Below are 72,089 nucleotides of genomic sequence, written 5' to 3'. Positions count from 1 at the left end.
TTCAAATTCTCTAAAGTATTTTTCAAAGAGCAGCTGCTTTAAATTTTGATAACAAAATTTTATCAATTTTTTTTTTTTATAGTTTATGCTTTTTGTGGTCTGGTTAAAAATGTTTTCCTAAACTAATATCTCAAAGATTTTCTCCTGGAAATGTAGTTTTGGCCTTTGTATTTAGGTCTATGGTCTATTTTCAAGTTAATTTTGGTATATGGTGTGAAGTATTGTTCAACGTTTATTTTGTTTTTATGAGTGTTCAATTGTCCCAGTTCAGTTTGTTGGAGTGTTTTTCCTGACTGAATTACTTCTACACATGTGTTTAAAATCAACTGACTGTGTAAGCTGTGGCTCTGCTTCTGGACTCTCTATTCTGTTCCACTGATCCACATACTTATACCAATACCACTGGTCCTGAACCTCAGTTTTACAGTATTCCAGTGAAATAGGTAGTGTTAGTTATCTAAATCTGTTATTTTCAAAATTGTTTTGATTATACCATATCCCTAAAATATCCATATGTATTTTGGAATAACCTTGTCAATTTCTACCGAAGTTTGCTAGGATTTTGATTGTCATTGCAAAGAATACACAGACTGATGTGAGGATAAATTCTATCTTAACCACACTGAGCCTTCCAATCCAATAACAAGGTATAGTTCTTGGTTTATTTTGGTATTTGTTACTTTCTTTCAACAGTACTTTGGAGTTTTTAGTTTGCAAATTTTGCATATATATATGTTTATTCCTAAAATATTTCATGTCACTAAAATCTACTTAAGTGATATTTTTAAATTCAATTTTCAATTGTTTATATATAAAAATTGCTTTTTGTATACTGACCTAGCATTTTATGACTTGGTAAACTCGTATTAGAGTTTATTAAATCTAGTAGCAATTTTGTAGGTTCCTTAGAATTTCTTATCTACTTGATCATATCCTCTGTAAATAAATTTACTGCTTTGTTCCAAACTGCATGCTCAGTCTCCCTTTCTCTCTTTTCCCATTCTCTCTCCCTCACCCTCCCATCCTCTCTATGTCCCTGCATCCCTCCACCTTTCCCTCACTCTCTCTCTCTCCCCCTGCAACACCCCTGGGTTATTGTATTATCTATGACCATGGTACACAGACTAGAAATGGTGTGAAGATGTTCATTTTGATTTGTTCCTGATCATCAGGGGAGAGAATTTCATATTTATCATTAAGTATAATGTTAGCTCTATTTTTTTCAAGCTGCACTCTATCAGGTTGAGGGAGTTCCTCTTATCCCAGTTTTCTGAGAATTCTTATGAATGTCTCTCAGTTGTGTCAGATAATTTATCTACATTTAGTGTAATGATGACTTTTTTCTGATTTATCAATATGGTAGACCGCATTGATTGTTTTCAAAGTTAAAAAAGTCTTGAATTCCAGGGATAAATTGTATTTAATCATGATGTAATATCATTTTTATACATTGGCAGATTCTAAATGCTAACATTTTATGAAAATCTTAGAGATACGCTCATATTTTTGTATGAGTGCACACACACACACTCATAGTGGGCTGCAGTTTCCTTGTAATGTCATTGCCTTGTTTTGTTCTATCACTTAATGAAGAATCATTACATATCCAACTGTGATTGTAGATTTTTCTACTTTCTCCTTAGGTGTTGTCAGTTTTTACTTCATTTATTTTTTAAATATTTCTTAAAATACTAACTACTTAAATAAGGCATGTATATGTTTATTATATAACATTATCACACATATTGCCAGCTAGCCTAAACACTTCTTAGAGTTTAATATTTATCATTAGGAGGTTTCCAGTTAAATATTTGTCAATGAGAAACAAGAATAATACTTTCATAATATCTTTCCATCAAACATAAAATGTGTTTATTAAAGTTTTACAGAAATATGAGATAGAGTTCATCACTACAGCTCTTTAGAGTATTGTCTATAATAATAAGTAAGCCATTTGGTAGGCGAAAGTCACAGATACCCTGGTATGGGAATAATGGGAAAACAGCATGGGGTTGAGCTTAGGTGAAATTGAAATTAATTTTCACAGTTTAGTTGCTGGGTGGTCTCAGATGACATGGCTGTTTAATCTTAGCTACTACAGGTGTGAAAGTCATAATATGAAAACTGACACATTCAAATAGAAAAAGAGACAATATTATAATTAGACTTCATACTCACGGTAAGATGTGAAAGAACAAGCTTTTTTACACAGTGTCTCTGCATTGTGAAAAAGCTACATAACTTTTTGTAAAATAAATACGGACATTATATAGCTCCCATTCTCTGTATTATTTGTAACAAAAGGGTTTTTTTGCCTGATGTTTATATTGAAGAATTTTCATTTTACCAGTGCCTGAGATCAATTTTTAGAGCCATTCCAGTGATGGAAATATGCTTAATTGCCTGGTACCAGATCTTTTTATTCCATAGAGATTGTTGTTTTTTAAATCAGAGCACATCCCTGTCCCTTTTCCTATCTAATTAAGACACAAATATGATATGGCCTGCTCACCACAGAATTTGCTGTGGAAATATACCCATTAGTTACTTTTGATAAGTCTTTACAAACAAGATTTTATATATGATATTTATAATTGATAATATATGCTGACATATATATATGACATAGTATATGTGGCTGAGCAGATTACACTGCACTTAATGAACATTCATAGTGTTATGGCCTAAACACGATATACAACTAACTATATTGTTATTTTCTCTATGAACAAAATATTAAGAAACTGAAAATATACTTTATTCCATTGATGACAATGCAGAATTATTGCATCTAAAAATCATATATAGGGGTGCCTGGGTAGTTCAGTCATTTAAATGTCTGACTTTTGATTTCAGTTCAGGTCATAATCTCAGGGTCGTGAAATCAAGCCCCACCTTGGGCTCCGGGCTAAGCCTGGAGACTGCTTAAGATTCTCTGCTGCCCCTCAACCCCCTCCAACCTTGTGTTCTTTCTCTCTCTAAAAAAAATAAATAAATAAATAATAAAATAAAATTCACATTAAAAAATTCTACTGGTAAGAAAATCCCTACTGAAATGGCTAGTGCTTTACTGCCGTTAAAACCATTATTTTTACCTATCTCTAATTTATTTCTACAATATATGGTAAGTTTATTATTTCTCACACCAAAAGCCCATATTATATAATTTCCTAAGTCATACATTAAATAATTTATTCAGTTGAGATCCTATCAATGGTATCTTACATATAAATTACATTTGATTTGCTAGTAAGACTTACCTATGTAAATAAATTTGTAGGCTAAACATTCAAGTATACAAAATAACTTTAATTCTTCATTATTGAGGACATTAAACTTTGAAAATAAAAGTGTTTCCAAGGTTGTATATTAAGATTTAACCCATTTATTAAAATTATAGGAGTAAGACATAGTTTTATATTTACTATTCTATAACCCTTAAAATGACCTCTCCTTTAGTTAAAATATAAGTAGACCAGCAAATTCAATCTGTGTTTATCTTTAAGTTATACATATGGAGAATTATTAATCAGAGTATAGTGTTTGCATCTTAACTATATGACAAATACAGGTAATACTATAATTATAGGATAATATGTATTTTGTGTTATAGTATTAAATAAAATGTATTTACAAAAAATTAGACATTTTTACACTTAACTAAACTTTCCTTACAATGCAGAATATTAAAGTTCACTTTAAATCACATCTCCTAAACACACTGAGTTATATCCTATTACACTGCATCTAAAATCTTATGTAAATTCAAAGCTTATAGGCTTTGGGTACATAATGCAAGCCTTTGTATCAGAAAAAAAACAATTCTCAGTGAATTAACACTGAGACTTGGTTACTCAACTTTCATTATGGCTCAAAATCCAGTATGGTTGCCATTAGGAGACCATACCTTGTCCCTTTATCTTGTGAAACTGACCTCCTTAACATATGCCCACAATGTATTAACTGAGTTGGGGGTGGGCGGAGGAAAATGAAAAGATTTCAATCCAAATCTGGTTGTGGTACACAACCTTTCTTCTCAAATTCTGTTAAGTGAAATTGGTCACATACTGCCACCTAACTCCATGAGAAGAAAGGTAGAATGCTTCTCCGTGCCCAGGAGAAAAACAAAATACGTTTGGAGAAAACATAGTTTTTCTTTTGTCAGGAACACTAAACAAAAGAAGCAGGAAGCTCAAAACCATATGCATAAAGTGTGACTTACATTTTTCTGGGATTTCCAGGGCAGCAGTGCTGTTGCAAATATTGGATATGTTTGGCAAGAACAATAAGAATAATTTAACTGATAAACCACAAGTGCTCTATTAACTTAAACTTTATTTCAGGAAATCAAAATTAGCTTCTGAAAGGGTAGATAGTGAAAGCTTCCTCTTCTACATTGCAAAATGTGTTAAATATTCATTATCACTACAAAGTAATTTTAGTGGAATGTTTCTTTTTCTTCTTTACTAAATTAGTTTGGTGTTTATTCAATGAACAAATTATCTTTTTAAATGAAAAATATAATTTTATTTCACTATGGATAAAAATCTGGGAAAAAAGAACATATTTCAATGAAAAGTTGAAGTGTTCTAATAAAGTATCACTAAACAATTATAGTTACAGAATATGAATATGGACATCACCGTGTTAAGTATTTTCATACATCTTATTTAATTTATAGGAGATATTACTCTAAAATGGATTTTTATTATTAAAGAAATGAAAAGATCATTTTACACTTAATAGAGCCCCACTTCATGAGCTAATATTGAGTCATGGACCACAGGAATAAAACAATAATTATTCTTCATTGTAAAATTATATTCTACAATGTAATTAATTTGCCATAATGTCCGTGGTGACATATTATGTCCTTGGCTCACAGTAGTTGCCTTGTATCATGGTTATTTGTTTAATAATCACCACAGTATTCAAAAGTATGACAATATTTTTTGCCATTATTTTATTTACTGTTTTATAAAATCTTGAAATCAAAAGGCATGCTAAAACTTTCTAGGTGCACTCTTATACTATATAAATAGCTACCATTAGGATTACTTATACAAAATTATTTATAAGATATTTACCTGAATAATAAATATTTATACAGTAACCTAGCACTAAAGTGGAAGTACCATCTCTATAAATCAAATGAGAGCTAGAACTTAAAACTGGAAGACTTAAAGATTTTGAAGTGGATTTCCCAGCTACTGAAGCAAGGTGAAAATTAAAAATAAACACTTGGTTGTTACAGTTTTCTAAGTTCAAGATTTGGTACCAAAAACTTAAACTTTTTGCATATTTAATGGTAGGTTGCACTGCATTTCACTTGAATCAGAATATGAAAAACATATATATTTTTGAAAAATAAAAGCAAAATTTTCTTTGGAAATTGTCTGTATCTGGATTTCTAAGCTTTATATACAAACCAAAGAGGGCTTTCCAAAGACTGGTCAGAAAAACATATCTCCGAAAAAACCTATCAGGTACTAATAAAATACAAATGGATTCTGAAATGATTATTTCATAGAGTAAGGGATTCTCTGAACAGTTCCTAACTTGTGACCATACTCTGGATTTCTTATTCTCAATTATCTTGAGTGATATGTTCATACAGTGATTAAAAAGAAAAGTCACAAAGATGCCTGAAAATCACACCTGACTTTAATTTCAAATGCATTTCAAGCATCTGTTACTGAATTTTAAAATTAATAACTAATTTCAAAATCACCACTCCATTATATAGACTAAAATTGGTACTATTAATACTCTTATCAGAAATATTGTTGCTATTTTATGAAAAGTCATGTTTCATTTTTGAAAAGAAATAAAGTCATAATTTGAGATAACACAAGAAACTCTGTATGCTTTTAATGCTCTTACAGATATACCAAGAGAATGCTTTTATAAAAAATTTAAATCATATTGATACATGGTCCATCAAATACATAGATGATTTTTGATGTTTGATGTTTCTGGATGGAAGGGTGAGAGGACTATGATAATATATAAAAGTGTTTATAAAAGTTTAATTTGTAGTAATAAATTGCTTGCTAGACCAGATGTTAAGCTACTCAATGTCTTTGAGCCTTCAAATGAGCTTCATACACCCAATACTCGTCTCACTTCTTCATAATCATAATTGCTCAAAATAATCATAGCAACGATGTATTAGGCGATTACAGTTTATGGATTAAGTGAAATGAATGACAGCAATTTTAAAGGGACTGGGAAGAGGAACTCAGATAACAGTTATAAAATAATTACACTAGCAGTGAAACAGTATAGTGTTATTCAAAAGTGGAATTATTAGTTATAAATGTGTCTTTCACACACTAGGGCAACCAAAAACATTTCTTTAATATGTATAATTGAAATGCTAAGAAAGAAGGAAAAAAAAGTGGAGTCATATAAAATACTAAATTAAAACCAGAAGGCAGACAAATAGAAAAAAGGAGACAAGGATTAGAATATAGTTTAAAAATAGGTTAGAAACCAATTTTATCAATAATCATTTTAAGTGTCAGTGACATAACTTCACCAATTAAAAGAGATAATCACAGTGGATTAAAAAAAAAGAATAAGAAGAAAAGAAAACAGACCTAACTACACGTTGTTTACAAGAAATCTACCTAACAGACACATGAAAAAATGTTCAACATCACTAGCCATCAGGGAAATACAAATCAAAACCACAATGAGATACCACCTTACACCAGCTAAAATGGCAAAAATTAAGAAGACAGGAAACAACAAGTGTTGGCAAGGATGTGGAGAAAGGGGAACCCTCTTACACTGTTGGTGGGAATGCAAGCTGGTACAGCCACTCTGGAAAACAGTATGGAGCTTCCTCAAGACATTAAAAACAGAGCTACCCTATGACCCAGCAATTGCACTACTAGGTATTTACCCCAAAGATACAGATGTAGTGAAAAGAAGGGGCGCATGCACCCCAATGTTCATAGCAGCAATGTCCACAATAGCCAAACTGTGGAAGGAGCTGAGAAGCCCTTCAACAGATGAATGGATGAAGAAGATGTGGTTCATATATACAATGGAATGTTACTCAGCCATCAGAAAGGATGAATACCCACCATTTGCATTGACATGGATGGAACTGGAGGGAATTATACTAAGTGAAATAAGTCAAGCAGAGAAAGAGAATTATCATATGGTTTCACTCATATGTGGAACATAAGGAATAGTGCAGAGGACCACAGGGGAAGGGAGGGAAAACTGAATGGGAAGAAATTAGAGAGGGAGACAAACCATGAGAGACTCTGGACTCCGGGCACCAAACTAAGGGTTACAGAAGGGAGGGGGTGGGAGGATGGGGTAACCAGGTGATGGGTATTAAGGAGGGCACATGTGGTGATGAGCACTGGGTGTTATACACAACTAATGAATTGTTGAACACTACATCAAAAACTAATGATGTACTATATGCAGGGTAAAAAAAAAGAAAAGGAAACTGAAAAAAAAAAAAAACGAAAAGAGTAAATGTCAAGCTTTGAAGATTAAAATATGCTATATAAGAGTATAAATGTTTAGCTACCAGAATCTGTGTTATCAGTCTCACTGAAAGGCACTGAATATAACTCAAGATAATAGGAGGGAAAAAAAGAAGAGAAATCTACCTTAATAAAAGGACAAAAATAGATAAAAAGTAAAGGAATAGAGAAAAATATACCATGCTAAGACTAATCAAAGGAAATCTGTAGAAAATATATTCATTTCAGACAAATCCAACTTCATGGCAAGGAAAATTATCAGATACAGAAAGGGGTTTACATAATATAAAGGGGTTAAGTATCCAGAAAGACCTAAAGACTAATAATGTATATGAACCTAAAAGCAGAGCATAAAAATATGTGACACCAAGAATGAGTTTGATACTAATCCCTCAGTAATTTCAGGTTCAGCAGGCAGTAAATCAGTAAGGATATAGTTCAAATGGACAGTACCATCATCAGCTTAATCTAATTGAAAACTACCTCTTTCAAAAACAGCATAATACACATTCTTCTCAAGCTCATGTGGACCATTCAACAAGTTAAACCAAATTTGGAGCCACACCTCTTAATAAACTTAAAAGAATAGAAATCATATAGTTTGCTCATAGACCATATTGGATTAAGCTAGAAATCAGTAAGAGAAAAATAACTGGAAAATACTGAAATATTTGTAGATTAAATAATACTTCTCCATAACACTTGGGTTAAAGAAATTTAAAAATAGTTTGAATTGAATGAAAATAAAAATAAATCTTATCAAAATTTGTGGGATGCAAAGAAAACAGTGCTTAGAAGAAAATTTATAACATTCATTGCATATTAACCAACTGAGCCACCCAGGCGCCCCTCATTCATTGCATATTAAAAAAGAAAGATCTAATATCAATAATTTAAGTTTATAACTTAAAATTAAAAAACTAGAAAAAGATGAAACGAAATTCCAAATAAACCAGATATAAAGAAATAATATAGACCAGAAATCTATGAAATTAAAAACAGGTAATCAATAGAAGGAATTTGATAAAACTTAAAGCTGGCTGATTCTTTGATACTGAAATTGATAACTTCTATCCAGACTAACCAAAAAAAGAAAAATGCGAATTATCAGAGACTAAAGAAGGGCTCTCACTACTGAAACCATAGATATTAAAATAATAATAAAGGAATATTATGGACCACTCTATGCCCACAATATTGATAAATTTGATGAAATAAACAATTCCTTGAAAGACACAATCTACAAAAACACACAAGAAGAAACAGATCATCTGAATAGGCCTGAATCTATTAAAGAAATTGATTCAATAATTAATAACCAAAACAGAAAGCACAAGGCTCTAAAGCCTTTACTAGTGAATTCTAATGAAGAAATGATGCCAATTTTCTACAATCACTTTGAGAAAATAGAAGCAGAAGGGATACTTTCTAACTCATAATATGAAACTAGTGTTAATCTAATAGGTATATCAGACAAAGACATTACAAGAAAGGAATATTACAGACCACTATTTTTCATAAACAGATGCAAAAATCCTCAACAAAATATTAGAATAAATCCCAGCGGTGTTTCAAAAGTATTATACACTATAAGCAAATGGAATTTATCTCAGGTATGCAAGTTTGGTTCAATATTTAAAAATTAATTACTGGAATCCATCATATCAATAGGCTGAAGAAGATAAATCTGGACAAACAAAACTTGTTAAATGAACACTTATCTTCCTAGTTACTTTTTCACCATTTAACACTCCTAGCCCAAACTACTTTATCTTGTCAATTTTTCACCAATTTATTGTTCCTTTATTTAAAAGGTATAAAAAATTCCTGCTTTGGTCATTTCTTTACGCCTTCATGATCTTGTGAAGATAATGTGCATGCACAATACAAAAATTTAATAAACTTTGTATACTTTTTTGTTAAAAATTTTTAAAAAGCCTCAAGAAGAAAAATGACATGCTCATACCAATAGATTCAGAAAAAGCATGTGACATAAATCAACACTGATCCAAGATAAAAACTCTCAGCAAACAAGAAATGGAGGAAAACTTTCTCAACTTAATAAAGAATATCTCCAAAAACCTTACAGCCAGCATCATATTTAATGGTGAGAAACTGAATGCTTTCACACTGAGATTGGGAGAAGGTATGGATGTACCCTCTCAACACTTCTATCAACATTGAACTGGAAGTCCTAGGTCATGCAACAAAGTTAAAAAAAAAAAAAAAAGGAAATACAGGCTTACAGATTGCAAAAGAAGAGGTAAAACTATCTTTGTTCACAGATGATATGACTGTTTATAAAGGAAATCCCAAAGTCCCAAAGAACTGGGACTAATAAGCAATGATAGCAATTTTTCAGGATACAAGGTTAATTGCCTTTCCATATACCAGCTTGAAACTAAAAACATAATGCTATTTATATTCACATCAAAAAATTCAAATGCTTAGGCATCCATCTCACAAAATATGTACCAGAACAATATGAAGAAAATTACCATTTATAGTATATTCAGGTTGCTATAACAAAATATATCACAGACTGGGTAGCTTATGAACAGCAGAAATTTATTACAGTTTTAGAAGCTGGAAATCTGAGATTAAGTTACTAGCAAGGTCAGGTGAGGGTTCTCTTCCTGATGACAGACTTCTTACTATGTCCTCACAGGGTAAAAGGAGCAGCAAGGGAGCTCTTCGGAATTTCTTATTATTTATTTATTTATTTAATTAATTATTTATCTATTCATTTTTCCATTTTTTAATTTAAATTCAATTAATTAACATGTAGTGTATTATTGGTTTCAGAGGTAGAGGTCAGTGATTCATCAGTTGCATATAATACCCAGTGCTCATTACATCATATGTCCTAATGTCTATTACCCAGTTACCCCATCCCCCTACCTCCCTCCCCTCCAGCAACCCTCAGTTTGTTTTCTATGTTTAAGAGTCTCTTATGGTTTGTTTTCCTCTCTGGTTTCATCTTGTTTTATTTTTTCTTCTTTTCCCCTATGATCCTCTGTTTTGTTTCTTAAATTCTACATATCAGTGAAATCATATGATAATTTTCTTTCTCTGAATGACTTATTTCACTTAGCATAATACCCTCTAGTTCCATCCACGTCGTGCAAATGGCAAGATTTCATTTTTTTTTTTGATGGCTGAGTAGTATTCTATTGTGTGTATATATATATATATATATATACACAGACACAGACACACATACCACATCTTCTTTATACATTCATCTGTCGATGGACATCTGTGCTCATTCCGTAGGTTGGCTATTGTGGATATTGCTGTTATAAACATTGGGGTGCAGGTGCCCCTTCGGATTACTACATTTGTATCCTTGGGGCAAATACCCAGTAGTGCAATTGCTGGGTCATAGGGTAGCTCTATTTTCAACTTTTTGAGGAAGTACCATACTGTTTTCCAGAGTGGTTGCACCAGCTTACATTTCCACCAACAGTGTAAGAGGGTTCCCCTTTCTCTGGATCCTTGCCAATATTTGCTGTTTCCTGACTTGTTAATTTTAGCCATTCTGACTTGTGTAAGGTGGTATCTCATTGAGGTTTTGATTTGTATTTCCCTGATGCCACATGATGTTGAGCATTTTTTCATGTGTCTGTTGGCCATTTGTATGTCTTCTTTGGAGAAATGTCTGTTCACGTCTTCTGCCCATTTCTTGATTGGATTATTTGTTCTTTGGGTGTTGAGTTTGATAAGTTCTTTACAGAATCTGGATACTAGCCCTCTATCTGATAGGACATTTGCAAATATCTTTTCCCATTCTGTCGGTTTTCTGTTTTCATTTGGTTTTGTCCACTGTTTCCTGTGGTGCAAAAGCTTAGAATTTCTTTTGTAAAAGCCCTAATCTCATTTATAAGAGCTCCACACTGATGGCTTGACAACCTTCCAAAGACCCAACCTACTAATACCATCACCTTTGGCAGTTAGAATCTCAACATTTGAATTGTGGGATCACCCAAACATTCAGAACACAGCAAATACAAAATTCTGATGAAAGAAATCAAAGTCTAAATGAATAGAGATATTTGATGTTCATGGATAGAAAGACTCAATATTGTTAAGACATCAGTTCTTCCCAACATGGTCTACAGATTAAGTGCAATTCCAGTTAAGATCCCAACAAACTGATATTCTGTGGCTATCAACAAACCGATTATAAAGTTATAGAGGAAGGCCAAAACTCCAGAGTAGCAAACACAGTATTAAAGAAGAACCAAATCAGAGGACTGACAGTACCCAACTTTGAGACTTTCTATAAGGCTATAATAATGAAGATACTGTGGTATTGGTGAAGGAACAGACAAATAGATCAGTGGAACATAATAGAGAGCCCAGGAATAGATCTAACAAATACAGTCAAATTATTTTTGATGAAAGAGGAAAAACAATCCAATGGAAAAAGGAGTCTAAAAAGAAAAATGATAATAGAACAACTGGACATACACATAAAGAAAAAAGATATAGACACAGACCTTATGCATTTTACAAAAGTTAACTCAAAATGGATCATAGACTTAAATTTGAAAGGTAAAACTCCAAGATTCCAAGAACACAGAAAATCTAGGTGATCTTGAGTTTGGAGATAATTTTTTATGTACAACATCAGAAGCACCATAGATGGAAGAAATAACTAACAAATGGGTCTTTATTAAAAGTAAAAACTTGTTCCTGCAGATACACTGTGAAGAAAATTCATAGAAAAGCCACAGACTGGGAGAAAATACTTGCAAAACATACCTGATAAAGGACTTGCAACCAAATACACAAAGAACTTTTAAAGCCCAACAAAAAGAAAGTGAATAATAATGGGCAAAAGATAAGAATACACACCTCACCAAAGAAAATATATAGAGGTCAAATAAGCATATTAAAAGAAGTTTAACATCATATGCCATTAGGGACTTGCAAATTAAAACAGTAATGATACCAATGCACACTTGTTAGGATGGCAAAAATCCAGAACATTAACATTATCAAGTACTGCCAGTATGTGAAGCAGCAGGAAATTTCATGCATTGCTGGTGGGAACGCAAAAATGTACAGACACTTTAGAAGATAGTCCGACAGTTTCTTACAAAGCTCAACAGTCTTGTATCATCCAACAATCACACTCTGTATTTACCCAAATGACTTAAAAACTTGTGTCCACACAAAAGCCTGCACTGAATTGTTTAAAGCATCTTTATTCATAATTGCCAAAACTTGGGAGCAACCAAGATATCCTTCAAAAGGTGAATGGTCAAATTATGGTACATCAATACGATGGGATATTATTCAATGATTAAAATGAAATAAAATATCAAGCCATAAAAAGACACTAGAGAAACTTTAAATGCATATTGCTACATGAAAGAAGACAATTTGAAAAGGCTGTCTTCTGTATGATTCCAATTATGTGACCTTCTGGAAAAGGCAAAACTATAGAGACAGTAAAAAGATCAGTAGTTGCCAGGAACTTTAACGGAGGGCAGGAACATGAATAGGTGGAACGCAAAGGGTTTTTAGGGCAGTGAAACTATTCTGTATGATACTGTAATGGCAGATATATGACATTACATATTTTTCAAAACCCAGAGAACTATACAAATTAAAATCTGAATCCTAATGTGAACAATAGATTTTAGTTAGGATATCAATATTACTTCATCAATTATAATAAATGTACAACACTAAGGGAAGATGTTAATGATAAGAAAAATCCTGGGTGGAGAATGGGGACATAGGAGAACTTTCTATATATTCTGTTCAAGTTTTCTGTAAATCTAAAACTGCTCTAAAAAGCAAAGTCCATTAATTTAAAAAAATAGAGATTTTTATGGTGTTTTTAAAATAGCATAATTTAACCCATCCTGTCTGAGAGAGAAATTGGTACCTATGAGTGGAGGGCTGCCTCAAAAACTAAAATCTATTATCTGTGGCATTGTTTTAGGGGTCAGGCAGCTGGGGTGAGAAAAAGAAGTTATCAGAGTATGGGACAGTATCCATATTAATAGTTAGTAGAAAAATATTCAGTACAATACACCTGAAATAAGTTGGAAGACGTATAATACAGGTAATTTACCCTAGGGTAGTGGGTGATGAGATGTTAAAAATAGCTCGTTGGTAGCATGTATTTTTTGCTTAGTTGTGTTTGACAAGGCTCTATAAGAAACTCAAACAAAGCATTTGCCTTTTGCAACCAAGAATAAAAAGGAAGAGAGAGAGTCAATAAATTTAGGCATTAAGATGGAAAAGACAATTGATACTCGGTCAAAAATTAAATGATAAAAATGAGAACTTTTTAGTGAAGAAATCCATGAGATAAAAATCCAGCCTTGCCACAGTGATTAAAATAAGCTCATGGCCATCGTATGATCCAATGTTTCAAAGTGAAAATGGATTGACAGTGTCTGACAATTCCTTTCAATTATACTCTTATTTGGCTCTTATCAGCACAATGATCTTATTAAGGAGGCATTGCTCAAAAGTGAATACACATTATAGGAAATGAGCCAAGAACCCAATACAAGCAAGGTCCCCTAGTTTAATGTAGTAAGAACATATTGCTGATGTGAGGGAATATTCTGCACTTCATCTACTATACATATCTACTCAGCTAATAGCATCAATATATTCTGACTTTGAAAAATACAAATCATTTTGCTTTCCAGTTCAATTTCTAATCTAAATTTAAATTTATTAAATACAACTCATGGCTTTATATGGGAATTCTAAGCAAAATGAGAAAGTTAAAAAATATTTTTACCTTTTTTTCTGCTAAACCTTCCTACAGTAGAGAAATGACATGCAAAAAGATTTCATCCTCAATCAAATTTTTAAATAACTTTCTTCAACTGAGAATCTCATGTTGATCTGAATTTCTCTCCATAGTTAATATTTTTGTATGTACAAAGTAACTGTAGTTATAGAATATCATTCAAACCTACACTAGAAATGAATAAGAGATCTATAATAAAAGAAAATGTGCTCTGGGTCCTTTACAAATTACCACTGGTTAGAATAACAAGATCATATTTTCTCTTAGGAATATTACTGTCATGCTGCCTTCTATTGATTAGGTTATTTAATAATATAGTGGAGCAAATACAATAGTATCAGTCTAAAATAACATCATCCAGTAGAGATAAAAACAACAATTTTGAGTTAAGAATTTAATTAAAATTAAAATGACAACACAAAAATCTTCAAAATCATACAAATCATTTTTTAATTTGGAAGAGATTTTTATTTTAAATATTAAAATATTCACTCTATTACTGATAGTCTATTATAGGCAAAACTAAATTTAATAAGGCTTTTTTTTTAACTTAACTTTTTCTTCTCCAGGATCTTTTTTCTTTCTTTCTTTTAATCTGATACCTTTGCTTTACAGTATCATGGGCTCACAAACTTATTCACTTCAGCAGGGAGTATTGCATAAAAGAAATGCTTGAAAGGGTAATGGCATTCACTGCATTATTAATCTATTCTTTCAACTGTTGATTAGCATTGAAATTGATTTTGAAACTTCTTGTGACTAAAATGACATTAATCTAACATTTGCTGTTAGAAACATAACACCTATTTCATGTTAGCAGGTGATGACACATCATTAATTTGATAACTTGATGTTGCAACTCCTTACAAGCCATCAAATATATTAGCTCAAAAGAACTTCATAAGAGAAAGTGACTGTAAATATCAGTTGAATATCTGAGGACGTCACCCTTTTTTTGGAAAGTATTTGTACCAAGCAGTGTCAATGTATGCACCCAAATGTGGATGTCACATTAGTGTCTTCTTCTTTATTATAACTCAGGGCTTTTCAACCCCAGCTGTGCATTAGACTCACCTAAAAAACTTAAAAAATATTGATACCTTGACTGCAATCCGAGGTCTGATTTATTTGGTCAGGTGTGATGCCAAGGCATCAGTATCCTTTAAAGCTCCCCTGGTTTAGACCTAGAAGCCAGTAACGAGAACCAGTTTTAATCCAACATTCAAATACCCACAATGATGTATGCCTATTATCATGGAATCTGTGTGCTCCAAAACCTTCTATAAATAATAGGAAGTGTAAATAGTAAGTATTTTTGCTCTTGGCTCTCATGAAGGAATTGCATGCAAGTGAAAATTACAGTAATCTCTATACTTCCCTTATGATATCTATAACAAATACTGCCTTACTTTAATGGCAAGACTTTCCAACACTCTTCACTACAATGTTTTTATTCATGTTAGAAAAAAATATTGGCATATGTTTAAGTCTCAAAAAACTTTTTTTTTTTTTTGAAAATAGAACTACACTAACAAAACAAAACAGCTTGAGTTTATGATGTTAGAATGAAATATTCATTCCCACTATTTCATCTACTGCTCTTTACAACTAGTCAGGGTTTTTATTTTGTCAAAAATAATAAAATATTCAACAGAGATAAAGAAAAAAAAAACAAGTAGGAATAAAAACTATCTTTCTTAAAGGAATATTGGCCTAGATATCAGAGGCCAGGATTCTAGGCATGACTCTGATGCTTCCTTGCTGTATGATCTCAGTAAACTTTTAACTCTGCCTCTTTCCACTTCTATAAAACATGAGGTTTGAATGAGGTTAATTCTATTATTCCTTTGAGGCATTTATGCCCTCTTCCCCCGAATCTATTCCTAACACATAAAAGAATTAAACTTACTTTAAGGGCGCCTGGGTGGCTCAGTCGTTAAGAGTCTGCCTTCGGCTCAGGTCACGATCCCAGGGTCCTGGGATCGAGCCCCGCATCGGGCTCCCTGCTCGGCAGGAAGCCTGCTTCTCCCTCTCCCACTCCCCCTGCTTGTTTTCCTACTCTCGCTCTCTCTCTCTCTCTGTCAAATAAATAAATAAAATCTTAAAAAAAAAAGAATTAAACTTACTTTAGATCTATAACTGAGCCACATTTAGTGTGATTAGCACTGCAAAAATGCTCAAAAATGTTTGTGAACTGAATGAATGTTTTGCTCACCCTACTACTTCACCTTAAAATCCACATTTTCCAAAAATTAGGGTTTTATCTTTAGCTTATGCTATGTAAAACATTGCTTTTGCAAGCTCCTTATTCAAACCTTATCCCATAGATGTTACTTCAATGCTACCTTTATTAGACATTATTTTTAATTATACTATTACTACGGATAGCAGTAACAGCTTGTTTTTTACATAAGTACTGATGCTTTAACACGCTTTCACATACATACCAGGCTATACTTCTTACATGATGTTGTTTTCAAGGAAAGAAGTATCATGACCACACTTAATAGATGAGAAAACAGCCTTGTTCTTTGAAAGTTGAAAAATGGTTAAACATCTCTCCCTCTCCCTTTCATCACTTGCTCACTCTGATAAAGCAAGCCACCATGTTGTGAGCTACCTTATGAAGAGACCCATTTCACAAAGAATGAAAGGTAATCTCTGGCCAATAGGCAGCAAAGAATTGAGGCCCTTATTGTGATAGCACAAGAGCTGAGTCCTGTCAACAACCAGGCAAGTGAGCTTGGGACTAGATCCTTCCCTAGTCAAGATTCAAGATAACTACAGGCCCAGCTGACACTTCAATTAAAGCCTCGAGAGAGATCCTGAGCCATAGGTCCTAGATAAATCATGCCTAGATTCCTGAAAACAGAAACTGAAATAATACATACTGCTGTTTTATGACACTAAGTTTTGAGGTAATGTGATATGCAGAAATAGATAACTAATACAACTGATCTTCTGTAGCGGTTTAAATTATCTAAATTACACGTAATTTCTATATGCCATTCAGCTGCTCACGATTCTCAACTTTTTTTTTGAAAGCCCACTTTTTATTATATATACATGACACATAATTCTCAAAGTGTAGATGTAATGGACAAAAAATAGCAGTAGCATCCAGAAATTATGCTCTTGGCGCTATAAAGGGAATCATTATTTCACCTAACCTCAAGTCACTTTATCCTTGCAAGGAAGAATTATCAAAAGGATTACTCTGAGTTGCTTTCTCTTTGCAACTTTCTCTTTAACTCTGTATCTTCTCTGAAGTGGAAGAGTGGTTGATTTCATCTGTGAAGGCCTAATATCATTGCATTTCATTACCAATGTTCAGGTTCACTAACTGCTACAGCAACAGGAATCTGTCTGCATTGTGCCACTGAATGGATGGATGGATGATTTAGAAGAGAAGTCTCTTTCTACTCCTTGCTACCAGGTGGTTTGCACTTTCAGGGAAGTCTCAGATCTCAGAACCTTTCTTCTTGGGTATAGATGGGCCATTCTTTCTCACACACTCTTTGGAAGCTAAGGAATTAGCAAAGCAAAACTGAGATGCTACATGAAGATACCTTGTTAAATGAACTCTGAGACTGCATAGAGATGTAAATTCCTCCCCCACCACCTGATGTCTCAATTTGAGGCCCCCAGGAAAACCTCATTTGACACCAGCTTAAATTTGTGTTTTGCCTTACACTATAATACTGAGCTTATCACTATTGTATATTATTTTTGATTTAGTTTTATTGTCATTGTTCTCCCCACCAAGGAGAGCTTAATCTTATGAGGATCATGGCTTTATCATGTTCAATGGGGAATTCTACAAAAAAACAAAAACAAAAACAAAAGCCACCAGAGCCTATAATGTGCACAAAGTTGCTGAATATATATACATATAGTGAACAAATGAACAAACTACATTTATTAGCAGATAAAAGGAACTAAAATGTATCTTATCTCCAACTACCAGGTTACTCTGAATGGTCAAACGAGGAGAGAATTGGTACATCATTTAGTAAGTAAAGATAAAGTTGCTTTGTCTCAACTTGTTGCAATAACTAACATCCCCAAAACTGTATGTCATGAACTTTGCACTGGCACCAAAAAAGTCAAAATAGAGGGTAAGTTAATGTTATCAGGCAACAAATTATCAGAAAGAATATGAAGACATCGCAAATTACCATAAGACAGAGAATTTAAAAAGCATGATACATAATGCATGGCTGAACAAGAGTATAGAAGGCAAGGGGACCACTCAAAAGCCTTCTGAAGAAACAAAAGGAACTCCCTCAAGCAACTGCCAAAGGACAAAGGCAGAGAAAGCAAAAGGGAAGGGCAAAAGACAAGAGAAGGAAAGTCATTGCTGCCAAAGGTAAATAAATTTTTATTTACTACTGAAAAAAGAAGTCCCTATCTCTTAGTAATTCACTACATCTGGTGTATTTTGATACTCTCAACACCAAGTGTATTGCTTTTCATGCTATTTTTTTTCCAACCAAAGTCAAACTGACCAAAGGCACTTTTAACTCTTTCTTATACCCACCTGTTGACATGATGTCTTGCATGTTGCAGATGCTCAAAAAATGTTAACTTAATAGTGGATAAGCCCAACTTCATTTCTGATGCTAAAGAAATTTTACTTTTTTTCCTGAGAAGATATTTACGTACCGTTTCAAAAATAGAATGAAGGAATCAACAGTATGAAAATATATTAAAGATTAAAGATCACTTTTAGAAAAATGAATTAATGACAAATTATTGTTTTTGAATAAACTGTCAGAAAAGTTTAACAGTGTTTAAGTAGCACATTTTATGTTCTTTAATCTCCTTCTATAATCCAGAAATTGCAGATCAATATATGTTCAACTTGAAAATAAAAGACTGAAACCCTACCTTACCATAAAAATGATTATTCTGACAATGTCTTTGTGATATTTGATGTGAAAATAATAGCAAGGGTCTATGGTACTGCCATTTTTAAATAAGTAAACTAGTAAAAAATGAAAGACTCCCACAGAACAACTTGGGGACCATAAACATGGTCTCAGGAAGACAAACACATAAGATATGTTTCACTAAAGTCAAAGAAAAATAGAATTCAAGAAAAATCTCAGAGGTATGGCCATGACCTTTAAAAGTAGCTATAAAAGGAATAAAATAAATAAAAACAAATACATATGCCATCAAGTATTTTAATCCCCTCCAGAGAGAGAGAGGGAAAGAGAATGTATGTGTACAAATTCAAGTATACCAGAAAAAAGCTTCCACTTGTCACTGTGGGCTGTAATACACAGTACACCAGGTCATTGTAGCAGAAGTATGGCATAACATTTACGGTGGACTGTTTCCATTAATCTGTTGATGTGCCAGTCATTCTCCATTATTGTCTTTGTTTGGGGTTTCCTGGATAATCTCACTTATTTGTTCTTCCAAGTGAATTTTCTAACCAATGTGCCCAGCTCAGGGCTGGAAGTAGGGACTTGACCCTATTTTAATTGAAATTTTAAAACATTCATAAACTAATTGGGGAATAACTGAATTTGGGAGTTCTGGTTTTGAGTTTTCCTATCCAAGTAAATTATGTGGGTTTTTTTTCTATCTTTAAGTCTATTTTGTGTCTTTAAAAAGTGTGTTTCAGTTATTTGTATAGGTTCTTTAGTATTACTTAAGTTTATGTTTAAGAATATTTTATTTTTGCTATCAAAATATCTTCTCTTTCAGTATTTCCTCTTTTTCATTTTCTTTGTTTTTTTGCTCATATTAATCAATGAAGATTATTGGTTTTCAGTATGTTGGTTGAAAAACCAGGAATTTATTATTATTATTATTATTATTATTAAGATTTTATTTATTTCTTTGGCAGAGAGAGAGAGCACAAGCAGGAGGAGCGGCAGGAAGAAGGGAGGGAGCCAGAGGGAGAGAGAGAAGCAGGCTCCCTGCTGAGCAGAGAGCCCCATGCAGGGCTCCATCCTAGAACCCTGAGATCATGACTTGAGCTGAAGGTAGACACTTAACCAACTGAGCCACCCAGGTACCCCTAATATATTATTTTTTAATAGAAGTATAATTGATATAACATTAGTTTTAAGTATACAACATAATGAACTGATATATGTATATATTGTAAAATGATCACAATAAGTCTAATATCTGTCACTGTACAGTTATATTTTTTTGTGATGAGAACTTTTAAGATCTACTCTCTTACCAACTTTCAAATATACATTACAGTATTACTTACTGTAGTCATCATGCTGTACATTTCATCCCCATGACTTTTCTATTTTATAAGTGGAAGTTTCTATCTCCTGACCCCCTTCACCCATTTCTCCCACCCTCCACCACCTGCCTCCAGCAACCACCAATCTGTTCTCGATATCCATGATCTTTCTTTGTTTTGTTTAGATTCCATATATAAGTGAGATCATATGGTAATTATCTTTCTCTGACTTATTAGCTTAATATTTGTTTTCATTTTGTAATTGACTTTGTGGGGATTCCAAGATGTGTATTCCAGTTATAAGCAAATAGAAATAATGTTTTTTTTTTCCAATTCTGATCCTGCCCATTGCTTTGTCTCAACTTGTTACAATAACTAACATCTCCAAAACTGTATGTCATGAACTTTGAAGGGTCTGATATGTTACCCTATTTGTAAGCTAACAAACTAGACTGCCACAGTTCCAGGGATGCTGACAGAGACCTGAGACAAAGGATTTTATTACAGCAAAGTTTCAGTTTTATTGGTTCTCCTTGCCCTCCAAGTTCGACACAAGGGTAATATGCAACAGCCTAGGTAGATACTGTTCACACAGTGGATTTGTATCACAACTGATGGACTCCCAACTTAGGATACTCCAAATCATATAAAGAGGAAGTAAGTAAATCTTTTCAACCTTTGTCCCAGAGAAAGACACATATTATCCTTACTACCCTGGTTAGTAGACAAGCCTGTCCTGGCCCTGCAGGGAGCCATTATGACCATACTCTAATAAGACTGTTTACTTGTACAAACACAATTGACACACATTCTAGAACAAAACTTGAGACCTGCAGAAAGACCATGGAGAATTTTCTCCCAACACAATGTTAGTTAAGTAGTAGTGAAGACAAAAAGATATCCTTTATTTAATTTCTAAGTAGAAAACCACTTAGCATTTCTCCATTAAGTGTCTGGCTCCAGTGCTGAGGTATATTAATTCTAACATGTTAAATGCATTGATTCCGAACTACTGATTGTCAGTTTAAAAAGAGAGTAATATTTTGGTAAACAACTATTAAGAATCTACAGAGGTGATATGTTATTTTTCTTTACTTCTATTAAAACATCATAATGGATAAATGAATGGCTCAATAGAGATATTAATGGATTATTTCTATTATATATTGCTATTTTGTTATATATATATATATAGTTATAATATATAACATTATTATATTGTAGAATAATTCTACAAGTATCCATAATGACTCATGCTCTTATTCAATCCCTTCAACTTGAGTGTATACAGGATCTGTAACTTCATTCTAACCAATAGAATATGGCAAAGGTAATGGGATATGAGACTTGTGATTGTATTACATTACATGGACTTTTAATAAAGAGATTTTGCAGATATAATACAAGCCTTTAATTTTATTTAAGTTAATATAAAGGGAGATTATATTAGGTGGGCCTGATCTAATCAGGTTAGCCACTTAAAAGCAGGTCTAGGAGTCAGTAATAGAAGTCAGAAATAGCAGAGATGTCCTCCTGGCCATGAAGAAGCTTGTTGTGAACTGCAAATGGGGGAGAGGTGGCCTCTTGGTATGAAGAACCTCAGTTCTACCAATGTAAGGAAGTGAATAATGCCAAGTGATCTTGAGAGAGAACCCCAGACCTCAGAGGAGACATTTCGATTGCAGACTGGAGAGACCCTGAGCAGATGAACCAGTCAAGCTGTGCTTGAACTTCTGGGCCATGAAAACTGTGAGATAATAAATGTATATTGTTTTAGGATGCTAAGCTTATTGATAATTTGTTGGGCAACAATATAAATTAATATATTATGTAACAGATACATTAGTGGATTTTATATACATTTATAATGGATTTCAGTCAATTCTAAAATAAATCCCATTTTAAAATATTTTTTAAGATGTTGTTTTTAGTTCGATAATGCTTTATTTAAGGTTGCTACATAAATATTCATAAGTGGGTTTGGTCTGTAGTACTTTTTTATGGATATAGCATGCAAGTATTTTAGAGGAATAAAGTTCTTGATAAATTTGGTAAGTCTTATGCTTGTATTGCCTACTGCCATATTTCTATTTCCTTTGCAGCAAAAGAACACAGAATTTGTTATAATTTGCTAATAGTAACAGCTAGCTAATTCTTTTATTCTTAAAAAACATGATGTCAATTTAAGAAGATATTCTAAATGTTAACTTCTTACTCTTTCCCTTTTTTGTGGCTACCTTTTTATTCGTCTGAGCTATATTTTCTGATAATTCTTTCAACTTAGCCTGTGGTTGATATATCTCTGGCATCTCTGAATATTAAAAAGGTATTTCTTTTCCCTTCCACTTGAATATTCATTTGGCCATTCGCACTTAGATTCAAAATCATTGATGACAGAGGGCAGGTGGGAACACTTTTATGTTTTCCTCATGGATATATGTCAAGCAACCGGAACCATGATTAAAAAAAAAAAACAGTAGTTGTTCCATTAAATTTATTGATGAATGAGTGAGTGATTATTTCATCATTGCTTCTATGATTCTTTCTACAAACATTGTGCATGAGTTGGCTATGGATATTTTTATTCTCATACCTTTATAAGTTCCCCATCTATCATGTAAGTATGTATACACAAAAATATGTATGTGTATGCTTGTTTTTAGGGTTTTTTTGGTAGAAATTTTAGCATTGTGTACTTAGGTTTTTATATTCATTCTGTTCAGTACTTGGATGGTAATTTCTTCTAAAACATTTTTCTTCATTTGTGGAAAACTTTTTTTACTCTTTGATAACTTACTATTTTTCTTTTTATTCTCATTGTAGCTTATATTTGCATCATCTATTTTATTTCTCTTTCATCTCTGTCCTAAATTTTACCAAATTTTTATTTAAAAATCCTCAGTTTGGTCTTCAAGCTCATTATTTCCAATGTATTTGTTCTGTTATTAAGCACGTAGTTTTATTACTATGCTTGTTAGGTATATTTCAAGGAATTTCAATGGTCTCATCTTATAGCTGATTTTTTTTTCATTAAAAAACCAGCAGAATTAATGTTTGATGAAAAGTGATGTGTATTTAGAAAGGGAAAAATGGAGTCACATAACTGCAGCTATATTCACCCCAAAATGTGCAACAAGGGTAGAAATACATGTATTCCTTCCTTTACAAGAAAAGAATGGAGAAGAAAAAAAATTAAAGGTACCAGCAAGAAAATACCCTTTCCCATCACTTCAATTTTGTTTAGTGCTTAACCTCTCCTGACTCTTAGGATCCAATTAGGTGAGCATTTAAAGGTATGTCCAGATTATAACATTCTGGCTAGCAAACAAAATTTACCTTTGAATTTCATTTTACAGGTTTTCAGGGTATTCATAAAGACCTTGGGTAATGCTGTTTTATTTGTTAAAATGAATTCCCTGCAAATGGTATTTAAGAATTCTGATAACAGGCAGTGACCTAATTCTGAAGAGCTAGGAAAGAAGTGATGTCCCAAGTGTCAGCTCAAAGGGACAGAAATGTAAGCAGTTTTCCCATTATCATCCACATTTGATGTATACCAGTGACATTCCTTCATTTAAAGGTCTAAGGTGGTAATTAGATGGTGCAGTCTTCGTCTCTCATAGACACTGCAGCCTACAGAGAGGATTGATTCAAGCTTGTTGATTATATTACTTCAAGGTATTAAAGTGGGAAAGCGTTTATTTTCTGAAATCACTTATTACACATTTGTTTTTGGTAGATTAAATTATAAGCTCATTTGAATTTGTATGCATAAATTAGAACTACTGATAGAGGAGACTGTTGTAGCCTTAAAACCATTTTACAGTTAATTTTTCTATGAACGCTTTCTTTAAAAAAAAAATCACATACTGTAGGGGCGCCTGCGTGGCTCAGTCAGTTAAGCGGCTACCTTCAGCTCAGGTCAATCCCAGGGTCCTGGGATCTAGCCCCATGTCAGCTCCTTGCTCAGTGGGGAGCCTGCTTCTCCCTCTCCCCCTGCCTGCCACTCCCTACTTGTGCTCTCTCTCTCTGTCTCTCAAATAAATAAAATCTTAAAAAAAGAAAATATAATTCCTTTCCTTAATTTTTAATACAATATACAGATTATTCTGTAATACTTCACTTGTCTTTTCATCACTTTCTTACTAGAAATCCAGTAAGATTACATTTTAAAAAATATAAAACCTCAGATACCTTTATTTAACTATCATTATATTCAGAGTGACTATACTGAAATGGTGACTATTTTAATGCCAATTTAAGTTGGCTTTCATTTACAGTATGTGATTTTTTTTAAAGATTTTATTTATTTATTTGACAGAGAGAGAGAGCACAAGTAGGCAAAGAGGCAGGCAGAGGGAGAGGGAGAAGCAGGCTCCCCGCTGAACAGGGAGCCTGATATGGGGCTCCATCCCAGGACCCTGAGATCATGACCTGAGCCGAAGGCAGATGCTTAACTGACTGAGCCATATAAGAATTATATTTCTTATATCTCACTTTTACATATAAAGAATATAAAAAATCAAACTTAAAAAAAACATTGAAAAGAGATAAAATTCTCTCTAAATAGGTTAAAATTTTACACTTAAACATCTTAAACAATAAGGATTAGTTTTTTGGGGTGTTTTGGTTGTACTCTATATGTGGGTATTATACTTTAATAGGCAACATATTTGTTAGATGATTAGTAAAGATTATAATTACAAGTGTCTGAATTGAAATAAAACTATAAGATGAAAACATTTTTCTAAAGAATCAATTCCCATGAGAAAAGAAATAACCTCTTAAAATACAAATTTGGCATTTATGTTCCTTAAAATAAGCTGAAGGACATTTATATCAACTGGTGATGCTACTCCTGAAAAGATTTTTCACATGTGTTTTTTAAAAAATCTCCACTTAAAAGATTTTTATTCTCAATAGAATTTAAGTTATGTGTGGTTATGGTAGATATACTGTAACTCAAGCTTTAAAGGGCATTTTTAAGGGAATAGCCTCATCTATCCATAGCTCTGATTTATAGGTAAAAATTCAGGTAAGCTCCCATTTTAATTAATATTCGGGAGCCAAATGTGTAATTAATATTCAAGAGCCAAATGTATTATAAGTCATTTTCAAACCAAGTTATTTAAAGGAAAGAAATAACTTCTTAGGACTGATTATCTTCTGACTGGCTTGCCAGAAAATGTATTTTCTGTCCTTGAAATGTTATGGAAACTGGCTTATACTCACCGTTTAAGAAAATTCAATCTGGTCAGTTCTAAGGCTTAGACACTAAGACTACATTTCCACTTCTGTTGTCAAAGGGAAAGTGATCCTGCCCCAAAGAGGAAGGCTGATAGAGTAAAAATCCACCACTTGAAGGCTCCATCATATAGTTGCACCCGTAAGGATCAGACCCCATCTCCCTAATAATGCCATAGGAAGGGCTGGTTCTTCCATTAAACACCAATGCTGACCTATCAGGATGAAGCTGGTGCTGATATTCAAACAAACCACATTACTGCTGTATCCTTGCCCCTGATCACATGAGAGGAGAAACCGGTGTTTCCTTATAGGCAAGCTCAAAGCTCCTTACTTCACAGGCTGGACTGAACACTCTAAGAATCTTAGGACACAATGATTGGTTATCATTTTTTGGTTATTATTTTTGCTTTTCCAAGGTATATAACTAGCATACCTCGATATCAAAATGTATTAGAAGCTCCTTGTGTAAGTAACTTTGCCAAAATAATATCATAAACTCTGAAACTTGAAGGAAGTCATTCAAGGAAAAATAATGAGACTGTTAATAACATTTCAAATGGTAGACATATTTAAAGCTGTTTCATCAACTTAAATTAATTTTAATAATTAAAACTTCCCTACATATCCTATTACTCTGCCAGTTCATCTTAAAAGAGATGTAATATATGCATACATAATATATGTGTTTATATTTACATATAATATATAGTATTTATTGACTCTTCTTTGTCTTTATAAACAAAGTAGACTCACTTTCTACTGAGCTAGGTCAGGTATTTCCAGAACACCTAGCTAAAAGAAGAAAAATAAAATAGATTTTTCCAGCCAAGGGCTGTTTCATTATTCCAGACAACACTTTGTATTGATCCTCCTCTATTTATTTCTAATTTTGTTGCCACTGATTGAGTTGAGCTCTAAATCTTGTGATGGCTTACACGCTGTTAGGATGCTGCATTGCTACCAGAAGAACAGGGTAGCAATGTTCTCATTTTAAACTCTAATTTAGTCTTATTTGCAGCAAATTAAGGTGCCTGATGTAGCATTTTAGCACTAAAAATGCTTTATTATATGTCTTTCTTTACTCACCCTCACAGAAAACACAGTGTATGCAGTCAATACAAATTTATGCATTAGATATCCACCATAGGAATTGTGAACCAGATAAACACAGAAATTTTTCAACAACCTACCAATATACATGACACATAATGTGTGCCTATATGGTTATATTTCAAGTTGTCTATGTTTAAAACTTGCCAGAAAAGCAAAACGATATGAAAAGGGTTGAAAGACACACCTATGTAAAAGATTTCCTTCTATCTTAGACCCTGAACTCTCACAAGTGGGTAAGGTTTTATTTTGAAGTGCTCTCTCAATGAAAGACTATAAATGGAGTACATTTACTCACGAACACACATTCATAGATATTGATATCTCACATTAACAAGTCTCAGAGTATAAAAATTAAGTAGTGAAATTTATAAAAAATTAATGAAATTATTTTAAATTTTAAATTTAATATAATTAAATATGTATTATGAAAAACTGGTGTTACATTTTGTCTTTTGATATAAAATATAAATGTTGAATTCCATCCCCCCTTTTTTTTCCTTTTTTTTTTTTTAACCTCATTCCTCAGTTTTCCTTTTGGATGGCCATATTTATCTTTTGAATAACCTTTAACAAACTGTGCTTTTATTGAGGCTAGGGGGTCATACTTTAGTGGTTTTGTATCCCCAAAACTAGCAAAATAATCTTTAGACTACATTTACTCCACTTGACAATATTATAAAAAAAAAATTTAGCCTACAGATCATTTCTAAGAAAAAAAAAAACTTAAAATGGGTAAGTTTGTTAAAATTCTTCTAGTTACAATAAACCTCTCAAGCAAACATAATTGTCCCACATTTTTTATGCCAGAATAGTGATGAGCAAATTATTTCTGCCACAAAAGATAATTCATGACACACAATTTTCAGCAACCAGAGCCCTCCTAGCATTCTCATGTAGCCCTCACAATAGCTTTAGTCATCACGTCACCTTTTAGTTTGTGGGAACTCCAGCTCAGAAAGGGCCAAACACAAAAACTAACCTTTCTCTTTCTATCATCTTTATTTTTATCTCCAAATCTCACATCCACTTCTACCACTGTATTATCTACAGTGTCCTATTAGCTCATTCCAGTTGATCAAAATTGACAGTGAATTTGCATATCAATTAGTAACCCCTGCAATGGGAGGTGGGCAAAATATAGAAACTCAGACAGGTTGTATGATTACCTTAAGCCATTTTCTAAACACAATTAGAAACTCAACTGCAGCTTTTGTCAACAAAAGTGGCTGAAAGATAGGTGAAACTTCTAAGTGAAACGAGACATTGTAAATTGAGCCAAAGTTTTCTAATCCATTTCCTGTACAATAAATAAATTTTAAAAAATAACTGGTTTTAAAGTATATGATACAAAGAAGCAGCATTATAAGACCATTGACATTTTGCATGTATCTTATATTTTAAATGAAGAAATACACAGTAGTCTCATTTAACAACAAAATGTGTTCCTGGATGTAACCGTTCAACATTGCTATGTTCTAATCATGTTTTCTGAAAAGTTACTCAAAAGAGAAATGTACTTAGTGTAGGAAATAAATGAATATTCAAACACAGCTTTAAGCCTAATATCTCCTAATGAAATTGATGCATAATGTTATATTCAGACCTGAGAAACATGGCCATCCTTTGTTCAGAGAATTTTTAAAACACATATGCATTTTAAAACAAACAAGTGTTCACATAATTTATTATTTCTACAATATATACACTCAATAACACTAAAAAGTTCAATATTAGTGCATATATACTTCTGCCAGGAAAAGTAGAAAGAAAATCAGAAAACTTTAGTTGTCTTTTGTGACCTTTTTTTTTTTTTTCATTTTAGCTTTTCTCAATCTTCAAAATGTTTCTATTTCACACACATACACACACAAAATGTGATATTTGTTTTGTGTAAATGGATGTAGATTTCAAAATGACCCACATTTTTAAAAATATAATACAGTATGTTTTACAGTATAACAAAGCAGTCTGATTTTCAGGTAAATTAAATTGTTAGGTCTTCAAAAAACCAGAGAAAAAGTAAGTTTATGAAGATCATGTAATTATCCAGCTTTACTTCAACACATGCCAAGGTGATACTCTACAAGGGACATGACAAATTTAACACCACAGTCTTTCCTGAGACATATCCAATAACCAAAAGGACATGCATAATTCCTAAACAGAAATAAATATCATTTTAAAGGCATCTTTTTAGTGAAAAACATTTAGACTTACTTGTATTTACAATTGGATAATTAAATATTAAATGACATGAATAGAATTGCTAAACAAATCCAAATGTTCAAAATAAAGTAAATCGATTTACACTAATCAGACGTACAAAAAATAAAAGACCTACAAGACCTACTTGTGGCAAGAATTTAGAGATCATTGTCAGTAGGAATGTGAATTGATAAAGCTTGTTTGGAAAGCTACCTGTGACCCTCAACCATTCTCCTGGTTATTTCCCATTGAAATAGAAGTAATAAAAATTTCCAGAACTGAAAACTGATTGTAGGGCTAAGATGTGGAAATACAGTTTGTGACCATAAAAAGAGAAAGTGCTCAAAAATGAAGGTACATTTGTACCATATATTCTCATGTAAAATATTAGGAAGATTGAGTTAGAACGGTATCGTTGATTAATTCTACAAGGTCTTACTGAGATAACAAGTCTCAGCATAGGGTATGATCCTATATATGTTTGATTATAATTACATAAACATGGATAAATATACTTAGAACACATTCCAGGAGTGAACAGGAGTGGACAGAGTGGTTAAATATTAGTAAAGAAAAAGCACAGAGGTTAATGCGGAAAGCCAAGGAAAAAAGAAAAATGAACAAAGTACACAGTATATTAAAAAAATCGCATAACCTAGTTACAGTTATGGAATGGCATAACCTAGTCACACTTACAGAATTTCAAACATACATATACAATAGACAGTCAACTTCTAAGTGACCCCCAAGTTTTGAAACATTATGTATAACAATTTATAACACAATATGGAATAAACAAGTCTAAATTTTCAAGTAAACTGCATACATACACATATCTCTTGGTGTGTGTGCAGGGGAGCTTGATAAACATGTATGTATATAGTCAGTAAATATGTAAGAAAATCTACAAATAAAATTTGTAAAAGCAAAAACAGGAAAAGAATTCATTAACTCATATGTTAATTATAAAATGAAGTCTAGCTCATGGACACAATTGGAAACTACAATTATTTGAATGTTAATTATTTTCCAGATATTTTATTCAGTAAATATTCATTGAGCTTCTATGTGCTATGTGGCAAGTTCAGTGTGAGACATGTGGGATATAAGCAGTGAAGTGAATAGGCATGATCCCTGTCCTTAACGCAAATGTAGAAGACAAGAAATAAAGGAAACAAACAGAAGAGACACAAGTATAAAATAAATAAACATGGTTTCTGGGACATATAATAAGTGAACAGGTATACAGGACAGTGAAAAAAAAAAATCTTCCTAGGTCTGTAATCTACAGGAACATGAAGAGCAAGGGAAAGTGTTCATAATGGACTACAGGGCTGTGATGGTGTGTTTTATGTATCAGTTTGATTAGACTATTATTCAATCAAACACCAGTTATTTGATCAATCACTTATCTAGTTCTTGCTGTGAAGTTATAAGGTAGATATGATTAATATCTATAATCAGCTGACTTTACGTAAAGGAGAATATCTTCAATCAATATCTCTGCTTCTTGGATGGAACCTAGCTGATAGAGGAATGCAAAGGCTTTGAAGTCTCTACTCCATAACAGCCTGAGCTTCATCCTCACCAAGAACATTCTATGTGTGAAATATTAAAGTTACCTCCCTCTAAGCACAATCTTTCCAGCTCTTTCACTCTGTGACTCAGCCTATCAGCCTTTTCCTAGTCTTATCTTCCTATATGCAGATGGATCTTCACAAGGCACCTTTTTGTTTTGTTTCTGTTTTGGCATCTATCTCCTGCTCCCCACAGAACAGGGACCAATGTAAATGTATGTACTCTCAGCGGCTGCTCCTCTGCTGCTGAACACTTACTTGCAAACAAATCAGCCAACTTTCTAGTGTAGACTATTCAACAGAATGTTTCTGCATTGATGGAAATCTCCTATATCCATGCTGAGTAGTAAAACTGTGACTAGTGCATCTAAGGAACTGAATTATGATTTTGTTTTAACTTTTAATAAACACATAGCTACCGGTTACTATATTGAACAGCACAGCTCTCGACTGCTGTTATTATACCTTTGTGGTTCGAACCTAAGTGGGTTTTCAACGCACCCAGAAATCTTGGTATTTGCCTTGTTAGATTTTTCTCCCAATCTTCACAAGTCTCGGAGTCGGGCTTCCCCAAGTTCTTTCAACTTAACCTCCAATTTCTTTCTCACATTCAGTAAATGACTTGGACTTTTTAGCACACAAATAACTTCATTAAGCTATTGCCACAAACACCACAAACTTCACAAACACCAATCATTTCTTTTCTATCCTGTGACACTAGAAAAAATATCTCTAATCCTCTCAAAAAATAATTATTCTATACATGGCCTGGGCCCTTTGAAGATTTCTTATCAATTAGCTCCCTTTCCCTTTACATATTTAACCTATTCCTATACTCTGGACTCTTTCCTAATATTTTAATATACTCAATTTTCTTGAAAATGCACTAAACAACTTTTCTTACGCCAACCCACAATCCACTTCAACATTCTTCTTAATTTAAAAATGCACAGCTAAAACTTGCAAAATAAATCATTTGCCAAAAAAATCCACATTTTTCAATCTTTAGCATGAATCCTTAGATTTTTGACAAAGCTCCAAAACTTACCTCAATTTATTTATTTTTTATTTTATTTGAGAGAGTGCATGCAAGAGAGCACAAGCAGGGGGAGGGGCAGAGGGAGAGGGAGAAGCAGGCTCCCCGCTAAGCAGGGAGCCTGATGCAGGGCTTGATCCCAGGACCCTGAGATCATGACCTAAGCTAAAGGCAGACGCTTAACTGACTTAGCCACCCAGGCACCCAACTTACCTCAATTTCTAATCTTCGAACTCTACTTTTCAGACTCTCCTGCCTCTGCTTAAATGGGTTAAATGTTCCTCTGGGCCCCTATATGAGCTCTCTCCTGTTCTCACTCAGCTTTCTCACTGAGCTTCAACTAACAACTCCCAGCTGTGATAGAGAGACGCCCTGCTCAAATCCCTTTTCACAGACTTGAGGCCCAGCTGTGGGGAATGAAGTGGTGAGACACGCTATTGCTCTCAGCACCTCCAGGATCTGCCTAGTTGCAGAGAATCACCTCTCCTGAGGGCATATCCTAAGTGATCCTTGCTACAGAGCTCCCTACCAGGTAGGATGAGGCTTGGCCAGGCCTGCATCACACTGTAGCTTCTTCTGCCCAGTCCTACTTCCTTCATATACACAACTAGTTACAAGATATAATGGAACAGGAACTCCATTTAAAAGAGCAATAAAGGGATGCCTGGGTGGCTCAGTCAGTTAAGCATCTGCCTTCAGGTTAGGTCATGATCCCAGGGTCCTGGGATAGAGTCCCATGGGGCTCCTTGCTCAGTGGGGAACCTGCTTCTCCCTCTGCCTGCCGCTCCCCATGCTTGTGGTCTGTCTCTCTCTCTGATAAATAAATAAAATCTTAAAAAAAAATAGCAATAAAATATATACCTCCAGGGAATTAATATTTTTCAATATTTGTATGAGAATCATACAAATCAACATTTGTATGAGAAAAAATACACTACTGAAAGACTTATGAGTATATTTGAACAAATGGAAAGCCATCCCTTGTTCATAGGTAAGTTTACTCAACATCATAAAGATGTAAAGATATGTCTGGTTAATGTACTTATTTGAATATATATATGCAAAAATCCTGTGCTTCACTGATAATGTATTTTATACATAATGCAACCACAATATAATTGTCAACAAGTTATTCTTTGTATTTTCTGGAACAACAAATAATAATAATAAAGTTCCTATGGAAAAATGAACACACACAAAGAACTTAATAATATAATATAATAATATGTTGCATGGTGAGAATTACTCTTTTTAGCTCTCTATATCTCTGAGCTAAAAACAATCTTTTTAAAAAAGAAATCTGGCCTTTAAATTTATCTTGACAATTTATTTAAGGAAATACATTAAGAACTCATCAAAATCATCAACACAATCTCCATGCAAAAATCTTTTGCTTCTCTGATTAATCCTTTACAAAATCACCAAAATACACTTCCCTCAAACACTGAAGTAGTTTGTTTGATCCATTAAATTTCAAGTTAACTGAAAGAACAAAAGTTTAAGTTGTTTTTAAAAATATTTTTAATTCTATTTAATGCTTGTATTTTAATAATTTGTAAGACACTTCACAGGTACTGCATAGAATACAAATTCAAGGACCCTGGATATTAAAACCTGATTATTATGGATATTAGAAGAGTTTTAGTTCTTTAGAAACAGAAATCTTCCATTAAACTTGTCTCTTCCTTATGCATTCATGTTCTTAAACGTTTTTAAAAGCTCATTATTTATAAAAATTGAGAACAGCCTATTACATGTCTAAAGTACTTTCATTCATATACCTTAGCCTATTACAGACAATATTCTGAGACATTAATCTATTATTTATATCTATATTATTACATAATGGTATATAATATTGGCATTTTTCTTTTCCCTATCTATCTATCCATCCTATCATCTATCAATTGCTGTGAGCAGCCATAGCAAGTGTAGGTTCAACCTTGGGTTAGGAAAAGGTTCCCCTAGTCTGGGTTGGGGAAGGCAAGGAAGCTATGGAGGAAGAAGGGATGTGGGAGCAGAAGGGAAGTGAAAAAGAGTGTGAGAAACTGAGCCATGCTTCCCTGCAGTCACCTGGGTGAGATGGAGTTTCACAATGCCAGGGAGTCAAAGAGTTCAAAGAGAAATGACATGTTATAAAACCAGACAGAACCGCAGATAGTCTTGTGACATTTCCTTTGTGGCCACTTGAAACATAGGCCTCAGACAAGTGATGAATCTGGCATTTATGTTAACAATGATGCTGTTTCAAACAATATTCTTGCATAGATGGGCTTTGCCCATGTTCAGCTCTTTGAAACGTCTCTCTGAACTTTGACACATGCAGTGAAGTAAGTGTTTAAAATGCATATTAATTTCCATTTTATAAAATACAGTTTTTGCGTGGAGAGTCACATGATCCATATGAGGTGGCTTATTCTGGACCACTAAAATCCCAATATTTTGATTGACTGTAGGTTATAAAGAAAGTAGGAGATATTTACAAATGATTGGGTTATGTTGCTCACCCTCCTGGAAAGATGGGAGCTCAAAATTAAAATGAATTTGAGTTTTAGAAAGTTAAGTTACAGTTCCTGCTCTTATGTTTCAAAACTATTGTTCTATTAAAACAAAATAAAACACTATGATTTATTTTGATTTATATCATTCAGTTAACTCATTTTTTTTTAACTCATTCTTTTACTTCTGTTTTTTCCTATAGACTTTCCTTCTTTACTTCAAAATAATACGTTAAGAGATCTGGAAGAGAATGAAAGAAAAATTGAATATTTGTTATCTTCCCAATGGTATTGTCAAGTTTCTCCTTATTCACATTACTGAATAATTTAAACATCTTTCTAAACTATTTGTACTGACAGAAATAGTTTTTTTTTTTTAGGGCTGTCATTGCCTCTCCTAATACAGATTGATAGCAATGTTTTTATTAATTTAATTTTCACATTTTTAAATGAGCATTTTATTTTTATAGTTTGCAATGCATGCACCTTAACTGGCAGTTTGAAAATATTAACTGGTGGCTGATTTGCACTTTCTATGGCCCAATAGAACATCAGAAAAATATAGATTAGAGAATCAAGTGACTTAAGCATATCATTTTTTTTTTAATTCTGGTTTCCAATAAAAGAGGAATATAGATCCAGGCTATTGGTTGAAAAGGCATTTACATTTATGCAATATATTTTATTTCTTTTACATATTAAAAGTCTGGAATCAAATAGGAAAAATTGCTAATAGTTTTTTTTTATTATGGTGATGGGAACATAGGGCTTTTGATATGTTATTCTGTGAAATATGATGTATTTTTTAAGAATTTCTTTAAAATGTAAAGGGCACCATAAACTAATGAGGAGATATACAGAACTTTGGATGCTACATGCCATCTATTTCTCAAAGGATTCCTGATTTTAATTAGTTGTTCTATTGCCTGGTCATGCACCAAACTCTTTTCCTCCAGTTTTCTATATCTGCTTTATTGAGATATAATTCATATATTGTACAATTCATCCTTTTAAAGTGCACAATTTAGTGGTTTTCTAATATGTTCACAGCCATGCACTACCACTTTTATCCAATTTGAGAACTCTGCTGTCACTCTCTTCTTCCAGCAACTACTAATTTACTGTCAGTCTACATACAATGTTTGGCCTTCTGCGACAGGCATCTTTAAATTAGCATAATGTGTTATGGGTTAATTCAGGTTGTAGCAGGCATGAATACTTCACCCCCCAACCCTTGCTGATTTAGGAATCATGACCTTAATATAGACACTCAAAGCAGGACACAGTCATACATGTGAGCAAGTTTATCTTCAGTATCTGAGGCACAGTGCAGCTAAAATTTAGTCACAAGGGTCACTCATTACTTCGGTGTTGGTGGTTGGTGGTAATTCCTCCTACAGACTGATACCCATCATTTGCTTTAGCTTCAGGGTGGGTGGTGGAAGACCATTGTGGTTTCATGTACGTTCATCATTTATATTCTTTCTAATAGTTTCCCATCTCTTCCCTCCCTCCCTTCCCTGAATATCATGAAATATGCACTTAAATGTATGCAGATCCATGCTCTCTCCTCTAACAGTGTTATAATTGTATTTAACACCTTCTCATCTTTACTTTTATACCTCTCTATCTTTAGAATCATCTGTATAATGAATCTACTGGTATCAGAATATGTTCCTATTCTACAATGAAATGAGGTTTTCATTCATTCTCCAAACTTATATTTTATGTCACCTATGTGCTAAGTACTAAGTGAAATTCTGGGGACGTCATGATGAATAAAATATAATATATAGTATTTGACCTCCTTAGAACCAGAGTTTTCCAAAGAAGATATATTTTATTTTATATAAAATATTATATTATACATTATATTATATATTATATATTTTATTATATATATAATTTTAACAGTATGATAATCACCATAATAAACTACTTTCCATAGCATTGATTTATGTCTTGAAGCACACATAGAATTTTGCTAAATAAATGTGTATAATTGGAATAAAGACAATTTAGAGAGAAAGAACAGTGTACCCTGATACAGTGAGATGAGAAAATGGATGTATTCTGAGAATTTGAAGTCTCTATATATGAATTATGCCCCAAGCTCCTAGGAGAGGGACACTATACTCAAGAGAAGAAGAGAAAAAAGATAATCTTATTAAACTTGTGCTAAAACATGCCCAGGGAACATTCATTAAATTGGCCCTTTAACTTTCCAGGCCTGACCAAAATAAAAGGGACTCTCATTCTTGCCTTCTATCACCTATGGCCCCCTAAAATGGCCATTCTGTGAATTTTTTCTTCAGATCTTTCCTTGGTAGTTTTTTAGTCTATTTCCTACAGTATAAACATGCTTGCCTTGTTAAGTTTTGAGTGCTCATATTATGCTAGGCTCCATAATAAATATTTTACAGTTATCATTTCAGTGAGCTGTTAGTCTAATGTTGGACCAGCTGCATCAGACCTCTACGAAGACTTAGAAAAACAGAACTACAAGTACCACCCGGGAATTTCTGATTCAGTAGTCCAAAATTGGTTTTGGAATTTGAGCCAGTATTTCTGACGCATGACCTGGTCACCATGAAAGGTAACCCTGTACAAGGAAGATGTCATTTCCCATATTTTATAAATCTTCAAGTTGAGGATAGTTAAGGTTATAAGTCTTTTCAAAGCCACATAATTATCTAGGTCAGGGGTTCACAAATCCAGCTCCCCACCCATTTTTATTTATTTTGTTTTATTTTATTTTATATTACATTTAGAGAGAGAGACAGAGAAGGGAAGGAGGGGCAGAGGGAGAGAGAGAATCCCAAGCAGGCTTCATACCCAGCATGGAGCCCGAAGCAGAGCTTGATCTCACAACCTTAAGATGATGATCTGAGCCAAAATCCAGAGTGGGACACTTAACCAACTGAGCCACCCAAGCGCCCCCACAACCTGTTTTTATAAAGTGGTTTTGGAAGATACATATCCTCATTTGCCCATGTATTGCCTATTGCTGCTTTTATACTACAGTGGCAGAGCTAAGTAGTTGCAACAGAGATCATATTAACCACAAAACCTAGAATACTTACTATCTGACCTTTATGTGTCTTTATATTGGTCATAATTCCTGAATCAAAATTGGAAGAAAGCGGTATATTTCTCCTTCTTTCTTAAGTTAATTTCCTTAATTTATTTTATTTATTTTGCCTAATTCACACCACTTTATATGTGACTTTCTAATTTTCAATAATTGCATCAACACTGATACTTGTAGGAATATCCATGCCACCTATTTTGTATCCGCTGTCACATCACAAATAAGTACTTACCTTCACTTACTAAACTTGAATTTCCTTATGGTTCTAAACCTCAAAAAATTGGCTTTAGTTTCTTATTTTATTAAGAATACCTATTGAATAAGAAACAACAGGTGTTGGTGAGGATGTGGAGAAAGGGGACCCTCTTGAACTGTTGGTGGGAATGCAAACTGGTGCAGTCACTCTGGAGAACAGTATGGAGGTTCTTCAAAGTGTTAAAAATAGAACTACCCCATGATCCAGCAATTGCACCACTAGGTTTACCCAAAGGATACAAAGATCCACATTCAAAGGGATACATGCACCCTGATGTTTATAGCAGCATTATCAACAATAGCCAAACTATGGAGAGAACCCAAATGTCCACTGACTGATGAATGGATAAAGAAGATTTGGTGTATATATATGCAATGGAATATTACTCAGCCATCAAAAAGAATGAAATCTTGCCATTTGCAACAACATGGATGGAGCTAGAGTATATTATGCTCAGCGAAATAAGTCAGTCAGAGAAAAACAAATACCATCTGATCTCACTCATATGTGGAATTCAAGAAAGGAAACAGATGAACATATGGGAAGGGGGAAAAGAAACAAAGGAGAGGAGTAAACAAGCCATTAGAGACTCTTAACTATAGAGAACAAGCTAAGGGGTGATAGAGGGAGCTGGGTAGGGCATGGGCTACATGGTGATGGGTACTAAGGAGGGCACTTGTTATGATAAGCACTGGATGTCCTATGTAAGTGAGGAATCACTGAATTCTACTCCAGAAACCAATATTGCACTGTATGTTACCTACCTAAAATATAAATTAAAAAATTTAAAAAAATTTTAAAAATCCAGATATCAAGTAAAACTAGGTACTATATGTTGGCTAACTGAACATAATTAAAAAATGTAAAAAAATTCAAATTTTATAGAAAAACAGAATACCTGTTGATATTAACAATTTTAACAATCACATTGATCTTTCTTTTATTGAAAATCTTGATGACAACTTCTAACATTTAGTAAACACTTACTATAAGCCAGCCACATTATTTTATGTTATTATTAAAAAGTTACTACATCAATTACCCTATAATATAGGCATACTTAGTACACTCATTTTTATATTTTTAGAAAAGTTAGTAGATTAGTGTTAGAAGCAGGATTTGTATCTAGGCAGGGTAACTCCCAAAGACCCTCTTTCCATTCTTAGTGATTTAATTGTCTTCCTTTTTTCCTATTATTCTTGTCTGAAGAAATAATCTTTCCTTCTTTGTTAAGTAGATTCCTTCACCTATAATCTTGATCCCATGCTTTCTTCTGGAACTTTGTCTAATTTGATTGAGTCACCTAACAACTTGAATCAGGCTTTCACTAATTCTTACCGACAAATGATTCCAGTGACTGGTATCAGGCTCATTGTAAGAGTTGCTTAAATGAATGAATCGAATTCAATGTGTTTTTACCTACCAAATATGCAGTTGCATGATGTATTGCTATCCTGTGGCTGCTGTGACATGTGACTACAAACTGGTGGCTTAAAACAACAGAAATGTATTTTCTCACAGTTCTGGAGGCCATAAATCCAAAGTCAGTATCATTGGGCTGAAATCAAGGCAAAAGTTAGTGAGGCCACCCTCTCTTTGGAGGCTCCACAGAATTACTTCCCTGCTTCTTCCACCTTCCTGTGGCTTTTGTCATTCCTTGAGTTGTGGCCACATCACTCTAAATTTCAAGGCCAATATCATTAAAACCCTCTCTGCTCCATCTTAACATTGCTTTTTCCTCTGTGCATGTTAAATCTCCCCCTGACACCCTTTTATAGGGATACATGAGATTGCATTTAGGGTTCACTGGGATAATCCGGGGTAATCTCTCCATCTCAAAATCCTTAACTTAATTATAACTAAAATTGTTTTTTTATTTTATTATTATTATAATCATGTAATGTAACATACATAGGTTCCAAAAATCAGATCATGGTTATCTTTTGTGGGGACATTTTTCAGCCTACCACATGTAACATATGAATGATTCTATCATTGATACATTTTAATGTAATGTATGAAAAAATAAAATAGTATAAACTATTTCTTTCAAATTTTGTGCTACATGTAACATTTCATTTATTAACCATGTTCAAGGCACTAAATTTGAAAAGGTTATGGGATTTTGTATTGAGAAAAGCTTGAAGTTAAACACAATTTAAGGAGTAGTTATAGCATGACTTACTCTATGATAAATGCCTGATTGTTGCATTTATGTCCCTGTTAAGTATAAACTATGGGACACTATTGTTTGTGGGAATGAGAAGACCTCAAGAGCCATTGGAATTGGCTCAACAGTTACCCTTGAGTAATATAATGTACTCTCTTTTGCTCAGTCACACCTGAGTCACATCAGATGCCTGCCCCATCTCTCTTCTTCCTCTCTGTCCTTTCCTTATTTCCATGCCTTTCCTTCCCTGAGAATAATCTGGGAGCCACATGTGGAGATATTGGGTTTAAAATGACTGAATCAGTGCATCATAGGCAATTATAACAGAAGACCAAATGTACTAATGTGGAAATTAACATTTTTGCTTTTTAAAAATTTTTCTTGCTGCTATAGAATGATTCAGATTTTCATGGTAGCACTTCCATGTATCTTCCCTACCGTCAGCATGTGTTTGAAACTGACTACTCCTTGTGTTTGAGGAGAAAAAAAAAAAAAGTTTGGTTGTTGTTTGGTTGACTTGTCAATTACTCTTATCAGTTTCATTTATTGTCTGAAAGTCCATAGAAAAAAACCCAGAAAGCCTCCCTAAATGGATAAAGAAGAAATGTCAAATGAGAGGGAAACAATGTATAATCACTTATGGTTTGGGCTCAAGAATCTGGAGATTTGGGCGCCTGGGTGGCTCAGTTGGTTAAGCGACTGCCTTCGGCTCAGGTCATGATCCTGGAGTCCCAGGATCGAGTCCCGCATCGGACTCCCTGCTCGGCAGGGAGTCTGCTTCTCCCTCTCCCACTCCCCGTTTGTGTTCCCTCTCTCGCTGTGTCTTTCTCTGTCAAATAAATAAATAAAAAATCTAAAAAAAAAAAAAAAAAAAAAAAAAGAATCTGGAGATTTGAGGCTAGCGGAGTTGCCGAAAACCAGAGTAGTTATGGGACTTCCTAAAAAGTGCAGGCTTCATAGGCCAAGGGAAGCAACCCTTTAAATGACTAAATATTTGAGTTCTCAGGACTTAAATTGGGTAGAGGTCCTCTTCAGTGAACACCTGACTGGCAACTGTTATCTCTCAACCCCACACCCTGGCTATCAGCCAGTTTATCAGATCACCTGCTTCAAAATGAGAAGTCCAGTTCTTTTCCACAGAAGTCATACCTTTCACTGTCCAGCAAGAGGGATGAACACCAGCTCACCAGGACCTTGCCTAGTACCCATCTGACACCTATAGTTGTTGCCTTCCTATACTTCTCAGTATATGTATAAGCCCCAAGGGACCACTGGACAGCTAACAGAACTTTTGTCCCTATCTCAATGCTGGCACAGACTCTGGGAACGTACACCAGAGAGGGTAGAGGTTTGAGTCATCTTATTTTCCGTGGTACTTGAGAAAGTTAGGATTCACAAAACACTAACATGCAAAGAGGCAGAAATATGTTTTTCACTAATTCACAGGTACTGAAACTAACATCAGGACCTAAAAACATATTAAAATAGCTAATATTTTTCTCTAGAACCATAATCTTGGCACCTTCTCGTAGTTGATTATTGAAAAGGTCCCTAAAATATTAACTCACCATGAAAATTAAACAATACAAAAATCATACCTAGTCTTTGGCATGCCATTTCAATGCTTGGTAGTTATTTAAAAATTATATAATTACTACTATATAATCATAATTGTAGTGGTGCTCTCCAAGGGCATTTTCTTTTATTATTGTCATTTCTAAGCATGCCTATCAGTCTTTATCCTGATAATTGCTGAGGCAGACCTCTAGATGACAAAATTGAAAAAAAATGTTCAGAAAAAATAATTTACAAAATCTATACATATATCTTATAAAATCTGTACATGTTCATATACTAGAAGAAAACTTTGCTGTCAAGTTATTTGCTACTGTGAGCGGTTGAAAAAAATGTGTATACTGTCACTTCTTACTGTTTGGGACAATGAGGAGGGCCTACTCCTTTTCTTCCCTTCAAAAACATCAAAGACACAAACACCTGACAGTAGAACCTATGGACTATGACATCAAGTCTGATCACTTAATTCTTTCATTTCTGTGAGTAGCTATATACCTCTATAACTTGATAAAATAGTTATTGAAAACTCCACTCTGGAATATGTGAATCTGGATAAGGAAGATCTCTAAGTATTGAGTGTGTGTCTGTGTTAAGGGTTTTCAGGCTACTTCTCTTCTGACCTACTTGGCTTCTGGAATCAGCATGATCAAATATTAGTAAAGGTAGAACACCACAACTATACCTCAAAGCCAAACGACCGCATTCATTTGCTGTTCTCTAAATGTGAGAATACTTTTGGTGTATATTGAATGATGTTTAGAGTTGAGTTCTTTCCCTTTTGGCTTTGTTGTTCTTTTCTTACTGATTGTCATTAGATCATTCTAGTCACTCTATTAGTCAGAAATGGTTTTGTGTATTTATAATCAACTCCTTTATGAGGAACTAGTTTTCTTTGGCAACTTCTTATATTTAAGAAGCACAATGTCATATTTTGTGGGTATCCATTAAATTATTGAACGTTGTGGCATATCAATAAATAACCACAAGGGCACGTAGAAATATGTTTAGAATTCAGAAAATCCTCTGCGGTGCCTCTTACTACATCCGTGTCCAGACATAAAAGTTAATGAAATATCTCCAACTTAATAATACCAAAACTACTGAGAATCAAGCCTTCAGGAATGTGGTTTGAGTAACTCAACCAACTAAAGACCTCTGACAATAAAAAATTCAGGTCGAGGAAAAAGGGATATAAAATGAGTAAAAGAAGACTGCAGCAATAATTTGAACTACTCCCTAATGACCAACTGTATTAGCACATTATTCCTTTTTACCTTCCACCCTTGTCCTAATATTTTATATAAGGAGTAGTGACAGCTACTTTTGCAACTTAGTTTAAGGTTACAGAATATCCATATGTGGATGTGAATACAATAGATGAGGAGGTAAGATTTTGGTGTGACCAGATGTATTAATCATGTTTCTACCTTCTGTAAACTGGATGTTTTAACACCTGCCCTACATGCATGTGCCAGACAGGCCATTTTATGGACAACCTGATAATACGCCTGTATCATGGTGCCTTGGCCTCCCGACTCCCTTGTGCCACCTCACTTTCTCAAGAGGAGTCCTCCTCCTGGGGGTGCACTTTTCAAACACACACCAACCAATCCAGAGTGCACACTCCCAACTACTTTCTCTATTGGGCTTTCATACTCTCTGTCACTGAAACTTGTTTTAATCACCCCAGGACCAGGTACCCAAAATTAGGGGCAGACTTTATGCCTCAGAGCCTGACACTAGCCGATTCTAAGCTTGCTTACCCTGTTTTGCCCATTTCTTCCCACGGAAATCACAGTAATGGCTCTTGCCCCATTTCTCCATTCCATTGCCCTATGACCAACTCGGGGGCTTCTCCATGCAGCCCCACCCTTAAGGCATGGAATTGCCTTTTCATCTTGAGAACTGTGAATAATAAACTATCTTTGCAATGGCAATAATCTCCTGATGTGTTCACTTTACTATACCTCATTTTTTCTACTGATATACTATATTTTAGAACATCCATGTTGGAAGATGGTCAGATATCCTTAGATTCATGAGAGATGCCTGCATCGTGTAGTGAAGAAGATGCTACTGTCATTACTGTCTTAAGCATGGGTAGAAGGGAAAGAAAGAATTACTGAGAATCCGGAGAAGTGGATGTCCTATCATTTATCTGTTCTCAGCCCACGTTTCCACCTTTCTATGCTAATGTATCTTCAGGAAAGTCTTGCAAATTAACTTAAAAAAAAATAGTTGTCTATTATCTATCTGACATCTTGTTTGGTGCTGGAGATAACTGATGAATTCAGATATAATTTATGTTTTGGTATACATTCTTTTTAATCAACAGTTGAAACAGTATGATTTAATCAAAGTCCCATAAAATGTGAATATTGAAGTCTAGTTTTTAAAATCGAAAGTGGGTAACATAAAATTAGTGGGCTTTATTAAAATTTATATTTATTAAATTAAATTTTATTAAAAATTATAAAAAATTAGTTTTTATTTTTATTATTAAAATTTATAAATTATATTTATAAAATAGTGGACTTTATAAAATAATGGTCTTCAGAAAATACTTTTAGGTAGTGAGCATGCAAGCGATACAAATATAATTCATTTATAAGTATTAACTCATTAATTCTCATAATGATTCTTTTATTCTTATATTGAGAAAACTGAGGTAAAGAGACTGTATGTAATTTGCTCAAGATCACAAGCAAGTCTTTGAAAGTTAGGATTTGAACCCAGGCAATTTGACCTCAGATTTTACTCTCTCAGCAGAGTCTATAATATGTTACATCTTACTTTCTTTAAAAAAAAAAAAGAATTTGTTTCTTAAAATATTTATAAACAATATACAGTATACAGTTGCATTATTTTTTATCATGTCATCACATAACTCAACAGTAATTTTCAAAACTGCAAAGAAAAATTCCAAAGGGACAGTATAAAGCGCAGTTGAGCATATTATAAAAACTATATTCACTTGCATTATTTTAATAATTTATCTAGCACTACAAAGTTTTTTTTTTCCCACAAAAGTACAGGATTTATTCTTTTATGATCCTAGTAATTCTATTAATGATATTGTAACTATTTTTAAATATTTTTGAGCCCTTACTATAAAAGAGTATTTGTACCGAAAATTTCTATAATGAAAATACTCATTGTATCTACTCATATAACTTCATGATATAATTTAAGTAATTCTCTTTTATTCATTTTCTCATTTCAATATGGATGTGAGAGACTACTATATATATTTATACACACACACACACACACACACACACATGCACAATGAGGCCTGGTCTTTCACCACAGATATTTTGATGGGGATTGTTCTAAAGCATATTCCATCCCACAAATCAAATGCACACGATTGAGATGTCCCAATGCTAAGTCCTAAGCCTAACTTTTCTCTTTCATCATAAACAAGGTTTGAGAACTGAAGTGACCAGAAAATATACAGATAATGTGATTGAGTGAAGGTACTCATGGAGAGAAAAAATAAACAGAGCTTATCTTTTAGGTAAAACATAGATTCTCCAGTTGGGCAGGTTTTTCTAATTTGCTGGCCAATTTTTTAAACATTACATTGGCTAAATAAAATGCATCTGTAGACCCACCAGTTTGAGATCAGTGCTTTATATATTTTCCTTTGGTTATCTCAAGCACAGCCATTATTTCAATCATTTTCTACTTCTCAACTAAGTCCAGAGTTCTCTTCTGTATTACAGTCCTGTATATTCAGCTACGTATTCAACTTCTTTGGTTGTATTAGAGATATACAACACTCAGCATGTCCCAAACAGAAACAATGTTCAACTCCATAAAATCAATTGGTTTCTTTTTTTTTTAAAGATTTTTTAATTTTTATTTATTTGACAGAGAGAGACAGCGAGAGAGGGAACACAAGCAGGGGTAGTGGGAGAGGGAGAAGCAGGCTTCCAGCCGAGCAGGGAGCCCGATGCGGGGCTCGATCCCAGGACCCTGGGATCATGACCTGAGCCGAAGGCAGACGCTTAACCGACTGAGCCACCCAGGTGCCCCAAAATCAACTGGTTTCTAATTTGTACCAGTGATTAAACCTCTTGTGGATGCCATGAATCTGTTAATGATAATCTCTTTTTTCTTGTCATGAGAAGTCAAATACCCTATGATGTGATGTTTGTTATTTTATATATATTACATAGACACACACACACACACGTTCTGTCACATATTCCTGACTTAAAAGGCATCTGATACATTAGTAATAGATTACTTATTGCATATACATTGCTAGATATTCATAATGAATTATGTTTGTAATAAATATGAAGTTATCTTCTTTTTACCCACTTAATGCTAATTGAAATGGGATTACATTTTCTCATATTTAGCATTCCTACTCCTCACTTCATTGTGTCTATGTTTGAAAGAGTAATGCCCATTATTTTCCTTATAGAATAGAATTTCATGTTATTTTGTGGTCTGTTATAAAAAAGGAGGCAATGTAGTCCAGTTAGTGCAAAAGGGCCAGTCTCTGGAGCTAGAGAGAGCTCATTCCAATGGAAAGTGGCAACATAATAACAAAGTGACCAAAGATGATAAAATAACTAACATATTTAATTAACATAAATTGAAATCAATGTTACCAAATTTAATATAAACCAAATTCTCACATTTTAATTAGGTTATAGTAGAAAATACTTTTTAAAAAGAATGGCACCTGATACTAATAAAAATTCTTTGAAAACTTTCCCATCGTAATTGCTAAATATGAAATTAAAACTTCCATGAGGCTAATTTATCAATATCACATTTTCATTTTTCTATGCTTTGACATATACTTCTTTCATTGGCATTTTTTCCCTTTAGAAACAAGCAGACATTCCCAGAAAGACTTGAATTCAAATATCCTTATTTAAGTTTCACTTACAATACTGAAAGTATAAACATAAATAATCAAATTCTATCATGATTAATTATGGAAAATGGTATTTTTATTAAATTTTAAATAAATTTTAAAATGGTTTCTACGTGGTCTATTAAAAGCTTCACCAAGTTGTAAGTCACAATATTTTTATTGTGGAATGCCAAAATCACAATGCTGGGCCTCCAACCTGCTTTTTCACAGAACACCCTACTTTCCTGTAGCCTTTCCTTCGACAAATGCTTATGAGAATCCCAAGGGTATGATTTAGTCCTGGTCATCCTCAGGCATGCCAGTAGTGAGGTCAAGAAAGAAATATGCCAATATGATTGTGATTATTTTCACTGGATTTTAGGTTTGTTGGTGATTATTATTTAGTATATATTCTTTTGCATATTTCTCAATCTTTTAAAACAGAATATAGTTTTCTAATATTAAGAGAAATAAAATGATGCTATTTAAAAAGTATTATTAAATACATACAGTAGATGAATTATTGTTTTTGTATATGTATCTATTTCATAAACGTTGTTAAATTTATATAATTTTAAGCCTTAGGACTTTGATTTTTTTTTGTACTTTTTTTCCTTTAATATTCTGTTAGTTGACCTGAAATTAATGGTGCAAGAAAGGACAATCACTGTATGACAGATATTTGGGTTCTGCAAGAATCTTGTTTGAATGGTTCTGCTTTTATTATAAGGAAAAAGCTTAACTCTGACATTAATGAGAACTAATCATGTTAAATTTCTCAGCCTACTGAAGCTTAACACTGACCTGTTTTATCAAAAGGATAGCTGTAAACAGACATCTAGTCATGAATAACACTACTGGAATTCCATGCACTATTATCTCCCACTTAGGATGTGAAATTGGACATTAAGAAAATACTTACAAGGTTTTTAATCTTAAAAATTATTTTAAATGACATATAAGGAATGTGTTTTCTTATTTGATAAGACTACAAAAATAGTGTTATGTTCAATAACCACTTACATTCAGAGAAAAGTCTATTTATTTCTAGATTCATTATTTAACAGAGTATCATATTAAAAGTTGTAAAATATATTGTGCTTGTGAATATGCGTTTTCTGTCATAGACAGAGTAATAAAACTTGAAACCTGGACAAATTCAAGAATCAACCAAGATGTAGTATAGCAAAAATAAAGTGGAAATTAGCACAAGGGCTGCCACAATGCATATTTTACAATAATATTCACTGATTTATTCCATTTAATCCAATCAATATTTATTCAGTGACTGCTATGTACACTACATGTGTTAGGGACCCGGACACATGCAAAGAAGAAAGACACAAAAATGGTCCCTACCTTCATGGAGGAAATTTTCTAGAGAGAGAAATTGCAAGAGAAAAACAATCCAAAGTACAGAAAATATACATACATCACCTGTAAAGTGTTATAGGTAATTAGACAGAAATAAACAGTGTGTATGAGCAGAAAATAAGGGGTTGTCTACCTCTGATAATCTGGTCAGTCACAGCTTCTTTGAGGAGGTGATAAGCAGGCGAAAATCTCAAGAATGAGAAGAACTGAGGCATATCAAAGTAGGGGGACAAGTACTCTAGGCCACGTGAACAGCAGGCATTGAGAACCGGAGGGAGTAAATAGCCCTATCTTCACATAAAGCAGAGACCTCTGTCGGTTTGTGGCTCACGTGACTTTCTAATGGTCTCTCAGCTAGGTGCAAGGTGACTACTTTAGCAATACATGTGCTCTCTACACACCAGAGCTTCAGAATTTCATAATTCTGAAATATCTGAAAAACATTCGAAGTCTATTCTATTGTCATTAGAAATATTAAAATGATATATTTGCAAAGAAAGACAGGGGATAACACTGAGGTTTTTAAAAATAAAACCAAGCTCTGCCTTCAGAATTTGCCAGCCAAGCTTCATATCCTCCCTCTCACAAAAGTTCAAAATGTGCAAATACCTTGAAGGGATTCCAACCACGCACTTGGGTCCTGCTGCTTCCCCCAGCAGAACTCTGTTTTTTAAGCACTGTAGATTGCAGGACATTTCAGTCTAGCCTTCAGAAATTTTATCTTAACTCTCCAGACTCCCACCCACATAGTCCCAGAAGTCAGAAAATGTCCTGTGGAGAGAATTGGTCAAGCAGTGGAGGTGCCTCCGTTTTCTGCTTTGTTATTCTAGCCCTGCATGTCAACTAAAAACTTAATGGTTTTCTCCTTCCCGCAGCAGAGTTGGCTTGAGCTAAGTCTGATCCGAAGCCTGTGCCCAGAATCAGTGAATATCCACAGGGGTCTAGAAAAGACTCTAGTTTATCAGCTCACCAAGGAAAAGTTATGTCCTCAGTGGAATTTTCGCTTACCTAGATTTTATTTCTTCCACAGCTATCTCCTGCCTTTGAAAATGCACCTTTGGTAATTTATACAAATGTTCCTAGCTTTTTTCAGCAGGAATAATGGCCCACCTAGAAACCAAAGTCTTCAGTACTGTTTTAATTTGTGATTTTGAAGTGGGAGGGTGAGATTCCATAGTTTTACACTTGATCATCCTATAATAATGGCTCTCAAAACATAATTTGGTAGCCAATGTTGGTATTCTGCAATTGTCACTTAGTTCTATTCCAATTAATCTCTTAAGAACTGGGCAAAGGACCAAGTTACATTTATGTTCACACACTCTCCTACAATAAAATGGAACTTGAAACAAAACTCCATTTATCATCTGATCCCCATAAAGCATTATTCTCCCTTTTGGCATTTTTATTCAATAGGGATTTGTGATAGCTCAGGACCAGTGTCCCTTAATCTGAGAAATGACTAAGCATTTTACTTTCCCTGATGCACCATTACTCTGTTGAATGGCTATGAGCTCTTTTAGGGGAGATAAAGAGGAAAATATACACTGTGTACTTCATATGTTATGATAGGTCTCCCTCGATGTATCAGCCTTACCCTCAATGAAGAGATTCTAATTCTTTGAACTGACTCAAGTCTGAAAATTAGTAACAGACCATAACTACAAGTGAGTCAGTTCAGCTTCCGTTGGTCATATTAGATACATGTTTGTTATCATTATTGTTTTGTTACTGTTGATGATTATGATGCTTCACTTGAATAGTCCAAGCAAGGCCTTTAGTTTATACCCACCTTTTTGTTCTGGGAGACCTCATAATCAACTAACTATACTTACAACTAAGATGTGTACTGGTCAAACCATTCATATTGCCAGGCTTAATAGAAAGTCACTGCAGAGGAACTATCAGCTTGTTCTTGCCCTGGAAGACAAAAGGCAAGTGCAATCGTCATTAAACAGACTGAGTGCTATGTCAACCTGTAGATGTTGAGGGGCAGAGGAGGGAACATGGAGCATATAAATTTATAGAGTGAGCAGAATCCCTATTTTTATTTCTCAAACTTGGGTTTTTCTCAAACATTCTGTTTCTATGCAAACTGGAAGATCCACACAGATAGTCAATTTCCATGATTACTCCCATATTAGTTCTGTCACCTGTCCTTGGGAAAGCAAGAGGGTATAACTGAAGAGTAACACAGAAGCCTGAGGTCATATCTCTTTCAGATTGTCTGTACTCTGTTGTCCAGTCACAGGGACAGCAGTCCTTCATTGGAAAGTTAGAGAAGGGAGGCAGATAAAGATGTTACAAATCTGTCATGACTCTGCCTTCCAGGGAAAGTGGAAGGATTCTTTGTAGGTACGTGGTAGAAGATAGAGAGACAATTAAACAACGGTAAGAGAATAATTACCAAAAACGTGAATGGGAAAGACACTATTAGCAAAAATAAGACAATCCATATCTTCACTGACCTTCCTCAAAAGAGTGCCCAAGGGGGAAACTGGTTCTGAGCTAAGGTTTATAACTGTGAGTAAATCTGTTTTAAAATCTGTGCTATGTTTATCTCCTTGAAGCCAGGCAGCACTGACCTTGAGATTCTTCTATTTGTGCATATGTATTAGGAACAAATTGACTTAAAATTAGTGTTCAAAGGTTAAAGAGTTTACATAAGTGAGAACATAATATTTCCACTGGTAAATTGGTAAATTATTTATGATGCTTTAGATTATAACGGGTTTGTGTGTTTGAAGCCTTGTTTGCATTTTTTTTAACTAAGTTTTATTACTTTCAAAGCAGTCCATAATTTCTTAGTGAAATAAATTAAAATAGACTTATAGCAATTAAACAATTACCATAAATGTAATGATATTATTGTTGCAGGTTACATTATGTTTCCCAATTATGCATACTTTCATGCATCCACACCCTTTACCATATGAACTGTTTTCACCAAAGGGATGTTATCAGATGTGATGCAAGGGGAGCTTTACTCAGGTGTGCCTGAATAAATGGGCTTGGACCCTAGCATTGCTGCCATTCACATGAAAAGAGCTTCTCTCAAGTAGCTAAGGACCTTTTAACATCAGCCTCAGAATGAATGAATACCTGTGAGGCCTACCTGAGTCCAGTCCATAGTGATGAGCTAAGTCCATCCAGACCCACAGTTGAGAGGTTCACTTTGCCAAGCCTGGCCTCAATTAGCTGATTCACAAAGAACTGGGGACCTGTAAATATGGGAAGAAATTTTTATTGTTATTATAGGTCACTGAGGTTTGGAATGGATTGTTACTGAACATTATTTAACATTACCTTCTCTCGTTGTCTCTCTCTCGGTCAATAAGTAAATAAAATCTAAAAAAAAAAAAAAAAAAAAGGACTGTGGAGAACCTAGAAATGCTGGCTTTGAAAGCAAAACTTTCTAATCTTTGATCTCTCCAGACAGCAATAATTCAAAAGTTAAAATACAGTCTTGGAACAAAGCCTGAAAAACTCTGCAGCCCTCAAATGCTTCTTGTAGGTGTAAATACACAAAACTGGGCGCCTGGGTGGCTCAGTTGGTTAAGCGACTGCCTTCGGCTCAGGTCATGATCCTGGAGTCCCTGGATCGAGTCCCGCATCGGGCTCCCTGCTCGGCAGGGAGTCTGCTTCTCCCTCTGACCCTCCTCCCTCTCATGCTCTCTGTATCTCATTCTCTCTGTCTCAAATAAATAAATAAAATCTTTAAAAAAAAAAAAAAAACACAAAACTAAGGGCTTGGGAGCCTCACCATTTACTAAGACTTTTTTTTAAGACCTAAAATAAGTAAGGCAACACCTCTTAGATAATTATACCTGAATTAACAGACTCTTAATAAAGTAAAACACATGGCCTCACAAAAGTGTGATAAGAATAATGCCTTTAAAAGATTTGCGAGTAGGGGCACCTGGGTGGCTCAGTCAGTTAAACATCTGACTTCGACTCAGGTCATAATCTCACGGTCCTGGGATCAAGCCCTGCATTGGGCTCCCCACTCAGTGGGGAGTCTGTTTGTCCTTTTGCCCCTCCTCCTGCTTGTGCTTTCTCTTTCTCTCTCTCTCTTTTATTGTTTAAAAAACAATAAAATAAAAGATATGTGGATGAGTCTGTTGGCTCTATAATTGACTGTAATTTAATACATTTTTTTAAAAAAACACAGTTTTAAAATTCTCAAGTATTTATTTAAATTCCAGTTAGTTAACATATATGGCAAAATTGGATTCAGGTATAGAATTTAGTGATTCATCACTTACATATACATCCAGTGCTCATCACAAGTGCCCTCCTTAACACCCATCACCCATTTAGATGTACTTTGAGATGTCTACATTTGCAAGCATGTTGCCAGTCTGTTCAAGATGTTAAACAAACAAACAAAAAACTCTAGTCCTCCACTTACTATAGGCAGAGAATAAACAGAAAATGCCAAAGTGACCACAGCTTCTGCCAGAAAGTAGAACCAGGGTCTGATCAAGAAAATTGTATGTATCAAGACTGGAATATGACAGTGTTTGCCTAGCAGGATTTCAGAATTCCTGGGCATCAGAGGCTCCCATAAGTCTTTTATTTCTTCTCTTATCAAATGAGAGTATTTTTTGCACAGACCCTGTTCCTGTTCAATGACCAATGACCCACCCTGGGTATGTGGATGGAGAATAATTTGTTTTTTAGTTAATAGGTCTCCATATAAAAATAAATGACTCCAGACCAAATGCAGATTTTGAAATCCTGATCAACAATTGGTAAATCTTGGGGATTAAGTGAATAAATTGTGTGTGTGGAAGGATCATAAATAACTGACTAAGGGAGTAGACAGTGGCAGATTTAATTATTTTTTTGCAATTCTTAACCCCTCCCTGAATCAATGTCTCATGCCATGTGACCTACTTTGGCCTACTGGATATTAATTATAGAGTAAGGGGTTTATATGCTTACATAAATGGGCTTTATTTCATGTACTATTACTTCTCCTTTAGCTAATATTAATATATGCCATTTGAACCTTAGCTAAACTTGTAGGAAGAAGCCAAGTCCTACAGACCAATGGTCTGAAAAAGAACTTCACAGTTGAACCCAGCTTAAATATACTGACCTGAAGATGCATTCAGAACCATGAACATAAGAACATACGCTGATTGATATTTGCCTCTTTGTTTTGGAGAGTATTTTATGCAGCATTATTGCAAAATAGCTCAGTGATACTGTTACAAGATATAAAATTTGTATTGGAGGCATAATTAACTTTTAGATAAAATTGAATTTTCTTGACTTAAACTAATATAGAAAAAAGAAGACACTTTTATTCATGTTAATAGAACCAGACATAATAATCAAAATGTTTTTCCCCAGTACTCAACATGTTATAAAACTTCCCTCCCTTTTGGGTTATTTCAGAAAATTAGCTTTAGGCCTTGGATGGGAAGGAGAACCCAGAGAATCCATCTTTTCATAAATATAATTTGCCTTTTGGTATGTTCTATATTCAAACTTTTTAAAGTAAAAGTTTAATAATGGAAGTATATAAACTTTATAACATAAAATTGAGGAAATTAATACATCTTAGTTCTTTGATTTCCTTACCTGATACTACAATTTGAAATGAAATCTTTTTTGGTATAATAGGTAATTGTAGGAAGTTTCAATTTTTTAAAAGATTTATTTATTTATTATTAGAGAGAGAATGAGAGAGAGAGAAAGAGAGAGAGAGAGAGATAGCACGAGCACTCACATGACTGGGAGGAGGAGCAGAGGGAGAGCATCTTCAAGCAGACTCCCCACTGAGTGGAGAGCCCGACAAAGGGCTCAATCTCACGACCCATGAGATCATGACTTGAGTTGAACCAAGAGTCGATGCTCAACCAACTGAGCCACTCAGGTGCCCTGGATGTTTCAGTTTTTTAAACTGGCTTTGTATTCTAAATTTCATGTCCTTGACATTACCTCAGAGAGCACATCATCATCATCATCACCATCATCATCATTGTTGTTTTCTCTTACAATTTTCTATAACTGTATTACATGTTTTCTATATCCGTGTGTTCTGTACCAAACATGAAGGGTGTTTAGTTCTATGGTTTGGGGATTATCTAAACATAATGCGGGTATGAAATTGAAAATGGTAAAACCTATAATCCCTATCCTATAATGTACTTTTATGTTCCAAGGGTTTGCTCTTTAAAAGCAAATACTATCAATATTGTATAAATTACATTAGATTTTAATTCTCTAAATACTCTTGGGATAATTTTTCAAATTGTAGTATTTGACCTATTTCTCTCCTAATTTTGGTATGACATTAGTGTTATTTTATGATAGTTCTAATTTTAGAGAATTACAACCGTACAACATAGCCTTAAATATTAGGTATATTCACAGGGCCTCAGAACTGCCTAGAAAAAGAAATAACCAATGACATTAACAAAAATAAAAGAAAAAAACATAAAATATATTCTAAATTTTCGGCCTTAAAAAACAGAACTGAAAAACAATCTTTTAGCACTCTCTCATTCTTTATTATGTTTTATTAAGTATAATAGGATTTTTGCTGTCAATATTGTTGAGGAAGTAATGGGTTATTTGGTGTATAGTGTTTTCCAGTCTGAGAGCTGCTGATTCTATCCTCACAATGTACAGTAATATGTTCCTCTCTGTTCTCTATTTCCTATAACTTTGAATAACATCTACAGAGCATTAGATTCCGATTATATATTTTTGGGAAGAGTACTTCATAAGGAAGTTAATTATCTTTCATCTGGGAGGAATTTGGATGGATGCCATTGTTTTTTCTAGTGTTAGTAGGCCACTAATGGCTGATGCCGAGATTCATTAAAATATTAATAGTTGCAAAATGGTGGTATTTTAATCTTGTTCTATTATCTTTATTTTTTTCAAAGATTTTATTTATTTGTCAGAGTGAGAGAGAGAGAGGTTGAGACTGAGCAAGCAGGGGGAACGGCAGGCAGAGGGAGATGCAGGCTTCCAGCTGAGCAGGGAAGCCCAGTGCAGCACTTGATCCCAGGACCCTGGGATCACAACCTGAGCTGAAGGCAGGTGCTTAACCAACTGAGCCACCCAGGTGTCTCATATTCTTTACATCTTCAAGAGAAATTTTTCCAAAAAATTAAAAAGTATATTTCATACTTGGTAACAATAATTAGGAAACACAGGATAAATGATTCAAACTTCTATTTATTTTACCAGTTTTAAAAATGATGAGTTTATTCACTACCATTAGGTTTGTACCTCTTTGTTATGAACTCATAGATTTAAATAAGTTTGAAGTGTTTCAATCAATTGCGATAGTTATCCTTCATGGTGCTCACATTGTCCTATTTTTGGCCTCTTCAAGTTGGATTCTCAATTTGACCCAATCCTAGTAGAATTTGTAGTATTTCATTTACTTTCTATCTAATTTGAAAAGATATCACAAGTTCCTCTTGTATGTTTCGTAACTGTTGAAACTAAACAACTCCATGGAATCATGGTACTATTCTATTTGTATGTGTTTTGTTTTTTCATAACCAAATGTTTAAAGAAGTGAATAAGAAGTAAAAACTGGACATAATATTTGGAAACAATTATCTGAAGAAGTTTGGCTTTTAAAAGTATAGAGAAAATTTTGATTTAAGCTCTGACATATAAAAATTTTACAAGTTGTCACTCTCATTCTTATAAAAAAAAAAAGGTGAAAAATGGACAATCATTGACTTAGCATGGATCATCCAAGACTGAAGTTGTGGAGAATATCAGCACATTGAAGTCTGGATAGACAGACAAATACAGAAAGTCACAACTGAGATCTTACCTGAAGCACAGTCCACTGGAGCCATAAACTGATAAGTACATTTAATGGTAATTCTGATGAAATACTGGAAGATGAGTATAAACTTGCCTGAAAGTGAGAAATTCCTGGAAACTGCAGTTTTGTGGGGAGAGACAACTTTCCTGGGTTTTACCTCCAGGAACCCATACAAGCTGTCATGGTGGAGAGCCAAGAAAGATCCTCTCATTATTTTGGCAAGGGTAGGGGAAGGAAGACATTATGAAATACACTCAGATATCGAAGGCCTACTATACAGGGAAAAGACTACTAGAACCTTCTCTCACCAAACAAAATGGCATTTCTCCCACTCAAGATCACTTCCTGTCTCACCTAAGGGAGAAAAAATTCTAAGACACACTTGTGAAAGTCAAAGCCCATGGACATAGGCCCACTAAAAGATTTAATCATATGATGGTGAAATGCTTCCCCTCCCTTACACCTAACAACTGTACCAACAAGACTTCAGTATAGCAGCAGAGGACTACAGCTGAAAGAGCAGTAAGATGCACACTCTATCTGATGAGGAGTTAAGGAACCCCAAAGATAGCAGAGAAGACAAAATAACATCAATACAGGAATTTGAATCTTCTGGCCTCTACAACTACAATATTAAACCCAACCCAATTCCCATAGAGATTAATATAAAACCTCACACTAAAGCCTATTTAAGTCAGGTGGTAATACCTGATACATCATGTTAAGTTTTCAACATAATTTTAAATTATGGTAGAAGGAAAAAAAAAAGTCTGAAGATGCAAAGAAAGCATCAGAATCAGACCCAAATATGTAGGGATATGGGAATTATCAGCTCAGGAATTTAAAACAACTATGATTAATATGTTAAGAGCTCTATTGGAAAAAATAGATGACATGCAAGAATAGATAGGTAATGTAAGCAGAGATATGGAAACTCTAGGAGAATCAAAAAGAAATGCTGGAAATTAAAAACACTGTAACAGAAATGAAGAATGTCTTTGATGGGGTTATAAGATGACTGGAAATGGGTAAGTATGTTTGAAGATGGATCAACTTCCCCAACTGAAATTGAAATAAAATAATAATGATGATGATGATGGTAATGATAATAAATCACCTAAGACTTGAAAGACAATGTCAAAAGATGTAACATGCATAATAGGAATGCAAGAAGAAGAAGACAGAGAGGAAGAAATACTGGAAGTAACAATGGCTGAGAACTTTCCAAAATTAATAACAGAAATCAAATGACAGATTCCAGAATCTCAGAACACCAGGTAGGATAAATTACAAAAAAGTCTGCACCAAGCCATATCATATAAAAACTATAGAAGCTAAAGACAATGAGATAATCTTGAAATAATTCAGAGGAAAAAAACCCCACCTACTTATAGTGGAACAAGGATAAGAATCTGAGAAAACTTGTTGGCAGAAATTATGTAAACACAAAGAGTGTGAAGTGAAATATTTAAATTGTTAAAATTAAAAACAAAACAAAACCCTCACTAACCTAGAATTTCTTAACCAGGCAAAATACACTTCAAAAACAAAACAAAACAAAACAAAACAAAAAAACAAAAAACGAAAACAAACAGGAGAAAGTCTCTTTCAGACAAACAAAAAATGAGGGAACTCATTACCATCAAACATGCTCTGTAAGAAATGTTTTAAACAGTTCTTCAGTCAAGAAAGAAAATTATATTGGTTAGTGCAGTGAATTGAATAGTCTCCCCCAAAAAGGTATGTCCAAATCCTAAACCCCAGTACACTGAATGTGACCTTATTTGAAAACAGAGTCTTTGTTTATGGTATTAAGTTAAGAATGTTGAGATGAGATCACTGTGGATTAAGTGTGGGACCCACACATCTACAAGCCAACGAAAACCAAGACTTGCTTGGCTGCCACTACATTCCAGGACAGAGGCATTGGGCAGATTTTTCCTCCAAGTATCCAGATGGAATCAGCCCTGCTGACACCTTGATTTTGAACTTCTGGCTTTCAAAACTATGAGAGATAAATTTCTGTTGTTTTAAGCCACAAAGTTTGTGGTAATTTATTATGGTTGTTCTAGGAAATTGATATACATTCTGGTACTAAAAAAGTAGAGTGCTACTGTATCAAATACCTTCAGATTTGGATATGGCTTTGGAATTGGACAATGTGTAGAGGCTGGAAGAATTTAGATGGACATGATAGAAAAAGCCCCAACTGTCCTGAGGAGGTGATGGGTAGAAACATGGCTGTTAAAGGTGACTGGTAAGAGTTCAGAAGGAAGTGAGGAACATGTTATTCGAGACAAAAGGAATGGCAGCCCTTGTTAGAAAGTGGCAGTAAGCTTCGCTGAATTTATTCTACTGTTGAGTGGAAAGCAGAATTTGTAATAAATAGATGCAATTAGCTGAGGAGATTGCCAAGCAAAATCTTAAAGTGGCAGCCCGGTTTCTCCTTGCTGCTTATAGTAAAATGTGAGAGGAAAGATAAACTGCTAAGCAAAAAGAAACATTTGTTGATTTGGGGAATTCTTAGTCTAACCAGGTTTAAGAAAGCTTAAATATTAGGAAGTTTAAATTAGGAAATTCAACCTTGGAAAACCATGCTCTGGAGAAAGGGCCAAGGGTGTGGCTCGAAAATCTTTTACTGAAAAGATTAGCTGTGTGATGCATGGATCTAGTCAACCATCTCAGCAGAAGCCAGAATTAAAGATGAGTTTATCCAGGAAGGAGATACAGAAAACTTTTATATAATGTTGTGGGCTTTTATGACTTACAGAAGACAGATAAGATGTTCTGGAAATGTTATACATCGGAAACACTGCCAGAAAGGGACAGATCCCAGACAAAATGAAAGAAGGTTTTTGGACTCCAAAATTTTGATTTCTTCTCTGTGAAAGACAGTTAAGAGAATGAAAATCACAAGCCACAGACTGAGAGAAGATATTTTTAAAACACATATTTGATGAAGGACTTATCTCCAAAATGTACAGAAAAGTCTTAAGAGTAAAAAATAAAGCAAACAACCCATTATAATGGAAAAAATGCTAGAACAGACACCTCATCAAAGAAAATATACAGATGTCAAATAAATATCAAATAGTAGTCAACATCATTTTTCATTGGGGAATTTAAAATTAAAACAACAATAAAATACCACTACATGTCTATTAAAAAGGCTAAGATTAAAAAACAAAACAAAAACAAAAACGCAGAACAACAGAAACTATCATTCATTGCTGGTGGAAGTGCAGAAAAGATACAGATGTTTTGGAAGACCTTGTGGTAGCTTCTTACAAAGGTAAACATAGTTTTGCCATATGATCTAGCAATCACATTCCTAGGTATTTATCTAATTATTGCAGAAATCTTAATGTCCACACAAAAATCCGCAGAAATGTTTTATAGCAACTTTATTCATCATTGCCCAAACTGGAAGCAACCAACATGCCCTTCAATAGGTGAATAGATAAACTATGGTACATCTATACAATGGAATATTATTCGGCGATAAAAAGAAATGAGCCACCAGGTGCCTGGGTGGCTCAGTCGTTAAGTGTCTGCCTTCGGCTCAGGTTATGATCCCAGGGTCCTGGGATCGAGCCCCGCATCGGGCTCCCTGCTCGGCGGGAAGCCTGCTTCTCTCTCTCCCACTCCCTCTGCTTGTGTTCCCTCTCTCACTGTGTCTCTCTGTCAGATAAATAAATCAAATCTTTAAAAAAAAAAGAAATGAGCCATCAAGTCACATAATGACATGCATGAATATTAAATGCATATTTTGAAGTGAAAAAAAAAATGTGAAAATACTAAATACTGCATGATTCCAATTACATGACATCCAGGAAAAGGCAAAACTATAGACATGGTAAAAAGATCAGTGGTTACCAGGGTTGTGGGTAGAAGAGAATGATGAGTAGGTGACATACCGAGATTTTTAGGGTGTTGAAACTATTCTGAATAGTATTATAGATACATAACATTATGCATTTTTCAACACCTATGTAACTTTATAGTACAAATAGAAGAAAGAACTAGGATTTTATTTTTTGTTTTGCAAAAAAAACAAACAAACAAAACAAACAACAACAAAACCTGAACATAAACACCATACTCTGGTTGACAAATCTGTTCCACAGAAGGGGCTGGGATAACAATTCTGAACTAATATACATATTAGAATTAAACAATTAAGTAGATAAATGGTGATGATGTGAGCCATGTTTCTTATTTTGGGAGGAGAAGTTTGCAGATAAGCAAGAGTGGAAGGTTAGAATTATCCATGAGATAACATTAGAACTGGTAACATTAGTATGAACTCATGTTTAGCACTAGATAAAAAGTTAACATGTCTGTGGATGTGTGTGCATGCACATGTTTACACAGGTTAGTATACAACCAACTATTTTCTTCCTCTTTCAGCTGAAATCATCTAGCAGTAATGACACCTCAGTGTCTTGGTTCCTAATAGAATTTTCCAATAAAATAACCCAGGGATTTTTTCGAAAATGGCTGATTCTAGTACTAAGGAAGGAAATCCATAAAATGAGTCTAGAGCATTCTGTAGTGCTAGAAAGTAAGAAGTGCCCACAGAGGGAAAAAGGAAAATAACGGAAGAGAAAGAAAAGAAAAGAAAAAAAAGACCAAGATGGGGTTATATCAAAGTGGTACAGGAGTCAACTGGAAGAAATGCTAATGACAAAGCTGGAAGCATTTAAATAATAAAATAAATGAAGCAGGATTGGATTCTAACCCAATGTATAAAATAGATATCTATGAGTACATACTGATCTCAGATACCTATGTAGAATTAAAAAAATCAGAATTAATCAGATATTTCAAAAAATGAAGTAACTTGAGAATAGTTATGTATACAGTGATGACTACACAATTTATATATCCTAACTAGACCTCTCATTTGGAACATCACTAACTCCACTGCTAGACAACTTTAATCCACTTACCCAGCCCAGATTGCTCTTTCTCATATGCTCCCTGTTGCTCAAGCTAAAATACTTGAAGATATCATTTATTTTTCACTTTATTATATTGTACATTCAATATATCTGCAAATTTTATTGCTTGTAGCTTCAAATATAGTCAGAATATCACCAATTTTTTAAATCAACACCACTGATGGGCGCCTGGGTGGCTCAGTCGTTAAGCGTCTGCCTTCGGCTCAGGTCATGATCCTGGGGTCCCGGGATCGAGTCCCACATCGGGCTCCCTGCTCGGCGGGAGGCCTGCTTCTCCCTTTCCCACTCCCCCTGCTTGTGTTCCTGCTCTCGCTGTCTCTCTCTTTCAAACAAATAAAATCTTTAAAAAAAAAAAATCAACACCACTGATATTACGATGCTAGAAATCAGCATCTTCTTGGATTATCCTAAAACCTCTTAACTGGTCTCCTAGAATATGTTCCAGCCCTCTTTCATTTGTTCTTAACAAGGGGCAGAATGATCTTCTTATAGTTATATAGAAGTTCATTTCCTACTCAAAACCATCAAATGCCATAACTTTATAATGAAATTTGATATCCAATGGTATAATTTCATCTTTGTTCTTCTTCAACATTTCCTTAACTATTTTTGGCCATTTGCATTTCAATATATATTTTAGAAAGATCTTGTCAATTTTCATTATATATCAAATTTTACTTTATTTATTTTATTTTTTTAAAGATTTTATTTATTTATTTGACAGAGAGAGAGAGATAGCGAGAGCAGGAACACAAGCAGGGGGAGTGGGAGAGGGAGAAGCAGGCTCCCCGCAGAGCAGGGAGCCCGTTGCGGGGCTCGATCCCAGGACCCTGGGATCACGACCTGAGCCGAAGGCAGACGCTCAACAACTGAGCCACCCAGGCGCCCTATATATCAAATTTTATATGATCATCATAAAGGTGGCACTTTAGCAATTTTCAATAGTTGTTTACAGAATTTTGTTGGAATTCATAAGGTGTTATCTATTTCAGACTTGGTTTTAAAGAACATCATTATGCAGTTCCATTCTCTATGACTGAAAAAAATATGTGAATAATCTTTTATTTCTCTAGTATAGCTTTAATAAGTTTACTTGTTGCAAAAAGTAAGTAATGTGACCTTTCCATATACTTTTTCTTCCCCGCAGAAGGTAATTTCTATCAAATAAAAATAAAAATAATCAGGATAAGTAAGTGTTCACTATAGGCATCTGTTCATTTTTCATCATTATGGTACAACTAAAGGATTATATGAAGATTAGTCTTTGATTTTAATTTAAATGGATTTTACTGGTAAATTGGATTTTGCTATGCTTCATAAGGATGTATTTCGTGTGGCAAACTGAATTGCCTACCTTTACAAATTGATATGAATCAGGAAAGAAACTTCATTTCATGCAAACTTTTTAATATCTAGGCAGAAATGTAAAATTTACTCTTGCAATCATCTGTGGTTCTACTGCATTAAGAATTCTATTTATCTAAGCAAGTGAAATAGCTTGCATTTAGGCATGCCCCTCTGTGCTTCTCTACAGTATTATATGTTAATATATTTAATCTATTCAACATCTTTGGATGTTTTAAACATAATCACATGCATTTATTCGAGGGCTTGGGTGTACTCTTACTCCTGTAATGAATTTGACCTATAAACAGAAGCTCTATAAGCTTTTATCTAGTAACATACATAGAAGTTATTCTATGTCATAAACATTGTTTTCTTGGAAATTTGCATTTTAACTCTAAATGATTAATCTTTTTCTCCATATTAAACATATATAGTAATCCAAACACTTAATTTTTTCTGGATATTTAAGTCACCATTTTATTATAAACTCTCTAGTTCTTTCTCCACTTAAAATGGCAATTCACTGTTAGAAATATTTCCACGTTGATTACAATTATTATGGTATTAAATTAATTAGGCATGAAAGTATTTAATCTTTTTTAAGTTTTTACTTAAATTCCAGTTAGTTAACATACAGTGTAATATTAGCTTCAGGTGTATAATTTAGTGATTCAACACTTACATACAACACCTCGTGCTCATCACAAAAAGTGCACTCCCCATTAATCCCCATCACCTAAAAGTATATAATCTTAATTTTAAAATGAAAGCTACACAGAAATACTGTAAATACTATATGTACCAAGGGGCACCTGGGTGGCTCAGTCGTTAAGCATCTGCCTTCGGCTCAGGTCATGATCCCAGGGTCCTGGGATCAAACCCCGCATCAGGCTCCCTGCTCAGCGGGAAGCCTGCTTCTCCCTCTCCCACTCCCCCTGCTTCTGTTCCCTCTCTCTCACTGTGTCTCTCTCTGTCAAATAAATAAATAAAATCTTCAAAAAAAAATACTATATGTACCAAATAATTAGCATTCAACTCTCCTATACAATCCGCTCATTGCAAAAATGATGCTAACTGTTCCACTCCCCACTCCCTGGCCAACAAGTGCCAATTAAATCAGAGCAGCCAATTATACATTGTTGGTGTCAGATACTAAATGTTTGCTAACAATTTTTTTTCTTGGTGCATTAAAACCAAATTTTGTTGAGCCACAATATGCTAAATTAACACAAGCCTCTTCACTAACCCCAGGGATGGGTTTTTATTTGTCTAAATCAAGTATGATAATTCTATATCCTCCACTAGTTATTGGTTAGGAAAGCGTGACCTGAGTTTGATCAATGATTCATAAGAAGTCTGACGAGTAGAATTCTGAGAAATCTAATTACTGATTTTAAGAAAAAAAAGACAAGACACAATACTAAAATACTTTGCCTTTTCTTCTTCTTGCCTTAAATGTAACAGAGCTTTGGAAGCCATCTTTAGGCCATGAGGTTACAAACCTAAAGACAAAAAGCCAACATAATTTATTAGAAGGATTTAGTAAGAGCCTTATTATTAACCACTAAATTATTGCATCAAAACTGAAAATACTTATATATAGATTCCCTGTTAGGTGAAATAAGAAAATGTTTCTACTGTCTAATGTTTTGTTCCAACACTGTACATTTATCCTAATTTGTATAGTTTCTTTTATTGTTTCAAAGTTGGAATCCCAAATAAATAAACATAATTAACAATGACTACTATTGTGGGTAATAACAAAAATAATAACTAAGATTTATTATACAATTGTTATGGTTCTATGTCCTTTTGCATAAGTTATTACATCCTGTAATTATCACAATAACCTTATAACATATGTAACTTTACTATAACTACTTTATGGATGATAAAAAGGAGGCACAAAGAAGTAGATTAATTTTCACAAAGACTGGAAATTATAAATTCACATCAACACAATCTCACCTTAGTACTCCAGATCCTTTCTATTATTAATGGGGTGCCACCAATGAATGCTTAGGTAGGGACAGAGAAGCTTGGGATTATATCACATAATACACAATTTGTATTAAAACAAAAGACAAAAGGGTCAAGAAAACAAACATATTTTTAAAATAAAAAATATTTTATAACAAAAATAACGAAGTTGTACTTTGTTACAAATTTTCTACTACTATTATCCTTTACAATATATATACTGGATATTCTACTTCAGTTAAAGTAGTATAATCATTGACTTTTTTTTCTTTCAAGATTTTATTTAAATTCTTACTAGCTACCTATAGTGTAGTATTAGTTTCAGGGTTAGAATTTAGTGATTTATCACTTGCATATAACACCTGGTGCTCATTACAAGTGCCCTCCTTAATGTCTATCACCCATTTGGCCCATCCCCCCACCCACCTCCCCTCCAGCAACCCTCAGTTTGTTCTCTATAGTTCAGAGTCTCTTATGGTTTGCCTCCCTCCCTGTTTTTATCTTATTTTATTTTTCTTTCCCTTCCCCTATGTTCATCTGCTTTGTTTCTTAAATTCCATATGTGAGTGAAATCCTGCGGTATTTGTCTTTCTCTGATTGACTTATCTGCTTAGCATAATACCCTCCAGTTCCATCCACGTAATTGCAAATGGCAAGATTTCATTTTTTTGATGGCTGAGTGATATTCCATTGTGTGTATATATATATATATGTGTGTGTATATATATATACATATATATACACCACATCTTCTTTATCCATTCATCAACTGAGCTTTTTCCATATTTTGGCTACTGTGGATAGTGCTATACCGCAACCCCCTACCCCCTCCCCTCCAGCAATCCTCAGTTTGTTTCCTATGGTTAAGAGTCTCTTAGGATTTGTCTTCCTCTCTGATTACATCTTAGTTTTCCTCCCTTCCTCTATGCTCCTCTGTTTTGTTTCTTAAATTCCACATATGAGTGAAATCATATGACAATTGTCTTTCTCTGGTTTATTTTGCTTAGCATAATACCTTCTAGTTCCAGCCACGTCATTGCAAATAGCAAGATTTAATTTTTTGATGGCTGAGTAATATTCCATTGTCCACATATCCCACATCTTTATCCATTCATCTGTCAATGGACATCTGGGCTCTTTCCATAGTTTGCCTATTGTGCACATTGCTGCTATAAACATTGAGGTGCAGGTGCCCCTTTGGATCAGTACATGTATATCTTTAGGGTATGTATGTAGTAGTGCAATTTCTGGGTCATAGGATAGTTCTATTTTTAACTTTTTGAGGAACCTTCATACTCTTTTCCAGAGTGGCTGCACCAGCTTGCATTCCCACCAACAGTGTAAGAGGGTTCCCCTTTCTCTGCATCCTCGCCTACATCTGTTGTTTCCTGAGTTGTTAATTTTAGCCATTCTGACAGGTGTGAGGTGGTATCTCATTGTGGTTTTGATGTGTATTTCCCTGATGATGAGGGATGTTGAGCATTTTTTCATGTGTCTATTAGCCATTTGGATGTCTTCTTTGGAGAAATGTCTGTTCATGTCTTCTGTCCATTTCTTAACTGGATTTTTTGTTTATTGAGTGTTGAGTTTGATAAGTTCTTTATAGATTTTGGATACTAGCCCTTTATCTGATATGTCATTTGCAAATATCTTCTCCCATTGTGTAGATTGCCTTTTAGTTTTGTTGATTGTTTCCTTTGCTGTGCAGAAGCTTTTATCTTGATGAAGTCTCAATAGTTCATTTTTGCTTTTGTTTCCCTTGCCTCTGGAGACTTATCTAGTAAGAAGGTGCTGTGTCTGAGGTCAAAGAGGTTGCAGCCTGTGTTCTGCTCTAGGATTTTGATGAATTCCTGTCTCACATTTAGGTCTTTCATCTATTTTGCATTTTTTTGTGTGTATGGTGTAAGAAAGTGGTCCAGTTTCATTCTTCTGCATGTGGCTATCCAATTTTCCCAACACTATTTGTTGAAGAGACTCTTTTCCATTGGATATTCTCTCCTGTATAAGCACAGACTTTTAAAATTCTTCTCATACAGGCCATGTCTTGCAAGTCTATGTTTGGGTTCATTTTTCTTTGCATAATTCAAGGAATCATAAGTCCTGCCAAAGCCAGTTGTTTTGCCACCACCAGATGGGTTCTGAATCCAAATACAAAGGTGACATTCGGTGTGGTCTTGTACATTTTAGCTAGTTTTTCGCAAATTTCTGTCTTAGGTACTGTTGCCTTTCCAGAGTGAAGGACATCAACGACCATCTGCTTTTGCTGAAGTAGTCAGTTGGTCATGAACTTCCTGGTGCCAATAGTTACTCTGTCATTCATGATGGCAACCAAGCTTCAAGCAGCCAGGGAGGAAGAGACTGTGTTTATGTAACTTTTAGTTTTAATCCAGTATTACTTCCCTGAGCGAGTGATAGAACATCTATATTTTTTTCATTATACTCGTGAAACATATTAACAGGCATTAGAAAAATCTTAGAAATGTCATTTACTGCAGTACTTAAATGAACTTGAATTTGCGATTCAACATAACTCTGAGACCCATTCTTTCAAGAAACATGCTATAATAATGACATATTATATTCAAAATTTGTAATTAGAAGAAATGTCTAACATTAGTTAAGGAACATATAAACCTAAAACCCCAAGTCAAATTTCATGACTTGAGATTCATAAAAGGTGGGTAAAATAAGAATGAATTTAATTATTTCTTATTTCCCATAAGCTACAGTCTTATTTATCAAAATATCAAATTATAGGAAAGAAAATATGTGAGCCACTTTTATCATCCTTAAAAAAGTACAGAGTATCAAGTACAGTTCATCTACAGAACAGCAAATTTATCTTTTATATAGTCTCCCCAGATCCTACTGCTATATGCAACTTTGAACTTTTGATCTGGTGATCTTGCATCTTGTAATCATGTAATAAACATGTATCATGTAATAAACAACCTTCATTACCTTTTTCAGTTTCCCCTAGGAGAATTTGTGCATCTTTCTCTTTATGATTCTGCCTCCCCTCAGGTAATCATATGTTGATATTATGATAATTATATCATGGATATTATATATATATATGTTATATATAATATAATGTATTAGCCACAGTAAATCATGAAACATATAAAATATTCCAAGGTAAGTGCATATTAATACCATGTAGTATCTTCTAATTTGTGAATTAAGACTAATATACAGTAGTTCTTACATTATCTTCATCGTGTGATTGTGTTGTTTTAAAACATATTTCTAATTGGGGCGCCTGGGTGGCTCAGTTGGTTAAGCGACTGCCTTTGGCTCAGGTCATGATCCTGGAGTCCCGGGATTGAGTCCCGCATCGGTCTCCCTGCTCAGCGGGGAGTCTGCTTCTCCCTCTGACCCTCTTCCCTCTCATGCTCTCTGTCTCTCATTCTCTCTGTCTTAAATAAATAAATAAAATCTTTAAAAAAAAAACAAAAAAAAACATATTTCTAATTGTTTTCACATATATTAAAAATACACTTTTTTACTAACTCCACCCAAATTAATTATATATTCCATGTTTTTACTTTTAACTATAATTATGCTGCCACAATCATTATTCACTAGAAGGAAATTATAAGGTATTTATGAAAGTGTTTGCATATCATACATAGCATTTTCATTTATATAGAACATTGTCATTTAGGAGCTTTGCTCAATAATATGATATGAGAGCTCAAACAAACAAATGAAAAGGTTGGGGAAATGTCTATGCTTTTGGGGACCACACGGAATTGTATTTATGGATAACAAAAAATATTTTCAGGCTGTTGCTTAGCAACCTACATGCAAGGAAAAATTTGCATCAGGCCTTAAAGAATAAGGGCTTATGATATTAAATTCTTTAACTTTTTTATATTATTACCCTTCAAAGTTCACCAACAATATTAACTTGGTTCACTTTCCAATTTCATGTGTAGTTATCAGTTTGCTTATTAACTTTTATATGAAAACACAATAAAAAAATACATATAAAACCTTGGAGAAAGAAAGAAGGAGAGGGTGAGGAAGAGAGGGAAGGAAAGTCCAGTCATTTCATTACCACTTAGGGAAAACAAACTCGAACTGTAATTACTGTGAAGGTACTATTTCTGGGGCCATTTTATGGTAAACACTACATTATTCTTGTGAAATGATCACTTTAGTGAATTTCATATAAGATAATTCAAAATGGCAAGTTAAAAACTGATACCTAAAACCAGCAATGTGTGCATGCGGCTCCTTTACCTCACTTACTCATTTCACGAAGATTACTTTGACAAGCTGCACACGTCTACTTGCCTCCCATGAAGAGCAGTAGTAGCATTGTTCAAGTCTAACAACAAGTCATTTCCATTTTTCTTTAGCCTTTGAGGTTTAAAAAAAAAATCACAGGAGCCTAACCAGCTATAACAAACAATATTAAGCAATGTTATGAAATTATGATAGTTGTTTACTCACTAATACTAGCAGATGATTTCTTTACATAAAAATAAGATTAGCATATTCCATTTCCTCTTGTTAGCCTTATTGCTGTTAGTGACACTACTATGCTGGCTGTCTGAAATAGAAATCAGTTCATTGTTATCCACACTTATGTGCTCCTGCTGACCATATGTCATAGGCATCCACATCTTGCTTAATTCTATTATCTATTTTTTTTTCTCAAATCCAAATCATTCTTTCCATTCACACTGCACCTGTTTCAATTCATTCGTCCATCATCCTTAGGACTGGTTCTAATCTTTGCTTTACAAAGTGTAGACATTGCTGAGTGTTCTTTCTGCATCAGGGGAGTTAAATATTCCCTCACTAATATTAGCAATCTAGCTGATATATACTTCTGATACTATACCATATTATTATTGTTTCCAGGTCAAAGTTCTTACATGATTAGCAAGCATGCTTTTTCTTTAACTTTTTTTTTCCCTCAGAGCCACCTATACCAGTATCTTTTAGGCTCTAGAGCTTGATGTGTAAATATTCCGTTGTCTAATAATGCAATGCTAAAAAAAAGAATTAATTCATTTATTAAATTAATGGTTAAATTAGTAACATTAAATTTTAAAAAATAACTCTTAGGAAGAAATTTGATTTCTGAAACACCTGGCATTTGTTTTTCAGTGAAAAGAACAGTCGAAGGAGATGCCTTGAATCAAAGCCATTATTTGTCATTTACCTTTTTTACTCAACAAATATTTATTGGCTATATATACCCTACACATAATTGAAATGGCTTCTACCATATTTACAATCCCATAGGCAATGGTTTATGATAGAGGAGAGATGGGCTAATATTAGTCATCATGAACCTGTTTATAAGATTGAAAAGAGAGCTACTTACACTAGATTTGCAGAGCTGAAGCATGCCACAAGGAAAATTTGCAACCTGAACTATGGTTAGAGAATGACAAGTCAAGGCAAAATGCAAAAAGGCATGGAAAACCTTTCAAGGAAAGGAAATGGTAGGGACAGAGCCTTGGAGGTGAAAGAGATAATAATATTTTGGGGGAACTGCAGGTAACTAGTAATAAGTAGTTAGGTTTTTCCATCACAAGTCACAAACTCAGGTTAACTTAAGTAATAGGAATTTATTGCAAGAATACACGCAGAAGCAAAGAAATAGTAATACCTTCAGTTCTTAATGGTTATTGACAACCAATAATGCAAAAGGCATTGTGCTAAGATCTAGGGATTTAAGGTTAGCTACAACAGCAACCACGCTCGAGTTTATGGGTTTCTATTCTAGTGAGAGAAAGTTATAAATCTTATAGTCCCACACACAGTTAACAGTGCTGTGACAGAAAAGGGCAGGGTATGAATAGCGCATATAATGAGAGACACAAAACCATAAGAAACTCATCTAGCAGTTGAAAATCCAGGCTTCATGGAGACCTGGAATTCATTCAGAATTCAACAGCAACCCTACCAGCCCACTGCTGTACTGAAATTCTAGATAAGGCATTGGGAGAATGAGTAACTGAGCTTATGGCCAGAGGTAATAAGTTTGAATTACTTGTGGGGACATACAACATGATACACTGCAATGAGATCTTAGCTGATATATTATTTTTCATCAAGATTTATATGGCAGATAAGAACATGGGAATGGATGAATAAAGAAGCAAAATATCTTAAAACACATATCAGCAAATAATATTCACTGACTTCCATTGTTTTTGTTGAAAAATCATTTGTGACTATTTTTGTTATCCTTTTGAAGATGATTTTTTCTCTCTTCATATTGTGTCATATTCAGTGATGTTCCAAAACTGGCCAAAATACAATTAATAGTAATTTTTTTCATTTAAAATTATTCTGTATAAATGTTAGGTAGAAGATTAGAATCTAAATGTATCATGGCATTTTTACAATAACTTTATTACTAAAGTCTTAAAATTTTTGGTGGAAGAGGTGGGCTTACATTTTAATCATCTACTATCCATTTTAGAGCATTTTCAAAGTAGTTTCAATGAAGCACAAAATACATCCAGTTACTTCTTGAGAAAACTCTGATTATTCCAAATTTTTGCTTAGGATATTATACAGTAGTTACTTAGTAACATCATAAACATCAAATTTCTGGGTGATAGTATTAGAATTTCTACATTGTTGCTATCTGATCAAAGATAAACAATCCATTATAAATATCATCATTAATTAACATTTGAATGCACACATTCAAAGTGTCCTTAAAATATTTTGATCTTACATACTTATGTAATTTTAATGAAATCAAATGTTTAAAAGGAGCATTTAAAATATATTTTAGTCTGATAGTAACATGCTTTTCCTGTGATTATGTAGATTTTTTCAAAACAGAAAAATAGCAGATAAAAGTACTTCACAGAAATAGCAATTGGGATGTAAAATGACTCACTAAATATAAGAGTTGTTTTTCCCTTGAAGCACATAATGTCAACTTAATAATGTATCAAATAATTTTCTTCCCTTCGGTTGAAAACAAAAGTATATTTAGTTACAAAGAAGCAGAGCTTCATATTTCTAAACATAATTTGCCTGCTGGACAAAAAAAAAAAAAAAGAAAGAAAAAAGAAAAACAAAATAATTAGTTTTAAATTTTCAACCAAACATTGTAGATAGGTTCAATAATTCACCAGGATATTGAAATAAAATAAGTTACTCATCTCCTTAGGAGCAAAATGTGACTATTCATCTTTATAATCTTTAAATGCCTACTAAACAGTGTGTCTTGCACACAGTAGGTAATTATTAAATGTTTGTTCAGATGACAATAGTTTCTTTGTTTTTTAGGAAAAAAAAAACATATCATCTACTTCTGGATTTTGATACTTCTATTTCTCATAATGTTCTTTCTTTTAATGCAATCTCTTTTTTTATGTTTATGTATAATAGGTGAAGCAAGTCTGCTTAATGTAATATGAATTAAATTATGTACTATAAATTAATAGATATAATTTTATTCTTCTAGTCAGTCTTGAAAAACACTTTTGGATCACTTATATCAACTGTTATGGGCTATCTAGAAAAATAAAGAAGGTAGTGATAATTCAAAAAACCCAAAGTTTAGTAGAGATAACATAACTCACTCCATAAATTATGTATTCTTCAGTGTCTTTACAAACTGCTATTTCCACAGTTTTTCATGACTGTATGTAACAAATGACTATTGTGTATTCTTGAATTAAAAGTTCTTACAGTTCATGAAATTATTATTCTCTAGAGGGTAGTGAGGCATTTTATTTTTCCAAACATTTTTAAAAGTTTAGGCCTTCAAATTAGTTGAAAAAACAATACATTAGACCTTTGTATTTGACTATTAACTTATGAAACCAAGAAACCTCCCTACTTCTACAAGAAGCCTAATTCCTAGTAATTTAAATTTAAGGGTATATATTCCAACATAGGTTAACTATGCCAATCATAAAATGCTGTACCAGTTCATTTATGATTGCAATGCATCTACTGATGCAGTGTCCATCATTACTTACTTAAAGAAAAAACAAAACAACAACAAAAGCAAGAGATCATACTAATGTCTTGGCCTAAATTCTGTTCATCTCACTCTCTACAGTTTTTTTTTTTTCCATAGTCAGCATGAAACATTATAATAAACACCAGAGAAGAAGAAAAATCAGAAAAATCAGAACAATCAGAATCAGAATTCTGATTAGAATTAGAAAAAGAAGTAGAAGCAGAAGGAGCAGCAACTCAGGAAATAAACAGGTAACAGAAACAAGTCCTGGAATGATAAACACATTGGAACTAACAACTGGAGATTAAAATAACTATAAACAACATCTTAAAAGATCTAGTGAAACAGGTAAAGACCATGCCTTGAAAAACGGTAAATTTAGGAACCATTTAAACCTACAAGGAAAGAGTATAAAGAAAATGCTACAAGTAAAACAGCAAATTAGAGATGAGAATTTCCTTTGAAAGTTTTATCACAATATTAACACTGAAGAGA

The sequence above is a fragment of the Neomonachus schauinslandi genome, chromosome 5 (assembly GCF_002201575.2).
Source record: "Neomonachus schauinslandi chromosome 5, ASM220157v2, whole genome shotgun sequence".
In the NCBI taxonomy this organism is placed as follows: domain Eukaryota; kingdom Metazoa; phylum Chordata; class Mammalia; order Carnivora; family Phocidae; genus Neomonachus; species Neomonachus schauinslandi.
The sequence above is the reverse complement of the archived record's forward strand: the minus strand, read 5'-3'. Positions refer to the sequence as shown.